The sequence below is a fragment of the Populus alba genome, chromosome 12 (genome assembly GCF_005239225.2).
Source record: "Populus alba chromosome 12, ASM523922v2, whole genome shotgun sequence".
NCBI lineage: Eukaryota > Viridiplantae > Streptophyta > Magnoliopsida > Malpighiales > Salicaceae > Populus > Populus alba.
In genome coordinates, this window is record NC_133295.1 from 7,140,425 (window position 1) to 7,201,372 (window position 60,948).

The 60,948-nt window shown below is 32.8% G+C and overlaps 2 protein-coding genes and 1 pseudogene across 2 annotated transcripts in view; all 3 read right to left on the reverse strand.

Moving 5' to 3' along the window:
• LOC118049071 (uncharacterized) overlaps positions 1–7,921 on the reverse strand; it is an 8,329-nt gene extending 408 nt beyond the window's left edge. The window contains exons 1-10 of the mRNA XM_035058952.2: positions 7,475–7,921; positions 6,576–6,725; positions 6,147–6,314; positions 5,642–5,794; positions 5,288–5,440; positions 4,924–5,088; positions 4,612–4,782; positions 1,753–1,942; positions 1,438–1,651; positions 1–80 (exon numbers count right to left, since the gene is read on the reverse strand). The exon at positions 1–80 is cut by the window's left edge and continues 408 nt beyond it. Coding sequence (XP_034914843.1) covers positions 1–80; positions 1,438–1,651; positions 1,753–1,942; positions 4,612–4,782; positions 4,924–5,088; positions 5,288–5,440; positions 5,642–5,794; positions 6,147–6,314; positions 6,576–6,725; positions 7,475–7,655 — 1,625 coding nt within the window. The 5' untranslated portion in view covers positions 7,656–7,921. The remainder of the gene's footprint in view (positions 81–1,437; positions 1,652–1,752; positions 1,943–4,611; positions 4,783–4,923; positions 5,089–5,287; positions 5,441–5,641; positions 5,795–6,146; positions 6,315–6,575; positions 6,726–7,474) is intronic.
• A 29,208-nt stretch (positions 7,922–37,129) lies between these two features.
• Positions 37,130–39,665, reverse strand: LOC118049074 (COBRA-like protein 4). Its single transcript, XM_035058959.1, has 6 exons — positions 39,550–39,665; positions 39,375–39,454; positions 38,514–38,970; positions 38,261–38,414; positions 37,879–38,138; positions 37,130–37,763 (listed from the first exon to the last, which is right to left on the reverse strand). Exons 1-6 carry the CDS (start codon positions 39,617–39,619, stop codon positions 37,468–37,470), a joined length of 1,317 nt encoding a protein of 438 aa, XP_034914850.1. The 5' UTR covers positions 39,620–39,665; the 3' UTR covers positions 37,130–37,467.
• An 8,425-nt stretch (positions 39,666–48,090) lies between these two features.
• Positions 48,091–60,741, reverse strand: LOC140954367 (uncharacterized; annotated as a pseudogene).
• Positions 60,742–60,948: the final 207 nt, after the last annotated feature.

Here is a 60,948-nt window from a genome sequence, read left to right on the forward strand (position 1 = left end):
TTTAGAAATCCTGTGTCAGAGGTCATATCATCATTCAAATTCAGAGTAGGAGTCGCTGGTGGTTCTGCATTTGGAGGAACCTGAAGGAAATCAAAAGGAAAAAATCATTGATAGGTCAATTCACATTAGACCCATTAACAAGAAGAATAGGTTATACTCTAGACAATTAAATTAATCCCATGAAGATGCAAGTCATGATAAAAATTGGTATAAGAGCAAAAGCTCTCAGAAGCTCCTAGAGCACACGGAGATGCGTGATTGAACCAGACATACCATGATGCTTAGCAAAAACAGCTGGCTACTGCAATGCATATGAGCATGGTTTTAAATCCATTATTTAATGGGATCAGAGGATTCTGACCGTTGTTCAGTTTTGTGGTGCCGTCAACATATTCACAACAATAATAGTTATGATTTCTTTAGATAACATTATTGGCTGATATTGAGAAAATAAAAGGTCAATCATGGCCTACATAGAGGTTGTTTGGCATTGTGGTCTAACTGTACTTTTGAAAAATTTTGAAATTTTTTTTAGCTTCAAATTATTATTATTATTATTATTATTATTATTGTGTTTTTGAATCGTTTTGAAGTGATATCAAAAATAAATTTTACAAAATGAAAAGATATTATTTTGATATATTTTCAAGCAAAAAATACTTTGAAAAGTAACCTCTATCACTCCCAAAGAGGCACTTAATAATAATAATATGATTTCAAAATAAATTTTGTACTCCAAGTTCATATTTTCACACTTTACTACTTTTTTAAAGAACAATAGCCACATTATTTTGCAACACGTGTTAGTTCATGATCTGTAATCTATGACCATCATTTAAAAGCAATGTAGTCAAGATGCGCTTGCCTAGGCGATCCCAATGAGGCAAGGTGAGCCCCGACACCTTTATTAGCCTCAAGCATTGGATTTCAATGAAGCACAGCCTAGGCGAGCACCTTGTGAGTGGGTGCAAGGCATTAAGGCTAGTGCTTGCTTGAAGTTCTTCTTTATATGTTGGATTTTTCTTTTTAAAAAAAAAAAAAAAACTTATTTATATTTTGACCTATTTATCCATTTTTTTATTGATATTTAATTTAGGTTTTTAATCTATTTGGCTACTTACTACTTTAAATTATCTTATTTTTAAGGGTGAAAAATATAACTTTATATGACTATGTTATGGTATTTTATATTTTCTTTTGATTTTCTACTGATCTAATCTTAATTGGAAAGATATATATATTTTATATTTATATATTATAATATAATATTACTTCTTCTTTTTCTTTAATTTATAGCAAATTGCCTTGGTTCATTCAGATGAACTCCATTCACAGTTTCTCTAACACTAGCATTTAGCCTAAAAAGAACAAAACTAAGACTACTTAATAAAACATGCAGGAGATATTGAATGAAGAAAAAGGCAAATAGATTTAAACCTCATGAGACAGATGAACATTAGAGGAAGCCAGATTTTTTAAATCAGGGACAGCAGCAGCTTCCGTCTTGGGTTCCTGTGCTTTGGATTCCATCCCATGAGCATTGTCTGGCTGAATGTTTTCTACTGCATCCTGGTTGAGGGTTTTAGAAGTTTTTGATTTGCTGTTGTAGTCACCATTCAATACAACACCACTTTCAGCACTTGCCCTTTTCCTGATATGGGCATGTAGCAAAAATAAACACAAGTTTCATGGGAAATGCAGTTATAGCAACAACTGCCAATTAAGCATTAGCAAAAAATACCATGTTCTCACCTGCGGTTATTGTGGCTAACTATCTGGGGAGAACTTTGCTTGTTGGAAAATAATATTCCACGTAGAAGCTTTCCATCTACAATAGTCTCGATGGTATATCCATGAGGAAGGCTTTCAGTAACTTTGGCTTGAAATGTCTTCTTCCCATGATCACGCTGTGTTGTTTGATTCAACGAGAAATTTTCTCTGCCTGCAAATAAAAGCACAAATTTTGTTAGGTATTCAACTCACATGAAACCAGGACAAAACTGCCCAAATTGCTAGTCTTACCATATTACCATCATGGTAATACATAATTAGATTCTCTTATTTTCCAGCAGATAAATCATGATTACAACGATAAATTGTCACGCTAATATAAAAGAATTGGTAACAGGTATACTTTGAAACCTACTTAACTTGCATGCCTAAAGAAGTTAAATCACAAACAGTAGGATTCAAAAAGCATCAGGATACAGATCATCAGTAAACTATATAGCAAAGTGCAAAAAAGGGAAATATGCAGAAATAGAAATGTTGGAGCTTGGAATCTAAATTTCAACGCATAAAATTCCTTTTGCCATGGTTGGGATGTTGAGTGGTCATTCCAAAAACCACTATCTAGAACTTTTTGAGATTTGGAAAAGATTCCCAGGCTTTTTTCCAGAATATAATAATGCAATCTTGGGTGGTATTCTTAAAAGTTTAGTAACCATGGCAATTACTGTATAAATTTCTCGCCTTTTCCCTAACATTTCATGCGAACTAAAATTCATTTCAGTTCTACATCTAGTGTACAAATCCCAAACAAATTTCAACCAAGATTTCAACTTAAGTCCTGTCACTGCAGTCTGAACATTTTTGTTGATGCCAAGAGACTCCAATCTGAGAAAAGAGATTTCAACTCAACTAATGTAACTAACTCTTGATTGTTTTCTTGATGACATATAGACTATCTGATCCCAGAAAACATAACAACATTTCAAACTCAGGGATCATATATGCTTGGTAGCCATCCAAAAATTCCACTAGCTTATTATGAAAAAAATCCTGCCTTCAAATGCCTTAGAATTGTAGCACAGTTCAACCCCATCAATTACATGCCTTTAACCTTCTTGGTAAGAAAGATAGGCACCATAATTTTTTGAAAAAACAGCCAGGCAACAGTAAACACTCTTTATCTGCACAACACAAAACCTTCAAATACGAGGTGGAGGGTGGATATATCTCAAATAGTTTTTAAATCACGACAAATAAACTCCTTCACTCTCATTTTGGCCATAGGAGGTGAGTGCTGCCACTTGGAAATTGTCCTGGCCTCCATGGAAAAAGGAATTAGAACTAATTTTACTTTCATCAAACTCTTCACTATCAATACCAGGAATCTTGTAGCAATGTAGCCCCCTCTAAAGTGCTTAAATTTTAGCCAGCCATATGCATATTGCATAATCCTGCCTTCAAATGCCTTTGAATTTTAGCACAGTTCAACCCGATCAATTACATACCCTTAACCTTCTTGGTAAGAAAGATATCAACCATTTTTTTTGAAAAACCAGCCAGGCAACAGTAAACATTCTTTATCTGCACAGCACAAAACCTTCAAATACGAGGTGGAGGGTGGATATATCTCAACTAGTTTTCAAATCATAACAAATAAACTCCTTCACTCTCATTTTGGCCCCGAGGTGAGTGCTGCCACTTGGAAATTGTCCTGGCCTCCAAGGACAAAGGAATTAGAACTGATTTCACTTTCATCAAACTCTTCACTATCAATACCATGAATCTTGTAGCATTGTAGCCCCCTCTAAAGTGCTTAAATTTTAGCCAGCCATATATGCTTACTACATAATGATAAGAAAAAGGTCCCCCATCTTATTACAGAACAGCAGTCTCTGAGTATCTGGACATGCTTAAATATTGGGTAATGGATACAAAAAATGGTTATGATGACTGGAAAAGAAAGACAAAAGGAAGTGAACCAAAAATTTATTTCAATCCCATTGGCTGCATCTTAACAAAGAAAAAGAAATTCCAGGAGGGGCAAGATCTTAACAAAGAAAAAGAAATTCCAGGAGGGGCAAGATCTAAAAAAGTTTTTCCACATTTTTTTCCTCTGTTTAAATAGCATAAAGATGCATTTTCCATTAGAACTAGAATATCATTAGGAGTCCTTCCTCCTGCTCCGTCTCCAAATTGATCAACGTATATTTCATAAATTGCATTTCCTTTAGGAGGACGATTTTAAATTCATCCTTGTCCACTTTCACAAAAGAAACAGAATCACAACATCCTCAATTGTGCTTTTGAACTCACTCCCACTCCATATTTCAAATGAAAAGAAAAGAAATCAAATCATCTATTTTCATGGTCAATAAATCCTCAATGATGCTTTAGACCATTATGCAACAAGTAAATAGCAGATAAAAGAAATTGCACACTGTCCCAACAAAGAGCAGACACTGAACTTATAGGACATTAAGATATTGCCTTACAAGGAACACCTTAGAAGATTTTCCAAGTACACAGATAATGCTAAAAGACCACCAATTTCCGATAAAGAATTCACCATTTTCCAAAATAAAAAAGGCCACTGAAAGATTTATTAGATGAGCATCCAAATAAAAAGCTAGATGCATCTAGTCACGTTAAGTTCTATATTTTGGACCATGTAAATAACTCATACAAAAACTCATTGAGACTGATAAAAACTGTGAAATAATTGTCAAACGAGTAACACTACCAAGGCACTCTAAAGTCATTTTTTAATGATTGCATGAGACCTCCAATTCTGTCTGGTTCAGATATGAAAAACTACCGGATTCATTTCATGAAAGGAAACTGTGATAAATAATATAAAAAGAGAGAAAATCTACTTTTTACCTGGCTGGGCATAACTCAGAAAGGTGTGGTGAAAGTCAGCATTTGTGTCAATTCGGACTAAAACTTTTTCATGCACAGAAGAATTAAGATTTTGTTCTTGGCACTTTAGTTTCAATTGTTTTTTCAGAGACAACTTTTCCATACGCCATTCATCTTGCACTCTTGTGAGACCTACATTTTAAAAAATGGATGAGATTACCAAAATAAAATAATGATCTAGACTGATACAAGGGTTTATAGAATAACAAAATTGCATCACAAAAGTATGCAAGAAATGTTAGTTCAAGAAAAATACAAGAGAATGTATCATACCTGTGTGTAAATAATACATATCTTCTAGTGCCTCAAGACTCTTATTGCAGCCACCAATGAACACAAGCACACCACCCTTCAGTGGATCCAAGCAGTCCCCAGCCACAGAAAATCTGGCAGAAGGTCCATCTCCAGTTGTCATCACCAGGGTCCACATGCCAGTTTCTGCCCCCATAACAAATGTAGATGTTTACAGCAATAAATAACGATAACTATATCAAGAACTTGGAGATAGAATCTGCTTGTATTTTCAAATCCACAGGAAAAATAAGTAAAATGTTGAAAATTTGGTGGATTTACAGTGAGAGGGAAGTGCATTTTTTCAATGTTACTAAAACTTTATCAACAATAGCATGATACATACCAACATTAAGCATATGTAGGTCATCATATAGATTTTGAGCATCTGTAAATCCACCAAAAACAAATAAATTCTTGCCAAAAGAAACAGTAGAATGGCCAGCTCGAGGTGGCAACTTTTGGCCCGATGTGTTCAGCTCCTTCCAAACAAGAGTTTCTAACAAATTACAAGAAAGCAAAAGAGTAGGTAACACATTCTTGCACAAAAATACAATTTCAAATTATAATTGAAATTAATCATGTGCACATGTTTGAAAGCAAATACATAAAATTTACCTTCACATACGCGCGCACACAAATGCACATGTTCTGTGAGTGTGTGCAGATATATATTTATGTGTATGATAATGAGCAGAACCTGTATCTAGGATGTGGACATCTGACAAATAATAATCATGCCCATCTTCACCACCAATCACAATGATTTTATCCCTCCAAGATGAGCAAGTATGGCTATCACGGGCAGAAGGTGGAGTGCCTGTTGTTATTGCTTGTTTCCATACAAATGTCTCTACAAAAGTAGAAGGAAAATGAATGACACAATGTCTTTAATCCTACAGCTGTGCACAACAAATTGCAAGAGAATAATTATTTACTAAAATAAATGAAAACTTGTCCACTTTCAGAGCCCATCGAAAGAGTTTGAAAAGTCAATAAGTTTTAGAAAAATCAACTTAGTCCCCCATAACCCAACCCCTAAAACCCCCACCACATGAACGCAAAAAAATAAAAAATGAAAAATAAAAAATAATCCTCGGTAGTCCTGTATAGCATAGGAACTTGATGTATGCATAAATTGTAAACTAAACTAAAGCATGATCAAAACAAATCCTTGCTGACTAGCCATATATGGAGATAAATACCTGTATTCAAGATGTAAAGATCATTGTAATAGATTTCATGACTATTATCTGAAGATTTTCCACAGCCACCAAATATGAAAAGTCGTTTGCCAACAAGGGCAGCACTATGACCCTCCCGTGCATCCGGTCCGTCACCTCTTACATTTGGAGATATCCAAGTATGTGATGCTACAATATGATGACCAATGAAGGAAGTGTAAACCATATGATTCAATGCAAATCTTCATCAGAGTTGCCAGCACCATAGGTAACAGAAACAATTTTGTTAAATCTCATTCCTTAGTTACTCTTTCATGATCAGATCTATTTCATCATAAAAATTATTGCTCTGTGACACTTAAGATATGTAATCAATGGCCACGTAAAATACTAGGGTGTGACATAGAAGGAAAATCAAATACAATCAATATCAAGGACAAGATCACTCACAAGTATCTAAGATACGCAGATCCTTGAGAGGGTTCATCCCATCAGTACCCCCAAACACATAGAGATTTTCATCAACAGTTGTACAAGTGTGGCTATCTCTTGGAACTGGCAGTGTGCCATTTAACATTGGCTGGCTCCAAGTCTGGTTAACTACAAGTCAGCAACCCGATATGAGAGCATAAAATAAAATTAGGGGGAAAAGAAATTGCAGATGAAAATTCAACAACTCAAAAGGCAATCATCAACGAATCTCAAGTGAAGAAAACATGGAAAAATTTGTTCTAAAAGAAACCAAGAACACCTCAGCAAGAAAAATAAATGCTCGCAAGTAGCAAAAGCAACAAGCATGATAGAGTACAGATATAATCAAATCCTATTAGATGGGACAAATATTTGCATAGCCTCGTATAGTTCATTGACTCCAAAATAGGAAATTAACCGCACAGACATATCATTTTGCACGCAGAGTAAAAAAAGAGAAGAAAGAAATAAAAATTAGTACCCGTACCCACAGGAAACCTAAACATGCACTTCAAACACTATTTTAATAGCAAACCATAAATGCCACAAAAATTAACGCTAACAACAACTCCCATGCAATTTGCAACACCAATAAACACAATTCAACAAGTTACAGAAAAAAGGGGGGGAAAGCGAAATAATACCAGTAATCACATTTCCTCTCATCACCAAACTTAATACAGACAAAATTAATGCCTAGAAACAAAAAGAAAATCCGCAAAATCCACAATAAACAAAAACAATCAAACAAAAAATCCAGATTTCGTACAAGCACCAAAGGAAACCCCAGAATTGCAAAAGACTAAAAGATAACGAAGACAAGAAAGAAAGAGAAAAATAAAAACAAGAGAAAGAAAGTAGAAGAAGTGATGACCCACCAGTGTCAAAGACATGAACTTGGTTGGTCTGGCAGTTATCTTTTCCATAGCCACCAAAAACATAGAGAAATCTTCCTCCTTTAATCGAATTACAAGTGTGTCCCCACCTCTTCCTTGGTCCATTTAACTCTTCTATTGCAACCCCTTGTTGCAACTGCTGCTTCACCCTTTCCCATCTCATTTTTTCTTTCTTATGGAAAAATATTCTCCGAGGAAAAAAAATAATATAAATGTGAGGTTTTTATGTCTCACACAGGAGAGAATGAGAATCAGAATATAAAGAAATAAAAGGAGGTTTTTTTTTTTTGGATTATCAGTAGATTTAGAATAGTGTGTGGTTTCTTTTATTTGTTTTTCTTTTTTAGTTTGTTGTTGTTTCAGTTTTCATGCAGAACAGAGAGAAAGGCTTTAAGCAAACTGTGTGGTAATGAATAATTAGACAGGGACGACAAGAAAAGGCATTAGGGTAAACTTGGTTGCAGCTTTTTATTTGGAAAGGTAATAAATTAATACTTTTTATTTTTAAAATTTATTTTTAATATTAATATATAAAAAATATTATAATTAAAAGTATAATTCAACTAAAAAGACAACATCATAACTAAAATATTTATCAAATAAAAATGGTCAATTAAATAGAGATATATTTATTGCAAATTACATGACAAAAAAACAATTAAACAAATTAACCATGGGAGTAAAAACCTGAATAGGCTAAAGAGTAAAAAAACCCAACAACTCAATTTAAAACTTACAAGCTTCGTCCATCAAGCATGACAAAAAATAAAGAGGTTATATTTCTAACTAGGTAAGAATACATGAATATCATTTGATCCCAAATCATTGCATTTTGTTTTTGCATAAATTTTTTAGGAAAAATCCTCAATGAAGTCCAACACTACTATTAGAAAGGACAGGTGTCGACTTTATAATCAAAAAACACCAAGAATTTTAACCTTATTATCAAAAATCTCAAATTTAACCATGTCATTAGAAAATCTCTATTTTCAACCCTATCATAAGAATTCTCAATTTCAATTTTATCATCAAGAAGTCCAACACTTTTATTAGAAAGGACATGTACTAGCCTTGTAATTAGAAAATATCAAGAAGTTCAACATTGTCATCATTAATCTTCAATTTTAACCTTGTTACCAAGAACCTCCAATTTTAACCATGTCATTAAGAATCTCCAAACTTAACCTTGTCATTAGGAAATCTTTATTTTAACTCTGTTATCAGGAATCATCTATCCCAACCCTACCACTAGGAAAGAAACTTAACCCTGCCTTCAAGAAGTTTATCCCTGCAATGAGGAAGGATATATGCAATCCTGCAATTAGGAAACACCAAGAAATTTAACTTTGTCATCAAGAATCTCAAATTCAACCTTGTCATAAGGAAATCTCTATTTTTAACTCTTTTTTAGATAGTGCTTTCGGCATTATTTCATTCTGAATATGATTTCTAGCCCCTACCTTTTAGATAGTGCACTTTATAGCCTTATCTTTTTTCTTCTGAGTGCACTTTCTAATCCTCATCTTTTAGATAATGCGTTTTCTACCCCATTTTTTTTTCGAGTGTGCTTTCAAGCCCTCACCTACTAGATAGTATTATTTCAAATCTATCTGTTTTCTTCAAGTGCGCTTTCTAACCTTCACCTCCTAGATAATGCGTTTTTTAGCTCTATCATTTTCTTTTTATGTGCATTTTCTAGTCTTCACCTACCAGATTATGCATCTTTAAGCTCTATCTTTTTCTTTTGATTATGTTTTCTAGCTCTCACCTCCGAGATAATACACTTTCTAGCCCTATCTTTTTTATTTTAAATGTGTTTTACAGCCCACACCTACTAGATAGTGCACCTTTGAGCCATATCTTTTTCCTTTGAGTGCGTTTTAAAGCCTTCACCTACTAGATAATGCATTCTCTAGCCTTTTCTCTTTTCTTTTAAGTGTGCTTTTTAATCCTTCACCTACTAGATAGTATGCCTTTGAGCCCTATTTATTTTCTTCTAAGTGTGCCTTCGAGTCATCACCTTCTAAATAGAACACCTTTAAGCCCTATCTCTTTTATATAGTGTTTTTGGCACTATTTTATTATGAGTGTACTTTTAACCCCTCATATGCTAGACAATGCACCTTTAAGCCATATCTACTTCCTTTTAAGTGTGTCTTTGAGCCCTTACCTTTTAGATAGCATACCTTTGAGCCTATGTGTTTTTACATAGTGCTTTTGGCACCATTCCCTTCTAAGTGCTCCTTTGATCCCTCATCTTTTAGATAGCGTTTTGTTAAGCCCCATCTATTTACATAGTAATTTCAACACTATTATCCTTAGAGTGCGTTTTTTAGTCCTCGCTTCTGACATTGTTGTTAGATTTGTCATTCTTAAAGATATTTGAATATCCCATTATTTTGAGAAGGATTAACGATTTCATGATTTGGTAAATCCACATCCTTTTATCTTTTCTTCTTTACAAGCTTACTATCTAAAGTCTCTTAGAAGACTTTTCTTCATAAGTGTCACACATGTATAACATCATGATGAATCATCCTCTTGAAGTAGGATTAGCGTGAATGGGTATGATAGAAAGAATAAGGAATTCTTGTCCTTTATTAATGAAACCAAAAGAATGAGAGTTACCACCTAGTATTAAGGTTACTAGGAAACCTGTCGGATTGCGAGAGTCTGGATAAGGGGACAGGTTGTGAATATAAAAGACGTATCACCCCTAAAACACCTTACCTAGGGTAAGCTACATTGTTATTTGTCTAAAATAAACGAAAGTCTTGTTGTGTTTTCGAATTGTTGGTCTGTCTAAAATTTCAAAAAAGTCCTCCTCAATAAAGAAGTCCTTACCATATCATGTTAAAACTTAGTCATTCTAAAGTCAAAACATAAATAAAAGGAATTGTCTTTTATTTAATACCAGAAATACATCTTACATATAAGTTTATAATTCCAGATATTAAAAAATATATATTTTTGTTGTTTTTGAAATATAAGCAAATTTTCATGATTTTAATAAACTAGTTATGAATCCAAATAAAGATGCATGCAAACTAAAAAAAAAAAACTATTTTTTAATGATTTTTTATATAAGAAAATATATTGATATAATCTATTTTTGAGACACTTAGCCATATGCATACGGATAAAACACACATTTTTTGGTATTTTTTTATATGGAATTTTGATTTTTTTTTTTTTAGGTTTTCAATGAAAGACATTGATGTTGACCAGCCCAGAAACATCAGCAAGAACCCATTACATGTTCCAAATGATCCAATAACTCGGTCCAAGACAAAGACATTGAAAGAGGCATTGAATACATTGGTTTTGAAGGTTTCCACCAAGTCAGAATTGAAAGGTCCATTGGAGTATCAAGAGGAGACCCTAGTACATCTTATCCATGCGCAAGAGGGGTCTAATACAACCTTATTTGAGCCTTGAAGTGAGGACAACAAAGAAAACAAAAGAATCCTACTACAACTTGGAAATAACATGGGTGGCTACCTTTTGTTTCTAGGATTAAGGGGCTGCATGGAAGGCTATAAATAAACCTTGAATAACTTCTGTAATATTTTACTTCATTCTCTTCTTCTTCTCATGGCAGAACAAGGATTTAATATTAGGGGCTTTATTTTTATTTTGATAGCTACAGCCCAAGGCTTGTTTGGGTTTAATTAATACTTTGTTTTCAGCTAGGATTCAAGGCTTGTTTGGATTAAGTTATGGGTTTTTCAGTTTAGGGTGTTGGGCCAGTTTTGAGTGGACCTCATATAAGTCCACATAAGGGGTCCATTAGGGTTAATTTTTCAAGAACTATTTAAACTCATGTAAGCCAAAATTTCGGCAGCTTTGATGAATATTATTCTGAATTTTTCAATTTTAACGTGTGAGAGTGATTCTTGCATTCTTCAGTTCTTGAACTGTCATAACCCAAAAATAATAATAATAATTATTATTATTTAAAAGTGTAAAATTTTATACAGTGTAAATTTTTTTTTCTAAAAAAAATTCGGCAGAGTTTCCCTTGTAACGAGACTATACCAAGTTATCGACATCTTCATTCCTGTCACAACTCATATCATAATCATGATCCAATCATCTTGGACCTCTTTCCCAAACAATGCATCACAAAAAAAAAAGGTATTGTCCAATAATCAAGATGCAATTAATAATAATTATATAAAAAAATAGTAAAAACTTAGGTTATGAATGTAACACCCCCTATTATTTTATCATCCCAACGTTCCTAATCATATGAACAACTATGATAGAATACAAACACTTAATTTAACATAAAGATATTCTTAAGTATGACATACATATTAATTACATATAAAAGTTTTGTTATACAAATATAAAGGTTCATTCAAACTCTTTTACATCATTCATAATTCTCAAAATACATGTTGATCAAAATAAATACACAAAAGTAACATATATTCAAGCAAGATCTATTCTACTGCTGCGAGGGTCCTGAAAATAAGATTAATATTTTATCAATAAATGCAATGTATCATTTCACTATACCCATATAAATATATCTATATATATTTTTCTATATACTTTATTATGAAACATTAATATCTTACACCTCCATATTCATTCCATTAAATTCCAATATTAGCCGTTTCACGGGATATTGCTCCCTCATCAGGGACACTAATTTATTCACTTAAGTACTAGTACTAATTTATCCGTTCAATTACCGGTACTAGATTATCCGCCCAATTACCGGGCATTAATTCATGCTCAATTACCGGGCATTAATTCATCTGTCCAATTACCGGACATTAATTCATCCGCCCAATTACAGGTACTAATTTATCCGCCCGGTAATCGGGCATTAATTCATCCGCCCAATTACCGGTACTAATTTATTCGCCTAATTACCGGGCATTAATTCACACTCAATTACCGGGCATTAATTCATCCGCCCAATTACCGGTACTAGTTTATCCACCCAATTACCGGGCATTAATTGATCCGTTAACATCAAACATAACTACAGAATTTCTAATTAAAATTAACACTAGTTTTTCAATTAATCTATCCATAAAAATTCAAGACGTTAGATACCTACCTGCTGGTGATGCTTGACTAGTAACTCCCTGCTGCTGTCTGGAGCCTCCCACCTCTCCTTTAAGGAATGAAGAATCAAAAGCCAAAACAAGTTGAATCAAGTTCTTTTCCTTCACACTTCCCTCTAAGCTCAATTTTTTCAAGCAATTTTCATGAAAAATAACACAAACCCTCTTTTTCTCATTTTTCTTCCCTTGGCCGGCTGCACATTCCCTCTTTCCTTTTCTTTTTTAATTGCTGGCAGCTTGTAAAGAGGATGGTTTTGGGTAAAGTCTTAATTTGGTCCCTAAGGAATTTCTAGACAATCATTTGTGCCATTTGTTCTTTTATCTGAAAAAATTCTTATCATACTCCAAAAATTCTGAAATTTTAACCTAGGTTAAATTAATATTTTATAAGACTCCATGCAAAATTTCAACTTAATCCGATGACCAGATTGAAAGTTATGTGTTATAACGTAAAATTAGCCGGTTTGTAATTTTTCGTCAAATTTCAGATTTTTTTTAAATATCTTTCATACTTGCACAAGTCATATCAATTAATTTACTCAATTCTCAAGACTTTTTTTTATTATTATTTTTTATATCGGGTTTTACATGAACAAACTGAATCTGACTTATCGAAGATTAACTGGCTTCGTGGCATCATTCTACTCATTCCAATAGTGTTGGTGCCTTGGGACAGGTTTCCATTATGTCACACTCCTATCAAACCTTTTTTGGTTTTCCGGGATCAGATCTCAATCTTGATTGTGGGTTGCGTGACCACGTGATCATGAGGTTCGCATTAGTTCGTATCAAAGCTAGGCTTTGGAATAAGGTCATGTCATTATGTTATTTTTGTTCTTTTTTTTTTAGCGTTCCCTTAAGTTTTTCAGTGTTTGCGTCCATCTACTTGTTTTTCGTGTTTGCGTCATCTAAGCAAAAAAAAGAAAATTATATTTCATCTTGTTACTGTCTCTAATCATATATATATATATATATATATATATATATATATATATATATATAAACAAAAAAAAAAGAGTTAAAGAGGGATTAGTTGAAATTTGAAGAATCATTCACTTTTTGCCACGGAAACACAACTCTTGGTGAACCATAACCAAACCACCTTAGAATCTATTTAAACTTTATATTAATTATATTGGGGGTGAGATCGCATCATATGTAAAATTTGGACTTATTCTGATATTGTTTGCTTGAGGTTTTAATTCGAGATTCAATTTTGCCGCAGAAACACTACTATTAGTGAACCATAAGCAAACCAGCTTAGAATCAATTGAAACTTCATATTCTATGTATTGGGGATGATATTGCACCATATATTAAATTTGGGCTTATTTTGATATCGGCTTCTAGAGGTTTTAATTGGAGGTTCAATTCTGCCGCAAACTGATTATACAAAGGGTTGGGGTATTACCTAGACATTATAGAACAACCTATAAATTAATTTTTGGTGTTTTAATAGTATTGTAATACTAAATATTGAATTTGAGGTATTTTCGAGATCGTTTGGTCTGGTTTTCAATTCTGTTACGTAAAATTGCATAATAGGTTATATTTGCCTCAAGTTTCAAAACATGATCTTTGCTGTTTAGTTTTGTCCAAATATTTTTGTTTCTGCTATATTTGGGTTATCTAGGAGTCAAGTAATTGTTTTCCTTAACATTCGCTTCTGTTTTATTTTGTGTCTTCGTTTCGTCCACAATTCGTACGAATTTGAATTGCTACTCGCAAAATCATAATCATAGTTTTGTTTTGCTTTGTTTTCAGTATATTTATTGATTCTTGTGTTTGAAAATTATATTTAAAGTGCGCTACGAAGGCTATTGACTTTGATTTGTTGATTTCAGTTCCTAAAGAACCAAAAGAAAGTAAATTATGAGGTAAAAGGTGTAGTGAGCTTATTAGAGTGAAAAACCTTGATTTTTTTTTTGTGTGATACATGAGAGGTGTGAGGATATATTTTGTGCTACTAACCAAATTTTATAGATTCAAAGAATGTCTGAAAATAACGAATCAACGACACAAAACGCTGACATAGCTTTCCAATTATGAGCCATAGGCCAGCAACTTGAGTTGTTGACTATGACGTACAAGGATCTGAAAGATGAGGTGAATTTGATAAAGCAACAGAATAATGGGGTTGATCGCTGGGGAAATATGGTTCGTATGGCCGCACGGAATGTTAGATTTAATTTTAAAGAGTTTGTTGATGAAAACATAGATGGGGGTAAAGATGACTGTGATTTTGCATCAGCTAGCCAAGGAATCAGGTCTGGACCGAACATGGTTAGGAGGAATGTGAATTTTCATGGCATAAGTTCTTATGAAGATATGGATGGGGACTTGGACACCATTACATTGAAAATTCCTAGCTTTCAAGGTAAAAATGATCCTAAATCTTATTTGGAGTGGGAGAAAAAGGTAGATTGGATTTTTTATTGCCATAGTTATTTTGAACAAAAAAAGGTGAAATTGGTGATAATTGAGTTTACAGAGTATGCATTGATTTGATGGGATCAGGGTGTAATCAGTAGGAGGAGGAATGAGGAGCTACCCATTCAAACTTGGGGGGAGATGGAAGTCTTAATGAGGAGACGATTTGTGCCAAACCACTATTACAGAGACTTATATATGAAGCTTCAAGGTTTGAATCAAGGTTATAAGACAGTAGATGAATATCATAAAGAGATGGAGATAGCAATGATTCGGGCTAATGTTGTTGAGGATAGAGAAGCCACCATGGCTAGATTTCTTAATGGGTTGAATCGGGACATTGCTAATATGGTTGGGCTATAACACTATGTGGAGTTAGAGGACGTGGTTCACATGGCGACGAAGGTGGAGAGACAACTTAGGAAGGGGCATGCTCGTCCAGTGTTTAATTTGAGTTCGTCATCATCTTGGAAGCCGAATCTAAAGAGAGAGGGTACTGTCCGGCCAAGATCCTTTGGTCCTTCTAAAACTGAACCACCAAAGGCTAAAATTGATGTCCCTACTGATGCCAAAGGTAAATCTGAAACTCAAACTAAACGTACTCGTGATGTTAAATGTTTCAGGTGTTAGGGACATGGACATTATGCTTAAGAGTATCCAAACAAGAGAATCATGATGATTAGAGATAATGGTGATGTGGAATATAAAAGTGACAGATCTGATTGTAAAGGCATGCCACCATTGGAGGATAGTGATGGGGATGAGTTAGCATTACCAGTTGAGGAGTCCTTGGTTATAAGGCAAACACTTCAGGTTCAGGTCAAAGAAGATGATACTAATGAACAAAGGGAGAACATCTTCCATACGCGTTGTTATGTACAAAGCAAGGTGTGTGGTTTAATTATAGATAATAGAAGTTGTGTTAATGTTTGTAGTGCCACCCTTGTTAGTAAACTAAATTTATGTACTGCTAAGCATGCTAAACCATATAGATTGCAATGGCTGAATGATAGTGGTGAAGTGAAAGTGAATAAACAGGTTGTGGTTCCATTTTCGATTGGGAAATATGTTGATGAAGTTTTGTGCGACATGGTACCAATACAAGCAAGTCACATCTTGTTGGGGAGATCATGACAATATGATAGGAAGGCAATTCATGATGGGGTTAAAAATAGCTATACTATTGTAAAAGATGGTAAAACCATCACTCTTGTACCTCTTACACCCAAACAAGTGTATAATGATCAAATAAAGCTAAAAAGTGAGCATGAGGCGATGGGGAGAGAAAATCAAGGTGAGGAACAAGGGGAGAGAAGAACATCATATTCGGCTAGAACCCAAACCACTACAACCCATTCGGCCACCCATCCAAACACAAGCAAATATTCAGCCAACACTCCAAACAAATCAAACCATTCAACCATAACTCAAAAACACCTAAATCTGGCCGAGAGTGGAGGTAAGACAAGAGTAGTGAAGAAAGTCAGCGAGGGTGATGAGAATTGTGTGAAAAAATTAAAGAAACAACCTAATTTTTATGCTAGAGAGGGTGAGGTCAGATTTGCATTTGTCACTAACAAGCTAATGATTTTATTTGTGTACAAAAAGGCTCACTTTAATACTAATGATCTTGATCATATTGTACCTAGTGTTGCAATTTCTTTGTTACAGGAGTTTGATGATGTGTTCCCCGATGATACTCCTAGCGGATTACCACCATTGAGGGGGATAGAGCATCATATTGATTTCGTACCCGGAGCTTTAATTCCTAACCGACCAACCTATAGAAACAATCCCAAGGAGACGAAGGAGCTTCAAAGGCAAGTTGATAAGCTGATGAAAAAGGGCTACATCCGTGAGAGTATGAGCCCGTGTGCTGTACCCGTGCTACTTGTGCCAAAGAAGGATGGATCATGGAGGATGTGTGTTGATTGCCAGGTCATCAACAACATAACGGTAAAGTATAGACATCCCATTCCTAGGCTTGATGACATGTTAGATGAGTTGCATGGATCCTATATTTTCTCTAAAATTGACTTGAAAAATGGGTACCATCAAATTAGGATGAAAGAAGGTGATGAGTGGAAAATAACATTTAAGACTAAGCATGGTTTGTATGAATGGTTAGTAATGCCGTTTGGACTTACAAATACACCTAGTACGTTTATGCGTTTAATGAATCATATGTTGTGTGCATTCATAGGTAAGTTTGTGGTTGTGTATTTTGATGACATTTTGATATATGGCAAGAACTTAACTAAGCATCTTAATTATTTGTGTAATGTACTTAGTGTGTTATGTAGTGAGAAATTATATGCTAATCTTAAAAAATGTGCCTTTTGCATGGAGAAAATTGTGTTTATTGGCTATGTTGTAACTGCACAGGGTATCGAGATGGATGAGGAGAAAGTTAAGGCCATTTAGGATTGGCCTATACCCAAATCAGTAAGTGAGGTAAGGAGTTTTCATGGCTTAACTAGTTTTTACAGGCGTTTTGTGAAAGATTTCAGTACAATAGCTGCGCCCTTGAATGAAGTTGTTAAAAAGTCAGTTGGGTTTAAATAGGGAGAGGAACAAGAATTGGCATTTGTTCTTTTGAAAAAGAAATTATGTTCTACACCTGTTTTGGCTTTACCTAACTTTACGAAAGCATTTGAAATAGAATGTGATGTGTCTGGAATAGGAATAGGTGCTGTTTTGATGCAGGATTGGAGACTTATTGCGTATTTCAGTGAGAAGTTAAGTGGAGCGACCTTGAACTCCCATTTACGACAAAGAACTCTATGCATTGGTAAGAGTACTTAAGACATGGTAGCATTACTTGTGGCCACAAGAGTTTGTAATCCATTTGGATCATGAGTCTTTGAAACATCTGAAAGGACAAGGTAAGTTGAATAGGAAGCATGCAAAATGGGTTGAATTCATTAAAACTTTTCCTTGCGTAATCAAGTATAAGCAAGGCAAGGAGAACATCGTAGCTAATGCACTTTCACGCAGGTATGTTCTTTTACACACCATCAATACTAGATTGTTAGGTTTTGAATATATGAAGGAATTTTATGATAATGATTCTGACTTTGTCGAGATTTATAATACATATGGACATTTGGCTTTTGATAAGTTTTATTTGATGGATGGTTATTTGTTCAAAGAGAATAGATTGTGTGTTCTTGCTAGTTCTTTGCACGAATTGCTTGTTCGTGAAGCACATGGGGGTGGTTTAATGGGTCATTTTGGGGTCGCAAAAACCTTGGATATATTGCATGAGCATTTTTATTGGCCAAAGATGAAAAGAGATGTGCAATGAATTTATGAACAATGCATTGCTTATAGAAAGGCAAAATCTAGAGTACAATCACATGTACTATATACACCATTACTTGTGCCTACTGAACCTTGGGTAGATATCTCTATAGACTTTGTTTTAGGTTTACCTAGGTCAAAGAAAGGTAGAGACTCTATTTTTGTTGTGGTTGATAGGTTTTCTAAAATGACACATTTCATTGCATGCCATAAAACAGATGATGCAACTCATATCGCAAACTTGTTCTTTAGGGAGATTGTACGTTTGCATGGCATTCCTAAGAGTATAGTGTTAGATCGTAATGTTAAGTTCCTTAGCTACTTTTGGAAGACCTTATGGGAAAAGTTGGGAACTAAACTCTTATTTTCGACAACATGCCATCCTCAAACAGATGGAAAAATTGAGGTAGTGAATATAACATTATCCCAACTTTTACGTGTTGTAATTCAAAAGAATTTGAAAAGTTGGGAAGAATGTTTGCCTTTTATTGAGTTTGCTTACAATAGAACTGTGCATTTGGCCACTAGTTTTTCTTCTTTTGAAATTGTTTATGGTTTTAATCCACTAACTCCTATGGACTTAATTCCTTTACCTTTTGAAGAAAGGGTAAGTTTAGATGGTGAAAAGAAGGCAAAGATGGTGAGAGAACTCCATGAAGGAGTTCGACTACAAATAGAGAAAAAGTATAGAATTTATGCTTCTAAAGCAAATAAGGGATGTAAAATGGTTGTTTTCCAACCCGGTGATTGGGTTTGGGTGCACATGCGTAAGGAACGATTTCCTAACCAAAGGAAATCAAAATTACAGCCTCGTGGTGATGGTCCATTTCGAGTTTTAGAGAGAATCAATGACAACTGACACAACCAAAAGCTTGATGTCTTCTCCCAAGTGCAGGAGTGTCGAAGTAATAAATAACTCGGCAAGACCGGGGTCGAACCACAGAGAGGTTAATTGTATAAATTATAAATAACAACGCAACAACAACAACAACAACAATAACAATAATAACGATAATAATAACAATAGTAGTACTAGTACTAGTAATAATAATAATAATAATACTCAGTACGTGGCGTTGTTATACCTGAGAATGATCTAAATGATCGGGTCACAGGTTTCCAGCCTATATACTGAGTTTATGAACAAATAACAACAACAACAACAACAATAATAAAGAAGAGAAGGAAGAAATTAATGAGAACTTTGAGTTGAAAGATTAATGTAAGGATTAAACAATAATAAAAATAAATGTCAAGGTTAGAGGATCCACTAATGGTACTTCAAACAAGTATAGTATGAACTCTTATTACTCAATTGGAAACCACACATAAAGGAGGTTCCAATCAGATTATAAATTGTTAACATGATTACATTAGTTATCTTATTCGAATAAAGCTAATACTTGTAAATGTTGGCAGACATTCATGATTATAACTTATGTTAACAACAAATCAAGTTCCTTTCATAGCTCAGGTGTCGGTTATACCATATAGTATGGGCTATGAAAGTACCAAGTATTTGTTGTACCAAGTGTTATACAACATAAATCTAGATTAACCATTTAACAAGCAAAGTATTAAAAGTGAACAAGATAACAAATATAAAACATGTTAGTATCCAACGTTAAGGTCCATGTTAAGTTTATATTATACTTATTTTTACACCATTAGTGTACCCTTTTCACCTTGACATAATTAACTTAGCTAAACATAATGAAAGAAAGAAACATAAATGAACAAGATAAGAACATAAATGAGAAAGAAGTTAACTAAGTAAAGGAAAGGAAATGAAGTGCATAAACTTGATATTAATGAAAGCAAAACATAAGCAATACAAAGAGAGAAAGCAAGAGCATGATCTTGATCTGGAAATCAAGATGCCTCAATACATGGTAAGTGCCTCCTTTTATAGGCCAAAATTTGTAACTATTGATTTGTTAATTAATTGATGAGTGGGTGGCCACATCTTGACTTGGTGACAATTCTTATCTTCTTGTCTGAACAAGACGTCATTGCTAACATCATAATTTGCCTATAATCCTCAGGAATGTTCTAGGAAATTGTCTCAGCTTTCCAACAAAAAAAAGATGAGGTTATTTGGACTTCTACAACTTAAGATATGGGCTGAACACTAAATAGTGTCTGGGCTGCAGGACAACTTCGGACTTCTTCGTTGTTCCTTCAGTTTGGACTTCAAAACGGCCTTTTTAAATCTTAGGCTCCAGTTTGGACTACACCAACATCTCTTTTCTAAGTTTAGCCATCTCTTTGTCCTTTCACTTTCAATACTTAAACTCATCAATCAATCCTTTTATTTATGTGATAGGCCTGCATTTAAGATGAGCATTTACCATAAATTAAGGTATCTAATAGTATCAAACTTGTTATTATAAAACATGCTTTAGTTAAGGAGTTATTGATACTTCAAGTGCAAAATGATGATATAAAACCTTGATAAACATGCACTTTTAAGTACTAATCAACAACGCATACAAAATTGACCTTCTAGATGAGTATAGTGTTAGTGCTATTTTTAATGTTGCTGATCTTACATTGTTTGATACAGATTTTGATTCGAGGTCGAATCCTTTCGAGAATAGAGGGGATGATGTGGACCAGCCCAGAAACATCAGCAAGGACCCATTACATGTTCCAAATGGTCCAATAACTCGGTCCAAGACAAAGACATTGAAAGAGGCATTGAATGCATTGGTTTTGAAGGTTTCCACCAAGTCAGAATTGAAATGTCCATTGGAGTATCAAGAGGAGACCCTAGTACATCTTATCCATGTGCAAGAGGGGTCCAATACAACCTTATTTGAGCCTTGAAGTGAGGACAACAAAGGAAACAAAAGAATCCTACTACAACTTGGAAATAACATGGGTGGCTACCTTTTCCTTTTGTTTCTAGGATTAAGGGGCTGCATGGAAGGCTATAAATAGGCCTTGAATCACTTTTATAATATTTTACTTCATTCTCTTCTTCTTCTCATGGCAGAACAAGGATTTAATATTAGGGACTTTATTTTTATTTTGATAGCTACAGCCCAAGGCTTGTTTGGGTTTAATTAATACTTTGTTTTCAGCTAGGATCCAAGGCTTGTTTGGATTAAGTTATGGGTTTTTCAGTTTAGGGTGTTGGGCCAGTTTTGAGTGGACCTCATATAAGTCCACATAAGGGGTCCATTAGGGTTAATTTTTCAAGAACTATTTAAACTCATGTAAGCCAAAATTTCAGCAGCTTTGATGAATATTATTCTGAATTTTTCAATTTTAACATGTGAGAGTGATTCTTGCATTCTTCAGTTCTTGAACGAACTGAATCTGACTTATCGAAGATTAACTGGCTTCGTGGCGTCATTCTACTCATTTCAATAGTGTTGGTGCCTTGGAACAAGTTTCCATTGTGTCACACTCATATTAGACCTATTTTGATTTTCCGGGATCAGATCTCAATCTTGATTGTGGGTTGTGTGGCCACATGATCACGAGATTTTATCAGACATGTATTTTTAATATCAGGTCGGTACTTTACAATATAAATTTACTATCCTAATATTAAATAAAAAGGCCTAAAAACATGTGAGGGACTAAAAAAATAAATTAAAAGAGGTCCTTGAATTTTTTTTAATTTTTTTTGAAATTATTTGGGGGTTTGTATGATAAAACCTTTTTTTTAAAAAAATAAGTGTGTTGGCCAAATAACCCCTTTGACCAAAAAAGACCTTAACAAAAAGAAAAGTTATCCAAACAAAGCCTTATAAACTGACCCAAAATTGACCTATCCGGGTCAACCTAAGTGTTGTTTCAACCATGAACCTAGCTAAAAATAAGATTTGACCCGAAAAATTAACCAAAAGCAAAGGTTTGATCCTAAACAAATCAAAGTTTAAAAAATCACACAAAAAACATAGAAATTTCATAGAAAAATAAATCAAATGTACAATAAAAAAAAACATGATGAATGTTCTTCATAAACCCAAAAACACAAAACATGAAGGAGATTAGAACTTAAGCAATAAAAACATGGTTTTGTGCACAACCAACATAGATCAATAATCAAGAGTTAGTTTGCCTTGATTATCACTCAAAAGCTATAATTTTATCAAGAATGAGTTTCGATTCAAAATCAAAACCCTAAGATTAAACCCACAAAAATATGTTATTGATGCCTGAAAGTCCTAAATTAATTACTAATAAAGATATATGAACTTGTAGAAAGCATAATTAAATGAAAACGAGCTCTAAACTTAGTACACACGACAATGTTCATTGGGTGCAAATAAACCCAAAATTGCTCAGAAAACCCAAAAAACCTTGCCAAACCCAAAATGACCTTTTTGGACCACTAAAACATGCTTTCTTTGTTCTAGCAAGATACATTATCAAAACCAAACATACTTTAATAATAATAATAATAATAATAAAAAAGAACTAATAAAAACAACAAATCATCATAATCATGCATAAAAAAATCTAAGTTTAAAATATGTCAACCTAAAGCAACCTACGTTTTATGCAATCTTGATCCAAACCAAACATTTTATCATTACACAATACTCAAGCAAAATTCAAGAGCCAAGAACATGCTAAACATACTAGAAAATAGGAAAACAAACAATGTAATAGTGTCATTTAAACCCCCTTATAAAAGTATCTAGAAATCTAACAAGTTAAAAGCATTAATCCAACACACATCTCAGGTTACAAATATATAAACTTATGGCAACTATAGCCTAGAAAAATAGACCTAAACAACAAGAAAAATAGATATAAAAAGACCATCAAAATGATTAAAAAACATACTAAAAATAACCAAAATCAAATCTTAAAAGTATCTAAAACAAAACACTAAACTATCAAATAACAACTATAACATGGATCGGGGGGGAGGGGGTGTGCTCATTGAGCTCCACCCCCTCATCAAGAGTTGAGATTCTTCTTTTTTTTTTCTTTTTTTTTTCTGTCTATTTTTCTTGTCTCTAGGTCCCTAACAACCTTTGGGAGTTCTAAAAAGTTTAATTTATTTTCAATTCATCAATTGATTAATTTATATTTGAAAGATCATATGCAATATTTAATAACATGTCATGACCCCTCAAATATTAGAAAAGTCATTAGTGGTTTGATTTAACCTTTAAGTGACTAGTTTATTGGTGTAATTAATATCCTTTTATCAATAATATTCTGATTTAACATTAAAGCATGTAGTATGTTTGCCATGCTAAATCATGCTTGTTCTCTACATAATAGTCATTGACAATTTAAATAAGATTTGAAACTCTTTTCAAATCTCATTCAACTTTGGGCAAGGATTCTTAGTCAATACTATTTGAGAACAAATGAAACATTTTCTCTAATTCACCTACGGTGATTAACCCTCTCTTGATCACTCAAGCACCTTCATATAGTTCATGCTACATCCAATATTTGTCTTGTCATTACTCGATTAAGATAACATGTAATAAGATTAAAGCATAATATTCTCCATATAAGATGACTTAGTGATCTCAAGTCTAAGGATCACTTACACAATCATCACATGAGCCTTTCCATAGTCACAAGTGATCTCTTCATATGAAATTCTCATATGGGTTAGTTTAGTGTAAATGTTTTATAATAAGCACTTATATATTAGTTCTAAGTATCCCTAATACCTTAGCTTATGATAACAATTACTTCTTTTTATAAAAGAAAGAACATAATATGTATTAAGAGAGCATATTATGAATGTTTACTATGACTGAATGTTCATACTTTGATATAATAAGAATTCCATAATTATAACAGCTTTATAATTTTTTTTTGCAAAGAATTTTTGTTCCATGAACTTTATCTTTACTCTAGATTCATTAAGATAATATTATATGACTATTAAAGATAAATTAAGCCTTTATCAATAATAAATATGTAATTATATGAATATAATAATGGTACATGTAACCAATTGATTCACTACAAAATACATTAAATTAACAATCTTCCACTTGCACTAAAGTCAATTGCTCATGTATCTAATATCTATTGCTCCATGTAGCATTAATGTTTCTGCATGGATAATGACTTAGTAAAAGGATCTTCTAGAGTCTCCTACATATTCACTATATCTTTATATTTTTCATTTCATTGATTTATCAAATCAAATAAAATTTCTTAAGTACTTTTTTGGATCATTGATGAAACCTTGGTTCCTTTGCTTATGCAATGGCTCCATTGTTATTGCAATATAGGAAAATTGGATCAATAATGCTAGGGACCAATTCTTGATCCAAATAACCTCTTTGTTTCTTAAAACATAAAGGTGTACTTTTATTTAGCTGTAGAATTAGTTGTGCTTTCTTGTTTGAAACTCTTCCAACTCAAAGCTCTATAATTTATAGTAAAACATATTGTTGTTATCCTTTTTTTTTATAAAATAATAATAATAGTAAATAAAATAATAATAATAAATAAATAAATAAATAAATAAATAAATAAATAAGATAAGTGCAAGGAAATACACCTGAAGCAAGCCTAAAAAGAAATGCACAAGCCCAATAATGGATGACTAGAATGCCAAACGAGGTTGATAGGCCAAACTAGCAAACCAAGGTTTTAATTAACAAACCACATTAGTAAAATGTTTGTTTTTGGTGTTTTAAGACTCAATTGGAATTTTTTTTTAAATTTTTTAAATTATTTAATTGAAGGTTTCATCGTAAGGAAAATCAACTTTTAGAGGTCAATTGAAACAATTGATGTTTAAGGACTCAATTGGAAGTTTAGAAAATTTAAATTAGCAAAATCAGGGGTTTAATTGCATAAGAATCAAAGTATGGTTAGCAAATAGGGGCTTAATTGAACTTTTTATGAGTCAAGGATCACTTTGAGTTAAAAGAGATTGTTTATATGGCTACCAAGCTAGAGAGACAGTTGAAAAGAAAGGGCAGTACACGTCAAATAGCTGATTTGAGTCTTTTTTTCTTCAATTTAGAAGCTGAATTATAGGAGAGAGCGAGTTGTCCTATCAAAACCAAATATAGTAGGGAATAAGTCTAAACCACCTAAGGCCATGAAGAAAGATTTGACTACTATCATCCAAGGTAAAATCAAAACTCAATCTAATAAGAGTCGTGATATTAAATGTTTAAAGTGTTTGGGGGGGGGGGAATGGACATATATTTTCACAAAGTCCAAACAAAAAGGTTATAATTGTTGCACGTGGATGCGCGGCATCGGGGGGTTGTTAGAGTCGCCACCTAGTTGTTTGGTTTAGGGTCGCTAGGAAACCTGGGTGTATTGGTTTTATTAGAAACTTGAGGGTAAGGGGCTGGTTGTGGCTAGGAAAGGTATATGCACCCCTAGTGCACTTTACTTGAGGTAAATTGCTTTGCATGGTGTGATGTGGTTTAAAAGTTTTTTTTGGTTTTTTGATTGGTGGTCTATCTGTGGTTTAGGATTGAGATTTACTCATATGAATAAAATTATTGTTTAAAAATTTATTATGGACTTGTGTACCCAAATAAATTCTTGGAAAAAAAAGTTTTTCATAATTTGTGTACTATTATGGTGAAAACACTATCAATTAAAATTGGTGAATATTTATAATAACTCTAAGAATTTTCTAGTCAACTCTTGATATTTCAAATATCAGCCTCACTTATAGGTCTAACATTCTATACCAAGATTTTAACCATTAATTCTCATGAATTAAAATATGATGATTATTGAAATATTAGCACGCTGCCACATGGAAGAGAGAAGAAAGGGGAAGCAGTTGTGATGTCATTACTAACAGAGGAGATGCCATTACTCTACTAGCAAAACTAAAGACAAAAGTATGATGGTTGAACCAAAACTTTTGGTCTGCTATTGGAGTAGCTATGATCGTCGATAGTTAGGTGATGGTATCCTTTTGGTGTTGTTGTCGGCTGCTAGTGATGAAGGAGAAATGTTTTGAGGAAGATCTTATAAGGGTCACAGTCTGTATTAGGTTTATGTGATTTGGTTTTGTTGGAAGGGAGGAGTTTGATTGTAGATGAGAGAGATGAGGAGCTTGGCATTGATGGGTCTCTTTTATAGTCGGTGGCAGTGATGGAGAGGCTAGTTCAGGAGATGAAGGTTGTGGGGGAGGGGGGGAAGGTAGTTGTGGTTTATTCAACTTTAGGTTTAATGGGTCCTTGAGAGAGTTATTGTTGTGTGGCTATCGGTCAGATTTAAAAGGGGAAAAAAAGACTATGAGGGAGATGCACCGTGTGCATTGTTGTGTGGGTTTTGGTTTGGTGTTATGACTGATAGTCAAAGGGAGAGTTGGGGTCAGGTAGGTTTTCTTTTGGTATTTTGGATAGACTAGTTTGGGAAATGGTCTCTGTGTGTGGGGAACGAGAGGAAGTTCAAGGTTGAAAATGATGGTGGCATGCGAGTATAGGTAGGTTTAGTCTAAGAAGGAGGAGGATGGAGAGTAGAGTAGAGATCTGGGTGGCTAGCGGCTGATGGATAAAAGAAGATGAAAAGGGTTGGCGATTAGTGAGGGGAGAATGATGAAGGCCAATTCCCCTTTTTTATTTTTTTATGCAATAACTCTTAGTGTAGAGATGGGGTCCAGGGTGTTTTTTTTTTTTTTTTTTTTTTTTTTATGTTATGTTGTTATGAGAAGAGTATGTGTGAGTATTTTTTATTTATTTTTTTGGTTTCTCTAAAATTCCCCCCTGTGTGTGTAACCACCGATTTATAGGTTGAAATTTTCTTTGGCTTGAAGGCAAAGCAAACCAAGATCAGTCATTAAATTTCAAGAATAAATCACAACCATTCATTTGCTAACTTGAAGACAAATCAAAGAAAAATGGACCCTTGGATTAAAGAATTGATTGTAGACCATTTGATTAAAAAGATGGGTTGCTTAGTGAAAGGGTTTCCAACTTTCATATTGATCCTCTCCCTTTCATAATTACAATTAGATTATTAAAAAATTGAATGTATTTTTTTTAATTTTAAATTGTTTGGAAAAAACATCTCAAACAATGCAAATACATCAAAAACATATTTTTTGGTTTTTTGTTATTTTTTATTTTTTCAAACATTTATAAAAAAAATGTGTAAAAAATTTGGTAACAACAATAGTTATGAAAGAACATGGGGAGATTGAACCCAAATCTAACAAATTAGAGGAGGATGAGATGCCATCATTTGAGGATTGTAGTGATGTTGAATATCCAGTTGATGAAGAGGCTTTGGTGATTAGAAAATCACTAAATGTTCAAGATGAGGATGATATGGAGTACAAAAAGAGAACATCTTCCATACAAGTTGTCATATAAATAACAAAGTATGTAGTATGATTATTAATAGTGTGAGTTGTGTTAATGTTGCTAGTGTTACAGTTGTTAAAAATTGAATCTAAATACTATTAAGCATGAAAGACCTTACATACTTCAATGGTTGAATGAAATGGTGAAGTAAGAGTTATTAAACAAGTTTTTATTTCTTTTTAGTTGGAAAGTACAAGGATGAGGTTTTGTGTGATGTAGTTCCTATACATGCTATTTATTTATTGTTGGGGCATCCTTGGCAATTTGATAGGAAGGTCAATGATGATGGGTTTAAGAACAAATATTTTATTGAAAATTATGGAAAGACTTTTACATCTATACCATTGTCACTAAGATAGGTTTATGAAGACTAATTGAAGATGAAAAAAGGAAAGTGAAGTCAAAGGGACAAAACAATTGTATGAAAATATGAGAAATGGTAAAAATAATAGGAGTATTGAGAGAAACAATTCGACCAAGGTGGTGAAAGATAGAGTTTCGGTTGAGAAGGGAGAGAAGAATATGAGAACATAGGATGTACATTAAAGAAGGATAAAATGCCACCACTTAAGGATTGTAGTGATATTTAATATCAACTTGATGGAAAAGATTTGGTGATTAGAAGATCACTTAATGTTCAAATTAAGGAGGAGGATGTTGCACAACAAAGTAAGAACACCTTCATACTAGATGTCATATAAGTAACAAGGTATGTATTATGATTATTGACAGTGAAAGTTATGTTAATGTTGCTAGTGCAACACTTGTTAGAAAATTACGTTTAAACATTATCAATCAAGAAAAACCTTATAGATTTCGATGGTTAAATGAACATGGTGAAGTAAGAGTTACTAAAAAGGTTTTGATTTCTTTTTTGTTTGGAAAGCATAAGATGAGATTTTGTGTGATGTGATTCTTATGCATGCTACTCATTTATTATTGGGGTATCATTGGAAATTTGATAGAAATGCCAAGTTTGATGGTTTTAAGAACAAATATTCTCTTAAAAAGAATTGAAAGACTTTCACGCTTGTACCATTATCACCTAAACATGTTTATGAAGATAAATTGAAGTCGAGAAAGGAAAGTGCAACTGAAGGGATAGAACAACCATTTAAGGATGTGAGAAAGAGTGAAAATAATAAGAGCAATGAGAGAAAAAAATTGGATAAGGTGAAAAGAAGAGAAGAAAGAAAGGGTGAGAAAAGAAGAGAGTGAAAAAATAAGCATTCGAGTTTTTATACAAAAGGTAGTGAGATTAAAAATGTTTATTTTTTTGACATGCTTATGGTTTTACTTATGTGCAAGGATGCATATTTTAACACTAATGAATTTGATTATTGTATTCCTAGTATTTATGTTTCTTTTTTACAAGATTATGATGATGGTTTTCTTTATGAGATTTATAGTGGGTTACCATCTATTAGGAGAATTGAACATCAAATTGATCTTGTATGGACCAAAATGGGATTTTTGCACCAATTTTTTAAAATTAAAGGGACCTAATATTTATGATTCAAAAATTATAAGGATTATAATAAAAGTTTCACTAAAATTTTAAACTGCCATTCATTTTTCCTGTTTTTTTTTTTACTTTGGTCCTCTATCTTTAATCTTGCCATTTCATAATAAATTTACTAAGTTACACCATTTATGAGATATATATGTAGCTCTTTAAATTCAATTGGAATGGAAAAATAAATGATGTGATCCAAACTACACCAATTGATCCGATGCTCAAAAGTACATTTGATGGGCTTATTCAGAGCATTTGGGCCTAGGTGAATTTTAAAGAGGCTACAACTTCAACAAGTGATGATTAAACTTTACTTAATTTAATTTATGTACAAGAGGAACCTGATCCATCATAAATAAGATACAAGTTAACTAAGTAAAGGAAAGGAAATGAAAAGCATAAACAAGTTATTAATGAAAGCAAAACTTAAGAATTATAAAAAATATAAAGAGAGAGAGCAAGAGCAAGTTCTTAACTGAACAACCAAGCCCTTAAATGCATGGCAAATGCCTCCTTTTATAGGCCAAAATTTGGAACTATTAATTTGATGACTAATTGTTGAGTGGGTGGCCAACTCCTGACTTTGTGAAAATCCTTATCTTCTTGTCTAAACAAATGTCATTGCTAACATTAGAACTGGAACCAACTATACCATGAAAGTTATAGAAAATTATCTTATCTTTCTAACAAAAAAAAAATGAGGTCATTTGGACTTCTAGAACTCGAGATATGGGCTCAACACTGAACAATTTCGAGGCTGCAGGACATATTCGGACTTCTCCGTTGTTGCTATAATTTTGACTTGAAAACAACATTTTTAAATCTTGGACTCCACATGAAAGTTGTAGGCCTATTTCTTACCTTTCCATCCCTTTAAAGAAGACCTAAATCCAAGATCTACAGCTTTAGATATGACCCAATTTGATATGGTTCAGCCCTATGATACGACCCAAGTAAGGTCAAATTCAGATTTTGGCGTGAAAAGCGCAACAGTCCAGGTTTACGGCAACAATCATAAGTCTCAATCTGACCATTGGATCGGGCTAATATTTTATGTGGAATCTCCAGACATGTTGTACTACCTTAGGTTTAAAATTCAGGTCAATCGGATTTCGGGAAGGAATCGCAATACTGGTCAACGAAGGTTGTATGAATTTTGTTATTTACTTCCATTTGACTTGTGGACTTCCTATTTGGTTAGGATTCTTTTCCTATAAGGATGTGGCAACTGGTTTTGGGAATTTCCTAGTTCCACAAGGATCTTTAATGAGCTGCAATATAATCTACAAATGTGGCAGTGATTCATTCATGTTTCAGAATCCTTTTCTTATAAGGATTCCTTATTCATCCTAGCTACACAAAGAAAGAAGGGCTGGTGGTATTTAATGACATATTAGTTATTTTTATTATTTTCTTTAATGTTTGGGCTTAATTAAAACTTTGTTTTGAGCTAGGGTCCAAGGCTTGTTTGGATCAGGTTATGGGCCTTTTAGTTTAGGGTTTTGGGCCAGTTTTGAGTAGACCTCATATAAGTTCACATAAGAGGTCCGTTAGGGTTAATTTTTCAAGAACTATTTAAACTCATGTAAGCTAAAATTTTGGCAGCTTTGATGATTATTATTTGGAATTTTTCAGTTTTAACGTGTGAGAGTGATTCTTGCATTCTTCAGTTCTTAAACAAACTGAATCTGACTTATTGAAGATTAACTAGCTTCGTGGCGTCGTTCTACTCATTCCAATAGTGTTGGTGCCTTGGGGCAGGTTTCCATTGTGTCACACTCCTATCAGACCTATTTCTTCTTTCCGAGATCAGATCTCAATCTTGATTGTGGGTTGCGTGACCACGTGATCACGAGGTTCACATCACAATTACCAAATAGTGTTCCAGTTTAGACTACACTAACATCTCTTTTCTAAGTTTGGCCCTCTATTTGTCCTTTCAATTTCAGTACTTAAACTCATCAATCAATCCTTTCATTTATGTGATAGGCCTACATTTAAGATGAACATTTACCATAAATTAAAGGTATCTTATAGTATTATATATGTTATTATAAAACATGCTTTAGTTAAGGAGTTATTGATACTTCAAGTGCAAAATGATGATATAAAACCTTGATAAAAATGCACTTTTAAGTACTAATCACACATCAATGTTGTCTTTAAGAGAATTTTGTTTTCTTGAGATGTTATATGTCAAAGCCTTAACTAACCATAACTAACCTAACTCATTAATCAACAGTTAACAACAAACATTTATATTCCTACTTGGATTGTAAGAACCTGATATGATTATAGATAAGAACATGAATTCCAGGTTCATACATATCCATAAGGGTAAGTTGTAAACCGTTAATATGATTAACCAACAAGAATAAAATGTGTTAAGGAACCTAAATGGATTAAATCCATCATTACACAACCCAAGATGTATGTTTTATAGTTCCATTAAAAACTCATAATGTCACCCTATTGACCGTTTCTAAGCTTCATCATAAAAAAAGATGCACTATGACTCCATCCACCTCATTATGTAAATGGTATCATGTCATGTCATGTACTCAGTAGTCTTTATAGACATAAATAACCTTTGCAATCTAGAAGTGATTGAAAAGTATCTTAATTTTTTGTATGCGATAAGTATCTTTTCTCTACTGCTATTAGGTTTATACCAAGCATGTTGACAAGTTTTGTGCTGCATAAAATTTGTATATTCATTATAGTATAAAATACATAAGTTTGGACATATATCAATTTTTTGGTATCCTAGGCCAAGAGACTTCATCATGGATTTTGCAGCATATAACTCATCTTTCAACCTATTCCCTTTAGATAACATTTTTTTTTCCCATTCAAGGATCTGATCATAATCGGCCTCACTTAACCTATAATCTGACTTGATGGTAAATACTTGTGCAATGATCGACAATTTATTATGAGTAGTGCATCAATCTTATAATGGTTCATTAGAATCTTTCAAAAATGTAGAAAACCTAACTGCATCTATATTAGGTTCTTAATTTACAAGGATGTTATGTGAATCTTATATAAATAATCTTGATTTATTCTCATTGTATCAATCACCATACTCTTGTAAGGATTAATATTATCATCCACAAACCCATATGTTACTAAAGCTAGAAGTTGAGCCAACCATCCTTTCTAATATGATTTTATAAGGAACATAGGGTTCTTCATGTACTAACTAATTTAAGTATTTCTCGATGAACCCCTTTTTAAGTTGATGCATCACCACAACATCTTTATAGTGAAACTTTTTATTTTTGCACTTAGCGCATGGACATCTAATTTCACTTTCACTAATATTCTTTTAATTAAAAAGTACGAAATTAATGAAGCTCTCAACTCTTTGAAGATAATTAAAAAAAAAAATTCACAATCCAATAACTATCCAACACTTCATATATTAAAACATGATAAACCCTAATTAGTATCAATTTCACAAAAATTCAATTTTCCATTAAAATTTGAATTTAACAATAAAATTGACAAAAAATAATTGGTTCCCAATGAGTAGTTATCCATCATTTATTCAATTCAACTTAGTCAACCTAAATTAATACCTTTGAATTATTATCAATTACACAAAAATAAATTTTCTCTAAATTTCTAACTTAACAATAAAATTGACAAAATATAATTGATACCATTAAATTATCCATCATTTCTTCAATTATAACATACATAATTTACAAATCAAACTTAATTTCATCAAATAACATATAAGATTCATTTCCCCCAAATCCTAAACAAACCCTAAAATACAAATCATACATTAATATAACAAAATTATCTAGGAAAAGTTGTAAAACACTTAAATATACAATTACACTATAAATTCCACAATTATTTTTCAATAAATTAACTTAAAAAATAAATTAGATAGAAAAAAATGAATGAGTTTACTTAATAAAGTGAAATAGAACCAAAAGAGAAAAGCTAACATTATTGATAGATATAAATTAACATCGACAAATTAGACGGCTAAATTTGTTAGAGGTATCACTGCTATTTTTTTTTTTATTGGAAGTGAGAAGTGGGAAGGATGTGAGAAGGTTGTTGGTCTTTAATTCATTTAAATTTGTGATAGGTGTAATTTAATAAAAGAAGAAGAATAGAAAGAATGAGAAGTATAGAAGAAAGGTTTGCATAATTAATTTCATGTCGTCCCATTACAATTCAGATGACTATTTATAGCCAAGCTAATGAATGAATAAAACAACTGATACAACGAAATGGAAATAATCGACAGAAATAATAGGTGTATGATTCCCACACACATTTTGCATAACAACGAAAAACAGGGCATTAACCCCACTACTTATTTACATCACTTAAACAATAACTAATTGTGACATGTCAGCCATATGATCCACCTATTCTACTCACTTGCTTACTGAGGCCTGCTTAGTATGTACGTGGTGCATGGTGTGGTTGCATGGTGAAGGTGGTCTGTTGCACATATCATTCCCCTTCCCTCAAAGTATCCTTGTCCTCAAGGATAATGTCAGGTTATGTCTTCGAAAAATGCTAGAGATTTTCCCATGTAGCATCTTCAACAGCAACACCTTTCCATTTGATTAAAACCTCTGTCTTAGGCCGATACTGTCCCTTACATATGATGCTACGATCCAAAACCAACTTAGGTTGCGGCAGGATGGTAAAAGTTACCAACACTAGGGGAAGCTCCGGTGAGATTGTAACCACATAACCTAAACACTTTTAGAGACGACTCAAATGAAAAATGTTATGACTTTAAGACCCAGCAGGTAAGGCAAGCTTATAGGCTACCTCCCCCACCTTAGCTAATACTTGGTAAGGACCAAAGTAACGAGGTGCTAGTTTGATTGACCTGTAAAAAGCAACTGATGTTTGCCGATATGGTTACAACTTCAAATAAACGAAATCACCCACAATAAAATGAACTTCATGGCGATGTTTGTCAGTTTGAGTTTTCATCCGATCTCTAGTAAGGACTAGTTAGTGACGTAAATCATGAAGAACCAAATCTCTATCACGTAGATATTCATCCACGGCTTGGACACGAGTAGTTCCTGGTACATAAGAAAGCATGTTTGGTGGGGAAATGTCATAAATTGCTTCAAATGGAGAAATTTTCATGGAAGAGTGAATGACAGTATTATAGCTAAATTCTGCCCAAAGCAACCAATCAACCCACTTATGTGGCTGATCACCTGCAAAACAATGTAAGTACTACTCAAGTGTTTAATTGACCACCTCAGTTTGACTGTCCAATTGGGGATGATAACTGGAGCTCATTTTGAGCTTAGTACCCTGCAGTTGGAACAAAGTTTTTCAAACGGAGCTAAAAAATACTTTGTCTCGGTCGTTGACAATGGAGGCAAGAATTCCATGAAGCTTGAAAATATGAGCGATGAAAGATTGGCCATAGTAATGGTCGTTAACAGATGCTTCAGAGCTACAAAATAGGCATACGTACTCAATCGATCAACAACGACCATGATCACTGTGTTGCCCAATGAAGGAGGCAACCCTTCCACAAAATCCATAAACACCTCAGTCCATATTTTAGTTGGAATGGACAAGGGTTGCAGCAGCCCTGTAGGACTTAAACAATTTGCTTTAAAGCATTGACAGGTATCACAGCTCTGGATAAACTCTTTGACATATTGTTGAAGTTTAGGCCAAAAGAAGGTGTCGCGGATTCGAGCTAGATTTTTGTGGTACCCAAAGTGACCACCAATTGAAGAAGAGTGATGATCAACCAAAATGGAAGGAATTAATGGAGAAGAGGGGTTGAAATATACCTTTTCACCTTTGAACCACACACCATCTTTACAAGTGTACAACTATCATGTGTTACTTGACTTCAGCTTTAATAAATTATTGTTAAAAGAATTTTGTTGAATTTCTTATTGCAAATGTATCCACCAATCGGGTTGAGGCAAGGAAATTGCCACAAAGTTGAACTTGACTTTCCTGGATAGTGTATCAATGCCTTTGTTGTCAGGGCCTTTTTTGTATTCCACCATATAATCATAACTAAGGAGTTTTGGAAGCCAACGAGTTTGTGCTGGAGTGGTGATGCATTGTTCCAACAGAAACTTGAGACTTTTATGGTCAGTCTTAACTATGAAAGGTCTTCCCAGAAGGTATGGTCGCCACTTTTGGATGGTTTTGACAATGGCCAACATCTCTTTTTCGTAAGTGGAGGGTGACAAAGATGAACCTTTTAGTGCCTCACTAAAGAATGCGATTGACTGGCCTTGTTGGATGAGAATAGCGCCTATCCTGGTGCCACAAGCATCACATTCTATGAAGAAACGCTGAGAAAAATCAGGCAATCATAGCATTAGAGGAAAAGTCAAGACCTGTTTGAGGTTGTTGAAGGTTGTGGATTCATTTATTCCCCAACGAAATCCTTCTTTGCCTAAACAGTGAGTCAATGGTGCTGCAATATTGCCAAAGCCATTGATGAATTTTCTATAATATCCTGCCAACCCCAAGAAGCCGCGCACGCCTTTTACTGTTGTCGGCTTTGGCCAATCAATCACGGCTTGTATCTTTGAAGGATCGACCTCCACTCCTTTCTTTGATCTGACATGGCCTAAATAATTCATATGAAATACTCCAAATTGACATTGTAATTTCTTGACATACAAACTGTTACTGGATAACATGGTTAGAGCACTAATTATATGTGAAAGATGTTCATCCCAATGTTTAGAGTAGAGAAGAACACAATAGTGTACTTGTGAAGATAGGGCATGAACATATCATTCATGAGACTCTGGAAAGTAGCTGGAGCGTTCGTAAGATCGAAAGGCATTACTACAAATTTATAGTGTCACTCATATGTGCAGAAAGCTGTCTTCTGGATGTCTGATTCCTGAACTTGAATTTGGTGGTACCTAGAACATAAATCCAGTTTTGTAAAAAACCTGGCACCATGCAGTTCATCTAAGAGCTCATTAATAATCAGAATAGGGTTCTTGTCCTTCACTGCTATGTGATTAAGTGCCCTAAAGTTGACACATAATTGCCACATTCCATCTTGTATGGACGAACAATAATAGGTTCGTCGTTGGGTTGAAGAAGAATCCGGTGGTCATGTGAACGATTGGGTGGCAAGGTTGTTGGCGTGTCAAAAACATGCACAATATATTCAACAAACATAATTCAAATTCAAGATAAATTAATTATAAATTATGCAATACAAACACAATGCCAAACAAATATAATTTTAAATTTTAAAATATTTCTAAATAGTCAAGATTAAATAGATCTTTAAGTTAAAGTAATTCAACTTAAACAAAATATCAAAATATTATGAAAGTAAAATGTTTTAACACAAATATTTTAAATATAAAGTTAGGTCAATGTTATCAAGGCTAATGAAATCTAAAACATCCCTTGTTTTGCTAAAATTCCTGCAAAGAATAAACATGAAAAAAAACAACATGAATATAGATCATATATATTAGTGATAAATCTAATTTTAAAAAATTAATATCATTGTTAATGAAAATAGTAATAATAATTTTCAATATTATTATTAATATCATTGTTATTGAAATAGTAATGAAAAAGAGTTTTTTATACTTGAGTGATTTAATTAATTAAATTGAACAAGGTTCAATTTGATTCAATGGCTTTTCAAGAGCGGAACGGAACATGTGGAATGAAATCAGAACGTTCCAGCCGAAATTTAGCCGAAAAATCCGGAACGGACCGAGATTTAAAATGAGATGAAACTTGTTTCGTTTTGTTCTGTTTTTTAAATTGATATAGAATATTTCAGCTATTTTAGACAAAACAAAACGAAATTGACAACCTTGATATTAATATGTCAAATCACGAACGATGATTTGTGCAACTATTACTAATATAAATGGACGGCGGGAAATAGATTGAATCTACAATGAAACTTGTCGGAGCTTAAAGATAGAAATCAAACTCTTAAGGTAAAATTGAAATAGACAATATAAATTAATAACCTCACGGGAGGCGAATTAAAATTTATCCAAATATAAACGAGCCACGGACCCATCTACCGACAGTATTCTCCATCAATGCCTTAGAATACATAATCTGAGAGGGCACCTGTTCATAAGTAAATCACACATATATTAATCTCCCGAGTCGTATTTTAATAAACTACAGCGAATTCTACACGTCGATCCTTATGTATATGATTTCCAGCGGTGCTTCATCTTTCTGTAAACCTAATGGTTTATTTTCAACATTTTAATTAAAAAAAAAAAAGGACAAATGCTTGGTACATTGATAAGATGACTCCTTGTCTTCGTAAGAACTTCCCGATTGATCCTATCCAGCTACGTTCAATATCTACTAGAACAACGAACACCAAAAGGCTAGCAAGATGAGAATTAGAAATATGGCTGGTGTTGAGGAGGCTGTTGGACTGAAAGGAGCAGAGTTGGGTAGAGATGGATATGAATCAGGAGGAGGCATCATACATTCATCACCGTCGAAGTAAATTCTCGAAGGGAAACCCCAGCCATGCTCCAATGTGAATCTGCTCATGTCCTTTCCAAGCAGAATCTCTGATTGAACATTCCCATTTAGCCCAGCTTCCAGGAGCTTGTCATTATTCTTTTTGTTCCCATAAAACATGGCAGTATCGTCTGCATATAGGAATGCTTGTGTCATAAGAAATGAAAGCACCATTACCAGTGAATCAGAACTATACACAAATAAAAGAAACCATGTAAGGTGGATTTTCTTGGACTTTGGACTCACTTAAGGTACTGAAGAGCATAAGTGACTTGTAGAGAAAGCTATAAACTCTGGTTACATTGTTGAGGTTTGGATGCTGAGCAACAAGAGTCCACAGTGTGAAATTCTTCCGATAATTGAAATTGGTGACTGTAATCTTCACACGCCAATACTCCTTGTAGTTGGCCTTAATATGCCAATGCACCCGGATTGGGCACATGTGTGAAGTACACTCAAGCATTGATGTACTTGCTTCTACAACACTTGAAATTCTGGAATTGCTCCTGTTATTTTACAGTCCAAATACATGAATCAGGAACAGAGACGCATCTAACAGAACGAACACACTAATCGATTCAGCGTCAAATACATTTAACTTGTTTCTCAAGTGAGTGTGACTTCTTACATGACACAGCTAGTATTTTCATTATTCTGGCACCCACAAGAACAGGATGGACAGGGAGTGATCTTAGAGTTGTAAAAGGATGACAAAGAAACACAACAGGAGGGATTCTTAGACACAAGCATTTGCGAGTAAGAGCACGTCACAGTCCAGCTCACTGCAATATTATATATAGAAACAGATAATCAAAGAATCAGAACTCTCTACGCAGGAACTACATTGGCCAGAGGAGATTTTAAGAGGAAGACCAACTTACTCATTGCTTGTGTTTTTCGCTTCCCATCACTTGAGAAGAAAACTGAAGGTGAAACAATTGTTGCTGCACTGCACGTATAGCCTGGTCCTGGACCAAGCAAAAAGAAATTCTGGGGCAGTGCAACTGTTGTATTGGATGTACCAGAGAGACCAACACTGAGCTGAAATGATGAAACTGCGGCTGTAGGTTCTTGTCCCCAAGATGCCAAAACACCACCCTTGCAGCAATCAGAATACTGTTGGGTTTTAGGGACTCCAGGGAGCAAGTCAACAACTGTAGGATTTCTCGTACAGCAGTGTGGAATGTTGCCTTTGAAATTGGAACAATCTCCTTGATCAGTGGCTTGGGCTCCCACCATTGACCAAATCACTTCTTTCTTAGCCCATGTCCAGCCTAAGGTCCACCCTGGGCTCATTATTTGTCGATACATTTGAAAGTTATTCATCAACACAGCTGCCTAAAAAACATATCAATTTCAGTGCGTTCAAATCAGAATACATAAGCTAGTCGATGCTCTTCTCTTCAGTTGGAAACTGCATGTTTAAATTTTGACCAAATTTTACGAGTTCTTCAATGCAAACAGAGTACTCTTGCCTCAGTTCTTCAATGCAAGCTAGTAATGTAACTGATAAATTCGCATATATGCTGTTAGAACATGAGCAGATTCTAGCCCTCTACAATGCTCTAGTTTGCTAATTTTCTATTTGGTAGCTGCAACTATAGAATAAGAGTTCTCACAAGTTCAAGACAATAATGAATGACAATATAATTGAGTAGTTTGCATTGTGCTTACTTTATGCTGATAAACTAGCCGTAGCATTACATAATACAAATATATGAAGAAAATGAGATGACACTCACAACATAGCCATCAGGAGTCCAAGACAGGATATCCCATTTTATATTTATGCTCCCATGGGGATCCAATGGATCGTAAGCCACTGCAATAACATGGCAAGATAGAGAGGGAAATAAATACTCAGCAGAATTTTATCAAACTTGCCTAATGTATATTTCTGAGAGCTGGAAGGGTAACCTGCATGTAAAACTGTCATGGCAGAAAAAATAGTCAAGACAATCGAGAACTTAAGCTTATCAAGTTCCATGCTCTTTCGCTCGCTCTTAATTTTGCCTAATTGTATTGAAAAGTCTAGTATTTATGTAAGTTGGATTAAAGATATGGAGGTGATTTTCTTTGTTTGGTAGTTCCATTTAAGATTCTCCTGTTATATTCACAGCAGATTCAGAATAAATAATAAGATGACTAACAATGGCATCATATGGTAATGACATGTGATGTATTCTGCCACTAATTTATCCTGCTAGGTACTTTTGATTTGCAGTACGGGGCACTAGAAGATATAATAATAGAGGGGAAAATCTCTCTTTCAAGGGCAGATTATATGAATAAAATTGGTAATATGGTTTTTTAAATATTATAAATATATATATTTTTTGTTTATGTGTACACTAATGATATATATAAAAAGAGTTATATAAAAGAGTTAATTGTATTTTAATATATTTGGTACATAACTATTTTAATAATATGATATGATTTGATTGATTTAGTGATTTAAAAATAACTCAGATGATTCTTGTTCAATTTAATATTGAATAGAACCAATCCGGTTGAACTTACTAAACTTGTAATATAAATTATAAGATGAGAATAATCTTATAATATATATATATATATAAAATAAAAATAAAAACTAAAGAAAAAAATAGCATTGCAATAAATTGTATTATGTAATGTTTTGATATTTTTTGTAAGATATATAAGAATAATATTTTTTTTAAAAGAATAATATTTTAACATTTTATTTAATATTCTCCTTATAGCAAGCAAAACAAGCAGTGAAATGATATATATATATATATATATATATAATTCTATAATCGGCATATAATTTCTTTTCTTTAAAAAAAAAAAACAATAAGGACAAGGGATGTGTGTGTGAGTGTATCCCAATTTAATAAGTAGGTTCCCGGAAGAGAAAAGCCATATAGCTCAGGTAACAAGGATTCTGCACCAGTTTCCAGTTATTAAACAATATATGCTAAATCAGTATTTGGAAACGCGATTATATTTATATTTTTTTTAAAAAAATTACTTTTTTATATATTTAAATTTTTTTTTTATATACTGATTTTAAAAATAAAAAAATATTATTTTAATATTAAAAACACTTTAAAAAACAACCATAACCATACTTTCAAACACTTTAAATAATCACAAACACGAACCTTATGAAATTAAAGTGTAAAATGAATGAATATTAAAGTGTCCCTTCGTTTCAATTGAAAGATCTCTTGCCAGTTGACAAAATGCCTATTGATAAGTCACTTCATCATTCTTGAAATCCACCTAAAAAAATAAGAACGTCCTAAACAAATACTTCAAAAAATAATGTAATTGATGAACTGTACAATTTAAAAGTAGAGAGAAATAAGCTTGGAATATCTCTTCACGAACAGGGAAAGCCATCCAAACATAGAGAGCACTGAAAACGAATATTAATTAGATTTAGTCAATGAGGCCACAAGATACAACCACGTTCACATCCACCACTTGGGCTGGAAGCTCTTCCATTGTGAGCTGAATACCCAGAGCATCATGCGATCGTAGTTTTATTTTTATTTGGGGTATGTGTTGGCTTTCAATCTATTAGTTTCGGAATTAGCAAAAGCCCCATGAATGGCTACCATTTCTTAATAAACAATAAGGTTCAATTTACCTTGACGTTGTTGGTACGAATTTGTCCATAACTTCCAGTTAGTGGGCTCAGGCTCCCCCATCTTCACCATGGCACCAGCAAAATCTACATAGAATGTTAGAGCATTGTATATTATTTTAATGTGAGCTCGTGGGTTAGAGCATTAGGAGCAACAATATATTTCCTTCTGAAACAGACAACATGCTTGATATATTATTTTATAGGTACAACTATAGGATTCATGCCTTTGCTCCATGGCTTACGCGTGGTCGTGACAACCATTAGGAGTAGCAATATTTTTCTTCATGATTTTTTTTTTTAAAGACGGACAACACACTCCTTATTAAAAGAAAATAAATGAAATAAAGAACTAGGTACATGGACCTAGAGTTTTTAAACTCGGTTCGGTGGTCGATCCAGTTCCGAGTCATAAATTTTACGTGGATCGTCGGGTTTTTACCTGGTCAACCCTGTTTGTTTTATAAATCAAAACGACATCGTTTTGGTTTTTTTTAAAATAGTCAATGGGTTGGAACCGAGTTTTTGACCGGGTCTTACCGGGTCAACCCATCGGGTCAGCTGAGTTTTTGACTTCTCTTATTTTTTTCATAAACTCAGCCCGGTTCTAGCCTCGAATTAGCCGATTTTCAAGTTGACCCGCCGGGTTAGATCGAGTTTCAAAACTATGCATGGACCTCTCTCGAGCACACGTATTTGGATATTATTTAATTGGCCATTTGGTTTCTTAGTTTTTTTTTTTTTAATCTTTTGTTTTGTTTTTTTATTTCATCATTTTAATATGTGATTTGTATTTCTTTTGAGATTTGTGTTTTTTGTCTATTTTTTTTTAATTTCATGCTTTAACATGTGGTTTTTTATTTAATTTTATCATTTAGTATTGAGTTGATGGTAAATTATTTTTTATCAATAATAATTTTTTAGCCTTGTTTTTTTATTTTCTGGTTTTTTTTTTTTAATTTCATCCTTTAATATGGGGTTTTTAATTCCTTTGTGTTTTTTTATCTTTTTTTTTTGTGATTTTGTTTTTAAAACTTTCATCATTTAAAATGAGGTTTTTATTTAATTTTATCATTCGGAGTATTAGGTTGTTTTTTTTCTTCGGACCTACCTAGCGAACAAGATTACATCATGAAAACTCTCATACAATTTAATTTAAAATCTGATGTATTAAGCAAATAGTCAAGTCAAGATTTTTCAAATTTGAATCGTTGTACCAAGTTTCATGACATTATCGTGTTAATCTAGATATTATTGTTTTAAGTTCATTTTTTTTTTAATCCAAGCCACAACTAGATAGCGATTATAAACTAATTAACAAATGCTCTAAAACCCGTAGGTCATTTACTGTAGTCCAATCCATAGTGAAATGTGTCTTGGGTTATAGTGAAATAATCATTTTTCCCTTTCCTTTTTATTTTCTAAGGCTTAGTTTGAGGGTAGTATAGTATTTTCACGTATGTAAAAATACACTTTTACCCTTAAAGTCAACAAAATTTAGAACAGTTGGCCAAGGCAAGGTTATCAAAAATATTTTTTTGATATGACATGGAATATATAATATAAACTCGGATCGTAAAATAATAAGTAAAATATTTTTAACAAATTATATATTGACAATTCCAGTCAAGTAGTAAATAATAATATAACACAATTAAAATAAAAGTGAAATAAAACAAAATGAAAGTCTAACACCTTAAAATACATAGTTCAAATAAAAATTTATACATGATTTAAATAACTTAAAAATACAATACAATATAATATAATTATGTCCATAGAATTTCATTAACTAAATTAACAAATAATTTGTTGGTGTGTCATGTAAACTAAAATCAGCTTCATTGACTTAATCTTCCTCGTTATTCCTAAAAAATTCATCAAAATCTTTATCATTTAAATGCACTGCTACTACTAGTAACAACACAGATATTGTGAATAGTAATGCTACTACTAGTATCAAACAACAATATATTGTTGCAAATACTATATGTTTTAAATTATAGTCAAATAGGAATCTATCAAAGAGTCAATGAAATTGAAATGTGTGGACTAGAGATTCTGTCTCAAGTATAGGCCTAAGAAAGATGATTACAAACTAGTTGCCAATAACAAAAGGGAAGCTAAAATGGCAATGATTGAAGGATGGGAGCTAGAAGAAGGCGGCCTTACCATCCTGTCACTTCAAATAAACTTTTCAAGGTTTGTGGAGGTGATCAAATCTAGAATGGTAGACCTCCATAACAGTGCTTTTGAATGTTAAGATAAGGAATCTATTGAAGAAGTGAAGGTCAAAGCAGAAGATGAGATGCTGCCACAGTTGTCTATGCACATCATCGATGATATCCCTGCAAAAGCCTTTGTGAAGAAGCTGGCTGAGGGAGAGGCATACCAGAATTGGAAGATAGAGTCTGCTCCTATTGTATTCAAAAAATAATTTTTATTGTTTGACCATGTTTGCTGAAGTGTTTTGTTTTGTTTTGATGTTTTACCTCTCTCTAGATGTCTTTTTGTGTTTTGTTATTTCTACTTGTTTTTGTCTTGATGCAATTTGTCTTATAATACCACAAGATCTTCTTTGTCAAAAGAGCCTTTTTATTTGAATGATATCATGCATTTTTCTGGGTCCAAAATGTGTCTTTGTTTTCTTTTATTTTCCATGCAAATAACACACTTACCCGAGCACACCTTACACTTTTGAGAACCTTAAAAGTTCCATCAATTCACAAATCCACTACATTAAGAGTAATTGGCCAAACTTTGATAATACAATTGCAATGTGTGACGAAGACTAGGAAGAAGAGGAAATAAAAGAGTTTACTATGTTGATGGAGATTATGAGAAAACCTGGAAACCCGTTAGTAAAAAGCTAGAAATTATAAATTTGGGTACTAAACAAGAAAAGAAAGAATTAAAGATTGGTACCCTTATTACAGCTAAGGAAAAAGATGGCCTAATCTATTTGTTACATGAACATACGAATGTCTTTACCTAGACTTATATAGATATGTATGGTTTATACACTGACATAATGGTACACATGATTCCCTTGGTGGAAAGAAGTAAGTCGGTTAAATGGAACACCAGACGAATGCACCCGGATATGCTATTTAAAGTGAAGGTAGAAATACAAAAACAATGAGATGCAAAATTTCTTGATGTGGTCCATTATCCTCGATGGGTGGCTAATGTAGTTGTAGTTTCCAAGAAGGATGGCAAGATCAGGGTATTTATGGATTATAGAGACTTTAAGAAGGCAAGCTAGAAAGATGACTTTCCTCTACCCCATATATGCATCTTAGTCAATAATGTTGCGAAGAGAGCCATGTACTCATTCATGGATGTCTTCTCAAGATATAATCAGATTAGAATGGTAGAGGAAGATGAGAAAACTACCTTTGTCATGCTGTGGGAAACCTTTTGCTATAAAGTGATGTCATTTGGATTGAGGAATGTTGGTGCCACTCAAAGAGCAATGGTTACTTTATTCCATGACATGATGCATCCAGAAGTGGAAGTTTATGTGGATGATATACTTGCCAAATCAAAGAAAGAAGAAAATGATGAGCAGGTTTTGAGGAAATTGTTTGAAAGGCAGTAAAAATTCCAATTAAGATTGAATCCCATAAAGTGTTCATTCAGGTTAAAGACTGAAAAAATGGGTTTTGTACTAAGCAGTCAAGGAATAGAAGTTGATCCAAGCAAAGTAAAGGCAATCTAAGACATATCGATGCCTAAGATGGAGAAAGAAGTAAGAAGTTTAACTTATAGTAACGTATGAGCTGATTTTCTGTTTATTTTGAAAGAAAAATCTCGGGGTATGAGATAATGATTGCCAAAAAGCTTTTGATAAGATCAAAATATATTTCCAAAACATGCCATTGATAGTGCCTCTTATACCAGGAAAACCTCTAATCCTATATATGATTGTGACAAAAACAATTATGAGATGCATATTGAGCCAACACGATGAGTCAGAGAGAAAAGAACAAGTTATCCACTACTAGAGCAAGACGTTTAATGATTATGAATCCTAGTATACTGCCTTTAAAAGGCTATATTGTGCCTTGGTTTGGGGGCGTAAAAAGGCCTAGGCAATCTATGTTGTATTACATGACATAGTTGATCTTAAAACTGGATCCGCTGAAATACATATGTGAAAAGTTTTACTTGTCAAGCTAGATAGCAAGATGACAAGTGTTGTTAAAAGAATACATCATTATTTATATGACAAGAAAGGTTGTAAAAGGAAGTGTGATTGCTAACCATCTGGGCAGATCATGTTGTGGAAGATTATAAGCCACTGAATTTTAACCTTCATGATGAGGATGTGCAGTACCCTGTTTCGGTAAGGTTGCAATTTGAAAGCACTAATAATAAGACTGAGTATGATTTATGCATCATCAGTCTAGAAGCTACTTTAGAGCTAAAAGTTGGGAAGTCAGCTATCAGGATTGGCATATATGCTTTTGTACGCACTTCACGAGTGCCACGCTACAATCAGAACTTCTACAGATGCAACCCCTTACATGGTATTGAAGAAGATCTTGTTGCCATTGGGAGAAGATTAGAGTAAATGGACACTGAACTATAAAGGACCTTATATGGTGAAAAAGGCTTTATCCGAATAAGCTCTAATTTTAACTAAGATGGATGGAGATGATCTACCTAAACCCATAAAGAAATACTATTCTTGATGTATTTTGCCTATTAAATCAATAAAAATCAATGTTTGGCCAAGAATTCTTTGGTGTATTTCCTCTTTCTAAAAAAAAAAAAATCTACATGATCTCATAAACTTAAAAAACCTTGTTTTTGTGTTTTTACAAAGGCTTTTGGGAAATCAAAGTTATTAGTATAAATACGGAGGTCAAATTGGTGTTTGTATTTCACAAGTGAGTTTTGGGATCAAATGCTTACAAACCAAAAAATAAACCAAACACCATAAAATAACATAGAAGTTGAGTTTTAATCGAATTAATAATGATTCATAATCACAATGAAAAATAATTTTGCATGGCCAAAATGAAAGAAAACAAAACTTATCGATCTTAAAAGCATGCGTTTAAAATTAAGAGAGACCATCTCTGATAATCCTTTAACAACACTCAAACATATCCTTTACCCCCTTTGAGCCTAGTAAGTTTTTCTTGAAAATCAACTCTGATTAGGATTACACCCCACACTAGGAAAAAATATATGGCTCAGAAAAACAATTTGACCACAATAATATACAAAATGATCCTTAATGATTAAAGGTGCCCAAACAACGCTAGGGGTATGAATAAATTCAAAACAATGAATACAATAATAATATTCACAATCGAATAGTCTAAATGCTAAGGGCATGTCACACCATTTTACAAAGTCAACCCTAAGATCCAGGAATCCTTTGACCAAAAAGAGGGTTTTGGAATGAGCTTAGGTGCTCCTCATACTTGAGATCTTTTAAACACTTTTTAAGCCTGCAAGTACCATTTTATCAAATAGCCAAGAGCCAAAACCCATATTATGTACCCAATAAACCCCTTTCTAATTGAAGACGAGCAATCTAGATTGGTAAGTGATGCTTTCCCATATGAAAATGAGTTTTTTCGAGAAACCTCGGTTATGCTTCATTATTCATACAAGTAAAATGAATGCTTCAAATATCTTTTTTTTTTTTTAATTCTCAACTTAAAATTGTTTGACCAACAAAATATCACTTCATATTTTTATTAATAGACAAAAAAACAACAAATATTTTCATCTGTTATGAAACCTTGTCCATAGGGATTGCTTGAATTCTTTTTGGAAAAAAATTTCTTTATACCAACATCGAATTGGTTCTTGTGTTTAGGAATTGGCTTTGAAATTCTGAAAAAAAAAAATTCTCATGAAAGCAATCTCTTGTAAATAGCCAAGTCCTTTTTCATATGATATAAGCTTTGAGAATGTTCAAGCAAACAAAATACGATAAATATACTTAGTGGCATGATTAGGCGTAGGGCTACTAAAACAATATAGTAAAGGTTGGCTCCATGACTCCTCTTTCAAGAGAACATAGAATGGGAAACAAAGCTATTCAAATCCTCCAATTTTTTTTTAAAAAAGACATCATGGAATATGTCATAATTATTAAGATAAGGGGTTTCAGATAGTGGGGTATGTCAGTATCATCTAAGATCATCAAATGAGCATCTCTCCTTAGAGGTCAAGTCCACGAGTTGTGGCTAGGGTAAGCAAAAACAAAAGAGCCATGAAAGCTTGCTACAAAGATCAAAGTTTTGAAAGAAAGAGTCCACGAAGAAAGGGGACCTATATTTTTTAAGTAAGAATATATGCATATTAATCATAACATATTGCATAGGAAAGAATCCTTAACAGATTTAAACCTTTCAAGCAAAAGATATCATCTTTATCCATTTTCTTTTGAGTTTGCTTTTTAGCCCTCTCATATTGGATAATTCGCTTTCTTGCCTTATCCATTTTCTTTTTAGTGTGCTTTTTAGCCCTCACCCATTAGATAGTTTGCTTTTTAGCCCTATCTCTTTCCTTTCAAGTGTGTTTTTTAGTCCTCGTATATCGGATAATGCGCTTTCTAGTCTTATCCATTTTCTTTTGCGTGTGCTTTCTAGCTCTATCTTTTTCTTTTCGGGTGTGCTTTCTAGCCCTCGCATATTGAATAATGCCTCCTTTTATAGCCTTATCCATTTTCTTTTGAGAGTGTTTTCTAGCCCTTTTCTATCAGATAATGCACTTTCTAGCACTATTTCTTTCCTTTTAGATGCGCTTTCTAGCCCTCGTATATTAGATAGTGTGCTCTTTAGCCCTATCCTTTTTCTTTTAAGTGTGCTTTTCTAGCCCTTACTAACACGATCAAAATATTGATGTCTTATCCCAAGTGTAGGAGTGTTAAAGTAATAAATACCCCGACAAGACCGGGATCAAACCATAGGGAGGTCAACTATATAAAATTACAAATAATAAATGGAAAGGAGTTGAAAAGAACTTTTAAGATGAGATATTGATGTAAGGATTAAAAAACGATAAAACAATTGTTAAGGTTAGAGGATCCACTAATGGTATTTCAAATAAGTATAATATAAACTCCTTTTATTACTTAACTAGAAACCACACATAAAGGAGGTTCCAATTAGATTATAAATTATTAACATGATTATATTAATTATCTTATTTGAGTAATGCCAATACTTGTAAATGTGGTCAGGTATTATTAGTGATAGCTTACATTAACAACAAATCAAGTTCCTTTCATAGCACAAGTGTCGGTTATACCATACAGTAAGCTAAGAAAGTGCCAAGTATTTGTTGTACCAAGAGTTGTACAACACAAATCTAGATTAACCATTTAACAAGCAAGGTATTAAGAATGAGTAAGATAACAAATATAAAACATGTTAGTATCAAACATTAAAGTCCATGTTGAGTTTATATTATACTTATTCTTACACCATTAGTGTACCCTTTTCACCTTGACAAAATTAACTTAGCTAAAACATCATGAAGAAGAAAAACATAAATAAACAATATAAGAACATAAACATGATATAAGTTAATTAAGTATAGTAAAGAAAATAAAAGGCATAAACAAGAGATTAATATAACATAAAATAAAAATTAAAGATTACAAAATACAAAGAGAGAGAGTGATCTTGATCTTAACACTAAGATGTCTAAATGTATGGAAAATGCCTTCGTTTATAGGCTAAAATTCAAAACTATTGATTTGATGACTAATTATTGAGTGGGTGACCACCTATTGACTTGGTGACAACCATTATCTTCTTGTCTAAACAAAACATCATTTCTAACATCATAATTTGAATAGATAGTCTTATGATAGTTATGGGAATTTTTCTTAGTTTTCTAACAAAAAAAGAATGAGCTCATTTGGACTTCTAGAACTCGAGATATGGGCTTCACACTGAACAATGTCTAGGCCACAGGATAAATTCCGACTTCTTTTTTGTTGCTATAATTTAAACTTGAAATGACCGTTTTGAATCTTGGACTCTTATGAAAGTTTTAGGCTTATATCTTAGCTTTCCATCCATATAAACCAGACCTAAATCCAAGTTATACGGCTCCAGTTATAATCCAATAACCGAATGGTGTTCCAGTTTGAATTGAACCAACATCTCTTATTTAAGCTTAGCCCTCTCTTTGTCTTCTCAATTTCAATAGTTAAACAAATCAATTAATCCTTTGAATTGTGAAACATGCTTGCATTTGAAATGAGCATTTACCATAAATTAAAGATATCTTATATTATTGTACTTGCTATTATAAAACATGTTTAAGTTAGGGAATTTAATGATACTTTAAGTGCAATTTGATGATATAAAACCTTGATAAAAATGCACTTTTAAATACTAATTACACCCCCCAACTAGCTTATTACTGGTCCCTAATAATTAAAACGTTAAAGTAGAAAAACAATGTACAAAATTCAAAACCAAGGCATTCATCATTCAACTTCCATTAATCTATCCAAATAAACAAACTCTTATTATATTTATTTATCTGCTTCATACTTCTTAAATAATATATTAATAAACCTTCCTTTTGTGCTCAATATATCAACACATAGTTATGGGGCTTTGCTTGGATGAAAACACAATTTTGTTCTAATGTTTTTCTAAGGTTAACTTCCTTGGGTTGAGATTTATTATCTTTTTTTCTTTTCTTTTCTTTTCTTTTCTTTTCTTTAATATATATACAATTTTGGACTTCAAGGTATTAGGTGTTAAAACACCCCATCGAGCTTAATTGCTTAGGTTAGGGAGGTTACGAAACCAAACTTATCTATGTTTTTATTATCATCAATATTTATTTATTTATTTACAAATTATATATTATCCATTTTCCTTAGTTGTCACTTTTAACAAAAGAACATAATTAATGTAATAATCCAACGTGCAACCCACAATCATATGTTAAAGTGTGTGTGTGAAAATAAAGGTTTAAGAATATTTGTTAAATGAATATATGAGCATAATCAAGTGATAATAATGGGAGAGTTTGTAAACCTAAATATTTCAAAAAGTGTTATGATAGACCTTGATAAGAATGTTTACTAAGATGTATCTCAAGAGTCAATAAAATTCCTCCTTACTCTGCCATCCTAACAATAACAGATTTGTCAAATGGTTTTAATAACAACAAAAAGTTAGTTTTTTTAAAACTTACGACTACTACCCCCCAACAAAAATAAGACATTGTCCTCAATATTTTAAGGTAGAAAGGTAAAGTATAGAAGACATCACCTAAAGCAGCGACTCCTAACAAGTCTAAAACACACTTAAACAAATATAAGAGATAACAAAACAAAAAAAATATTATGCTATTAATAAAACCAAAAGACACAAGTTCTTACAAACTAAGGCTCAAATCCAATCTCAGTTTTTTACAGCTTTTCTTGTTTGACTAGTCTATTCGACTCATGGAGAAATCAATTACAGGGATGAAAGATTGCAATTGATCAATTAGTTATTCAGCAGTAGCAGTAGAGTTCATGATTTGTCATGCCAAAGATATTAGAAAATTCTGTTCGACAGCATGATCAATAAAAGACAACAAATTATCATAAAAACCATTAACATTGAGCAAATGTATAGGTTTCTAGTGAATGTTCAGTTGGGCCTAAGAGAAAATATGAAATATCCCTTCTAATATGCCCAGACCACCTGGTAAGGCAATAAAGGTGTCAAGATAATCAAACATTTCATTCATTCGTTTAGATATTTTGTGGAGACTTGTAGTTCCTCTAAAACTGTTTTTCTGATGATATCCATTTTGGCTAAACCTTTGGAAATGATACCCAAAACTTGATTGCATCCTAAAAATACAGCTATTGACACACTCCCATTAACCCAAGGCTGCCTCTCCTATACACTAAATGAATCTTTCTCTCAGCTAGTACCTAACCAAGATGATTTGCTAATTCTAAAAACTCATTTTCTTTCCAAGGACGAGATCCACCAAAAACACAAATATTTTTTATTTGATGACTTGAGAAACTTGCCATTTCTACACACTTCTATATATGTTGAATGTATGAGTTGAGTAGAAATGAAGGGAAGGAAGAGAAAAATTTATAGTTAAGAAATTAAAAATAAAATCATACCACCTATATGTAGGCCAACTGGAGTCTCACTCTCTCTATCTGTCTCTCTCTTTTCAAAACATGTGTATGTACAAATAGTTGTGATTATAGCTCACATCTTCCCTTGGTTTGATGTCCAAGAACGACATAAACGCCCTCTATGGGTCGGGGATAAGCTTCCCAGTTAGATTCCCAAGACTAAGTCGATCATGTTTTTTATGAAAATGGGGCCATAAATCATGAATTGCACGATGCACATCTCCTTACTAGGATGCGTCTCAAGAGTTAACAGTAGATTATCTAAAGACTCCTTACTTAGCTCATCCTTATTGAATTGTATTTTATCTTCATGATTTATAAATACCATTCTTAAAGAATGACATTGTGCAATATTAGTCCATCTAGCACATCGATGACAGACTTTCAGTCATTTTGCATGACGTTTCTTTGTAAAAGTGCTTTTACCTGTCCCATGCATGTATGAAATAAAAGAATTTAAAGACTCGCCTCATAATCAAACATTTGATTCAATCATCCAATGAATATCTTCAGGAATTTCATGGTTCATTAACAACCTTAATCTTTCACACCTAGCACGGTAAATTTTTGCAATCGCATTTTTAGCCAAAGCGGGAATATAATTTTTTTATTTTTCAAGAGTGGTGTCTATTTTTTTAGATGAGAAATGGAAAAGAGATGCAAAGAAAAGAGAAGAAGTAAGGAATTGGACAAATATATACATAAATATTAGTTATCATGGAAAACTGAAAGACCGATATAAGAGTCACGGAGTACCGTTATCCACCATTTGACCAGGGTTGGAGAAAGACTAGCAAAACAAGAGTTACACCAAAAAGAAACACAAAAAAAATGTGAGAAAAACAAAATAATCAACCTTTATATACAGAATCATTCAAACTAATGGATTCATTTTCACTAGGAAAATTATCAAAGTAAGCTTTCAAATGATGTCCATTTACCTTAAAAACATTGTCATTCTTTGGATTCTCAATATCAAAGGCCTCATAAGAATACACATGTTTCAAAATAAATGGACCTCTCCATCTTGATCAACAAAGTCGAGAATTATAAAGCAAAACTTTTTGATCAACATCAAATGTTTTTCTCAAGATTCTTTTGTCATGAAACTCTTTGATTCTTGCTTTATGAATTTTTGAATTCTTATATGCATCATTTCTTATTTCCTCAAGCTCATTTATTTGTAATTTACGCAGCTGGCTAGCATCATCAAGGTTTGAATTAAAAGCTTTGATAGCCCAATGAGCTTTATGTTCAAGTTCCACAGGCAAGTGACAAGATTTTTCATAAACCAACCTATAAGATGACATACCTAATGATGTTTTAAAAGCAGTTTGCTAAGCCCAAAGTGCATCATTAAGTCTTAAAGACCAGTTCTTCCGATTAGGGTTCATTATTTTTTCCAAGATTTGTTTGATCTTCCCTATTAGCAAGTTCTACTTGTCCACTTGTCTGAGGGTGATAAGGGGTGGCAACTTTGTGTGTGATTCCATATTTTTTCATTAAAGACTCAAATGGCTTATTGTAAAAATATGTTCCACCATCACTTATCATGGCTCGAGGGGTTCCAAACCAACTCAAAATATTTTCTTTCAAAAACTTGATCACTATTTTATGATCATTGTTTCGACTTGGAATTGCCTCTATCCATTTTGAAACATAATCCATTGCGACTAATATGCACACAAAACCAAATGATGGAGGAAATGAACCCATGAAATCTATACCCTAACGAACAAAGATTTCAATCACAAGAATAGGATTTAAAGGCATCATGTGATGTTTTGAAATAGATCCTAACTTTTGATAATTTTCACAAGTTTTGTAGAATGCATGTGTGTCCCTAAACATGGTGAGCAAATAAAATCCACATTGTAAGATTTTTGCGGTCGTCTTCTTTGATGAGAAATGACCCCCACATGCCTCAGAATAACAAAATTTAATGACACTACTTACCTCATTGTCAGGAATGCATCTTTGAAATATTTGTTCAGGACAATATTTAAATAAGTATAGGTCATCCTAATAAAAGTTCTTTACTTCATTCAAAAACTTTCTTTTGTCTTGGTTACTCCAATGAGTTGGTGACACGACCAAAATATTGATGTCTTCTCCCAAGTGCAGGAGTGTCGAAGTAATAAATAACTTGGCAAGACCGGGGTCGAACCACAAAGAGGTTAATTGTATAAATTATAAATAACAATAAAACAACAACAAAAACAATAATAACAACAATAACAACAACAATAATAACAATAATAGTAATAGTAATAATAGTAGTAGTAGTAGTAGTAATAATAATAATAATAATATTCAGTACGTGGCGTTGTTATACCTGAGAATGATCTAAAAGATCGGGTCACAGGTTTCCAGCCTATATACTGAGTTTATGAAAAGATCAAAGAGATATATTATATAATATAAACAAAATGTAAATAATAATAATAATAATAATAATAATAATAGTAATAATAATAAAAAAAAGAGGATGAAGAAATTAATAAGAACTTTGAGATGAAAGATTAATATAAGGATTAAACAATGATAAAAACAAATGTCAAGGTTAGAGGATCCACTAATGGTATTTCAAACAAATATAGTATAAACTTTTATTACTCAATTTGGAAACCACACACAGAGGAGGTTCCAATCGAATGATTTGTCATTAATAGCTCATTATAAATTACTAACATGATCATATTAATTATCTTATTTATATAACACCAAACTTTTAAATATTGTCAGGAATTCATGATATTAACTGATGTTAACAACAAATCAAGTTCCTTTCATAGCCCAGGTGTAGGTAATACCATACGGTTGGGCTATGAGAGTGCCAAGTATTTGTTGTACCAAGTATTATACAACACAAATCTAGATTAACCATTTAACAAGCAAGGTAATAAGAATTAGTAAGATAAAAATATAAGACATGTTAATATTAAACATTAAGGTCCATGATGAGTTTACACCATACTTGTTCTTACACCATTAGTGTAACCTTTTCACCTTGACATAATAAACTTAGTTAAACATAATGAAGAAGAGAAACATAAATAAACCAAACAAGAACATAAATAAGATACAAGTTAACTAAGGAAAGGAAAGGAAATGAAAAGCATAAACAAGATATTAATGAAAGCAAAACTTAAAAATTACAAAAAAAATATAAAGAGAGAAATAAAGAGCATGAACTTGATTTGAACAATCAAGATCCCAAATACATGGCAAATGCCTCCTTTTATAGGCCAAAATTCGGAATTATTGATTTGATGACTAATTGTTGAGTGGGTGGCCAACTTTTGACTTGGTGAAAATACTTATCTTCTTGTCTGAATAAAACGAAAATGCTACCATCAGAATTGGGTCCACTGGAAAACATGAAAGTTGTAGGAAATTGACTCAGCTTTCCAAAAAAAAAATGGAGGTCATTTGGACTTCTAGAACTCCAGATATGGGCCAAACACTGAACAGTGTTCGGGCTTTAGGACAGATTCAGACTTCTCCATTGTTGCTATAATTTGGACTTGACAACGGCCTTCTTAGATCTTAATGAAAACATGAAAGTTGTAGGCCTATGTCTTACCAAATCTGTGTAAAAATGTGAGATTATTTGGACATCTAGAACTCGAGATATGACCCAATTACCAAACAATGTTCCTGTTTGGACTGCACCAACATCTCTTTTCTAAGCTTCACCCTCTCTTTATCCTTTTAATTTCCATACTTGAACTCATCAATCAATCCTTTGATTTATGTGATAGGCCTGCATTTAAGATGAACATTTACCATATATTAAGGCATTTTATAGTATTAAACTTGTTATTATAAAACATGCTTTAGTTAAGGAGTTATTGATACTTTAAGTGCAAAATGATGATATAAAACCTTGATAAATATGCACTTTTAAGTACTAATCAGTTGGCAAATCTCCTGTTGTAAGAAAATTAACAATGTAGCAAACCAAGGCATTGTAGAAATAGAAAGTAAAGATTCGTCAGGAAAGTAATCATTAATTTGTGTGATGTCAGATGTTGAATATATTGTCAATCTTGACAAATGATTCGTGACAACATTTCCGGTGCCTTTCTTGTCCTTGATTTTGATATCATATTCTTGAAGTAACAAAATCCACCACACCAATTTAGCCTTAGAATCCTTCTTAGAAAGAAGATATTACAATGCTACATGATCACTAAAAACAATAACAGGTGAGCCAACAAGATAAGACCTAAATTTTTCACATGTAAATACTACTGCAAGTAATTCCTTTTTAGTGGTAGTATAATTCATTTGAGCACTATTTAAAGTTTTATTTACATAGTAAATCACATAAAATTTCTTATCTTTTCTTTGTCCCATGATAGCACCCACTTCATAATCACTAGCGTCACATATTATTTCAAAAGGTAATGACCAATCAGGAGGTTGAATGACAAGAGCAAAAGTAAGCAAGTTTTTAAGTTTAATAAAGGCTTCTTCATAATGTTTAGTTCATATAAAAATATTATCCTTTGTTAGAAGGTTACTCAATGGCTTAAATATTACACTAAAATTTTTTATGAACCTTCTATAAAAACCAGCTATCCTAAAAATGATCTAACATCTTTAACAGATTTTGGTGTTGTTAAATTGACAATTAACTCGATTTTAGATTTGTCAACCTCAATTCCTGTTGATGAAACAATGTGACTAAGTACAATGTTGTTTGTTACCAAAAAATAACATTTTTCCAATTCAGCACAAGATTCTTCTCCTTACACCTGTTCAAAACTTTTTCAAAGTTAGTTAAACAATCATCAAATGAATCCCCAAAAACAGAAAAATTAGCCATAAAAATCTCAAGAAAATGTTCAACTGTATCATTGAATATGCTAACCATGCATCTTTGAAACGTGGCTACTGCATTACATAATCCAAAAGGCATTCTTCTATATGTAAAAGTTACCAAATGGACATGCGAAAGTAGTCTTCTCTTGATCTTCTAATGCAATTTCAATTTGGTTGTAACCTGAATAGCCATCTAGAAAACAATAAAATTTATGACTTGCAACTCTTTCTAGGATTTGATCCATGAGAGGTAAAGGAAAATGATCTTTTCTAGTCATTAATTAAGTTTTCTATAGTCAATGCACATGCACCAACCAATAATAATCCTAGTTAGAATTAACTCATTTTTCTTATTTTTTTATCACAATGACTCCAGACTTCTTGGGTACAACTTGGGTAGGACTTACTCATTTGCTGTCAGAAATAGGATAAATGATTATATTATCTAGAAGCTTAATGACTTCATTCCTCACTATTTCTTTCATATTAGGATTAAGCATTCGTTGCATTTCTCTAGAGGGTTTAGCAATTTCCTCCAAATAAATTTTGTGTGTGCAAATCAAAGGACTAATTCCTTTTATGACAGCTATGGTCCATCTTAATGTATTTTTGTTTATTTTCAGAGTCTGTAATAACTTACCTTTTTGATGTGCATTAAGTTTGGAAGAGATTATTACTAGAAAAGTTTCATTTTCTCCAAAAAATAAGTATTTGAGATTAAATGATAACGACTTCAAATAAGGTTTTGGTGGTTGAACACTTGAAGGTATGGACTCAATTTCTTAATTTTTTGTCTCCAACTATTTGCCTTTGATTCTTCCTGAAAATAAACCATTTGTAAATCTTTAGATTCATTAAACTCAATTTCACTGGAAGTAGTTTTAAATTGATCATAAACTAATTTTTCAATAAAGTCTACTTCCTGTAAATCATTATCATCTCCAGGTTGCTTGCAAATGTTAAAAACATTCATCTCCAATGTCATGTTTCTAAAAGATAACTTCATCACTCCATTCCTATAGTTAATCAATGCATTAGAAGTTGTAAGAAATGGACGTCCTAAAATAACAAGAATTAAATTACATGTTTCAACAGGTTGTGTATCCAAGATAATAAAATCCACAAGATAAATGAATTTATCAACTTGTACTAACACATCTTCAACTATTCCTTTAGGCACTTTTACAGATCTATCAACAAGTAAAAGAGTTACAGAAGTTGATTTTAAGTCACCTAAATTGAGACTTTAAAAAACCGAATATGGAAGTAAATTCACATTAATTCCAAGATCAAGTAAAGCTTTTTCAATTTTATCCTATCCAACAAAGCATGAAATTGTAGGACAACTAGGGTCTTTATATTTCAAAACATTATTTTTTTGAAGAATAGCACTTACTTGTTCGGCTAAAAAGGCTTTCTTTTTCACATTCAGTTTGCTCTTCACGGTGCACAAGTCTTTCAAAAATTTAGTATAAGAAGGTATATATTTAATACCATCCAACAAATGTATATTGGTCATTGCATGAGGAAATGGAAGTACTGGTGTGGAATTAGTCTTTTCTTTGCAATGTTCAGGTTCAACCATTTCCTTAGCCTTAGAGATTAACTCATCATCTTTCTCACAAGGTTCAAGAATAGGTTTTTCAATAACCTTACCACTGTGGAGAGTAGTGACTGATTTGACTTAATCCATGTGTTGGCTTCGAGAGCTACTCATACTTGAATTGTATTTCCCTTTGGGATTTTGCTGAGGTTGAGATGGAAACTTACTTTTCTCCTGAAAACTGAGAGCATATGTGAACTTTGCAAGAGTATCTTTCAAATCTGCCATAGTTTGAGCATTTTGAGTGTTAATTGTCTCTTGCTTTTCAATGAATGCATGCAATGTTTCCTCAAGATTTCTTCTAGGAGGGGGAGTATAAGGAAATGCAAATCCATGAGTATTTTAAAATTTAGGGTATTCTTGAAATGGTGGTTGTGAAGTTTGTGCATTATTATTACCACTCTTCCAACTAAAATTTAGGTGATTTCTCCAACTAGGGTTATATATTTATGAGTATGGATTATGATTTGGCCTTTTAAAACTGTTTAAAGCATTGATTTGTTCATGGAGACTGATTAGTACTTAAAAGTACATCTTTTCAAGGTTTTATATCATCATTTTGCACTTGAAGTATTAATAACTCCTTAACTAGAGCATGTTTTATAATAACATATCTAATAATATAAGATACCTTTAATTTATGGTAAATGTTCATCTTAAATGCAGGTCTATCACATAGATCAAGGGATTGATTGATGACTTTAACTACTAAAATTGAGAAGACAAAGATAGGGAAAAGCTTAGAAAAGAGAAACTGGTTTAGTCCAAACTAGAACATCATTCGGTTATTGGATCATAACTGGAGTTATAGAACTTGGATTTAGGTCAACTCTATATGGATGGAAAGCTAAGACATAGGCCTAAAACTTTCATAGCAGTCCAAGATTCAAAAAGGTCATTTTCAAGTTCAAATTATAGCAACAATAGAGAGGTCTGAATTTATCCTGCAGCCCAGACACTGTTCAGTGTTCAGCCCATATCTCGAGTTCTAGAAATCCAAATGCACCGACTCATTTTTTATTGGAAAGCTGATACAATTTCCTAGAAATTTCATGATGAAAATCTATTCAAATTCTGACGTTAGCAATGATATTTTGTTCAAACAAGATAAGGATTGTCACCAAGTCAAGATGTGGCCACCTACTCAACAATTAGTAATCAAATCAATAGTTCCAAATTTTGGCCTATAAAAGAAGATATTTTCCATGCATTTAGGCATCTTAGTTGTTCAGATCAAGATCTTGCTCTTGCTCTTTTTCTTTATATTTTGTAATGTTCAAGTTTTATTCCATGTTATATTTTTCTTAATCTCTTGTTTATGCTTTTCATTTCCTTTACTATACTTATATAACCATGTTCTCCTCTTGTTTATTCATGTTTCTTTTATTCATTATGTTTAGCTAAGTTTATTATGTCAAGGTGAAAATGTTTCATTAATGATTTTAGGATAAGTATAATATAAACTCGATATGGACTTTAATGATTATATCCTAAACAACTTACTATTAACATGTCTTATCATTTTTATCTTATTAATTCTTAATACCTTGCTTGTTAAATGGTTAATCTAAAGTTGTGTTATATAACACTTGGTAGAACAAATGCTTTGCTCTTTCATAGCCAACCGTATGATATAACCTACACCTGTGTTATGAAAGGAACTTAATTTGTTGTCAACATAAGTTAGCATCATAAATTCTTGATAAAATTTAAAAGTTTGGTGTTACTTAAATAAGATAATTAATATGATCATGTTAATAATTTATAGAGAGCTATTAATGACACATCATCTGATTGGAACCTCCTTTGTGTGTGGTTTCTAGTTGAGTAATAAAAAAGAGTTTATATTATACTTATTTGAAATACCATTAGTGGATCCTCTAACCTTGATAATTGTTTTTATCATTGTTTAATCTTGACATTAATCTTACATCTCAAAGTCCTCTTTAACTCATCATCATCATCATTATCATCATCGTTGTTGTTGTTGTCTTATTATTATTACTAATACTATTATTATTTATAATTTATATAGTTAACCTCCTTATGGTTCGACCCCGGTCTTGCCGGGTTATTTATTACTTCGACACTCCTGCACTTGGGATAAAACATCAATCTTTTGGTCATGCCAAGTTTTTTTGGCACCATTGCCGGGGAGGTAAATTTCTATACAAATTATAAATTTTGTTATAGTTTTCTCTTTTCACTTTTCTTTTATCTAACTTTTTATTTTGTGTTTTGTCTCATTTTCTTTTCTTTCTTTTATTCTCTTCCTACATGTGCATGAGAGTTTGGTCACATATATTAAAGAATAGACTTTGTAGGGTATCCTCATATTCTTTAGAAAACATGGCTAAAGAGAATAATCAGTAGCTTTATAATAAGAATAATAAGAATAATCAGGTTAGAACACTTAGATACTACATGAATCCAACAAGAACAAGTGTGCGATCATGTATCATTTTTCCAATGTTGGGATAGGTATCGAGACCTACTTAATACTTGCCCTTATCATGGTTTTGAAACATGAAGATTGGTTTCATATTTTTATGAAGGGTTAACACCTAAAAAAGACAAATGGTGGAACTGATGTGCAATGGAACTTTTGAAAATAAAGACCCTGATGAAACAATGGAGTACCTGGACTTGCTAGCTGAAAATGCTCAAAATTAGGACACTACAGGCACTTATAAGGCACCAAGTAAAACTCAACCTCATATATTTAGTGGAGGAATGTACAACCTTAGGGAAGATCATGACCTCCAAACCAAGTTTGTATCTTTAGCTAGAAAAGTCGAGGCATTTGAATTTAAAAAGAGTGGTCAATTAAAATTTGTTCACGACATTTTGTGTCAAATCTGTTAAATGAATGAAAATGCAACCAATGACTGTCCATGTAACATCCCCCATTCCGGGATAAAACAACAATCCCATGTCAACTGAAAAACAGTGTAGTAAATTATATATATATATATATATATATATATATATATATTCATAGTTTTCGTATTAAAATCTATTGAAAATTTTGGCAGAGTCCCCCCTATACCAAAAGGTCCCAAGTTATCGACATGTAACTTGTTTACACTTCTAATAACTTGTATCTCATAACTTAAT

What these genes read in the sequence shown, in the direction of transcription:
- LOC118049074 (XM_035058959.1), bottom strand. Translation starts at nt 39,619, where the DNA reads ATGGAACTTGATAAGCTTAAGTTCTCGATTGTCTTGACTATTTTTTCT. An exon ending in CATGACAGTTTTACATGCAG is followed by an intron (nt 39,455 to 39,549) that starts GTTACCCTTCCA and finishes ATGTTATTGCAG; the next exon opens with TGGCTTACGATCCATTGGAT. An exon ending in GAAAATACTAGCTGTGTCAT is followed by an intron (nt 38,139 to 38,260) that starts GTAAGAAGTCAC and finishes GTAAAATAACAG; the next exon opens with GAGCAATTCCAGAATTTCAA.